General features: G+C 31.1%; 7 protein-coding genes across 7 annotated transcripts; 2 read left to right on the forward strand and 5 right to left on the reverse strand.

Moving 5' to 3' along the window:
* Nucleotides 1-18,133: 18,133 nt before the first annotated feature.
* On the forward strand, nucleotides 18,134-19,803 carry LOC112775473 (F-box/kelch-repeat protein At1g80440). Its single transcript, XM_025819099.3, has one exon. The coding sequence runs from the start codon at nucleotides 18,614-18,616 to the stop codon at nucleotides 19,691-19,693; it is 1,080 nt and encodes a 359-aa protein (XP_025674884.1). The 5' UTR covers nucleotides 18,134-18,613; the 3' UTR covers nucleotides 19,694-19,803.
* Nucleotides 19,804-21,969: 2,166 nt separating this feature from the next.
* LOC112775158 (WAT1-related protein At1g68170) lies at nucleotides 21,970-25,882 on the reverse strand. Its single transcript, XM_025818637.3, has 7 exons — nucleotides 25,689-25,882; nucleotides 25,230-25,292; nucleotides 24,947-25,063; nucleotides 24,259-24,499; nucleotides 23,692-23,850; nucleotides 23,410-23,561; nucleotides 21,970-22,443 (listed from the first exon to the last, which is right to left on the reverse strand). The coding sequence occupies exons 1-7, from the start codon at nucleotides 25,880-25,882 to the stop codon at nucleotides 22,137-22,139; spliced, it is 1,233 nt and encodes a 410-aa protein (XP_025674422.1). The 3' UTR covers nucleotides 21,970-22,136.
* A 1,002-nt stretch (nucleotides 25,883-26,884) lies between these two features.
* Nucleotides 26,885-30,447, reverse strand: LOC112779644 (uncharacterized). Its single transcript, XM_025823978.3, has 5 exons — nucleotides 30,187-30,447; nucleotides 28,962-30,007; nucleotides 27,681-28,528; nucleotides 27,515-27,571; nucleotides 26,885-27,312 (listed from the first exon to the last, which is right to left on the reverse strand). Exons 2-5 carry the CDS (start codon nucleotides 29,923-29,925, stop codon nucleotides 27,064-27,066), a joined length of 2,118 nt encoding a protein of 705 aa, XP_025679763.1. The 5' UTR covers nucleotides 29,926-30,007; nucleotides 30,187-30,447; the 3' UTR covers nucleotides 26,885-27,063.
* A 1,467-nt stretch (nucleotides 30,448-31,914) lies between these two features.
* LOC112775079 (FBD-associated F-box protein At4g10400-like) lies at nucleotides 31,915-33,621 on the reverse strand. Its single transcript, XM_025818547.2, has 2 exons — nucleotides 32,478-33,621; nucleotides 31,915-32,385 (listed from the first exon to the last, which is right to left on the reverse strand). The coding sequence occupies exons 1-2, from the start codon at nucleotides 33,528-33,530 to the stop codon at nucleotides 32,110-32,112; spliced, it is 1,329 nt and encodes a 442-aa protein (XP_025674332.1). The 5' UTR covers nucleotides 33,531-33,621; the 3' UTR covers nucleotides 31,915-32,109.
* Nucleotides 33,622-36,156: 2,535 nt separating this feature from the next.
* On the reverse strand, nucleotides 36,157-37,755 carry LOC112777205 (putative F-box/FBD/LRR-repeat protein At1g78760). Its single transcript, XM_025821516.3, has one exon. The coding sequence runs from the start codon at nucleotides 37,699-37,701 to the stop codon at nucleotides 36,622-36,624; it is 1,080 nt and encodes a 359-aa protein (XP_025677301.1). The 5' UTR covers nucleotides 37,702-37,755; the 3' UTR covers nucleotides 36,157-36,621.
* A 2,644-nt stretch (nucleotides 37,756-40,399) lies between these two features.
* Nucleotides 40,400-41,760, forward strand: LOC112775994 (protein MAIN-LIKE 2-like). Its single transcript, XM_025819939.1, has 4 exons — nucleotides 40,400-41,103; nucleotides 41,219-41,306; nucleotides 41,396-41,549; nucleotides 41,630-41,760. The coding sequence occupies exons 1-4, from the start codon at nucleotides 40,400-40,402 to the stop codon at nucleotides 41,758-41,760; spliced, it is 1,077 nt and encodes a 358-aa protein (XP_025675724.1).
* Nucleotides 41,761-64,247: 22,487 nt separating this feature from the next.
* Nucleotides 64,248-65,939, reverse strand: LOC112775996 (FBD-associated F-box protein At4g10400-like). The gene is made up of 2 exons (XM_029295957.2): nucleotides 64,846-65,939; nucleotides 64,248-64,753 (listed from the first exon to the last, which is right to left on the reverse strand). The coding sequence occupies exons 1-2, from the start codon at nucleotides 65,887-65,889 to the stop codon at nucleotides 64,493-64,495; spliced, it is 1,305 nt and encodes a 434-aa protein (XP_029151790.1). The 5' UTR covers nucleotides 65,890-65,939; the 3' UTR covers nucleotides 64,248-64,492.
* Nucleotides 65,940-72,089: the final 6,150 nt, after the last annotated feature.

Here is a 72,089-nt window from a genome sequence, read left to right on the forward strand (position 1 = left end):
AAGTATAAAAAACTGTCTCGGAGACAATATGTCCACTGTCCATGTCTCTGCTTCCAAACACTTTTTAAACAAGTGTTGTCCATGTCTTCGTGTCCTGCCCCCGAAAACAAACGCTACCTAAAAATAACAAACGGACCAAAATATGTCGAGCTGATTTGTGTAATTAGCCAAAAAAAAAAAATCATACTAAAAATTTGAGATTATTATAATAAAAATTTTACTTAACTCACGTTGCTTAATTCATGAGATTTAACGGATTTCGACATGACTACTTAGTTTGTCCATTAAAATTTTAGTTTTAAGATAATAATTAAATTTAAAACATTAATTTTGTGTTTGTATTTAAGATATTTATTCGTTTTATTTTAAATTATAATTTATACCATATTAAATTGATTATAGATTTGAATAATATTTAATTATATATTTTAGATAATATTTTATTTTAAATAATATTAATTTTATTATTTTATTTCAAAAAATATAGTTGATAATTATAATCACATGCTTCGATCCCGGCCCCGCCCTATCATGTCTGCATGTATATGTTCCATATGATCTGTTTTATAGATATACTTGGCTAGATAATGTTTAGCTTTTTTCTATGTTAATGGTGATTGATTTTTATGGGAATATGATGGAAACTTTGCTCTTATTAGAAGGATCCAAATAAAACACGATATGCATGTGACTCATATCAATTGCATTCACTCAACCAACCAAAAATTGGTTCATAATTCGAGGATCTTATTTATGACACAAAGAAGAATAATCTTGCGGGGATATATAATTGCAAAGAGATATATATGATTAATTTCCATAAATCATACAATAATCAAAATTAAATAAATACTGAAAGAGTCTAGCAGCAGAGATAATACAAATATCCAATACAAGAATAATATGGAAGTATTCACAACATAATACGGTAGTAACTATCAACAAGCAAATATAGTAAGTAAAGTAATAACAAGAACACAATGAGATTTTAACGTGGAAAACCCCTTCAATGTGAGAGGTAAAAATTACGGGTCGTCCAGACCAATAAAATAGCTCCACTATAATCAAAGAAGATACAAGATAATCTCAAACAAAGCATAAAAACGTACATATAACCAGCCAAAACATCAAAGCACCAAAGCTTACAAATGAGAAGCAAGAAGATGAAAAATACCCAAAAAACAGAGCTGTTATTCGAAGCCTATTTCTCCCTCTGCAGACCTCTAATTAAAATCTCCACCATTCAAAATGAAGAACAAGATGTGAAAAATCTGCAGTCCAAATTTCACGTCGATCCAACGGTGAAAGAATGAGAAACTTCCGTTCAAAGATTGCTGCTCTGTGTAAATCGGAAAAACTGTTTTCTCTTTTGCAAAGCCAATTTCTTCCATTGCAGACTTCCAATCAACTTCTCCACCGACCAGAATGAAGAACAAGATGAGAGGAACACTAAGTTCAAAGTTCAAGCCAATCTAACGGTGAACGAATGAGAAACTGTCATTTGAAATTTACTGCTTTGGATAAAAACGAAAATTCTGTTTTTCCATCTTCTTTCTCTCTTTGGTGGCTACACTCTCACTCTCAAATTGACCCCAAAAAATCTGATTAGGGTTGAGACACTAGGGTGCAAGAATACACCCCAAAAAGTTGGACTTGGACCTCACAAAGGAGAAAAAACCCCAACAAATCTCCCCCTTCTCGATTAGGTGGAGGCCCTCGCCATTCCGACGATCAAACAACATGTTTCAAACTTATCTCTTGACAATGCTTTTGTCATCATATCAGCACCATTGTCATCTATGTGACCTTTCTCAAGTTCCAACAACTTAGAATCTAACACATCCTATATCCAATGATACCTAACATCAATATGTTTAGATCTTGCATGAAAAGTAGAATTCTTGGCAAGATGAATAGCACTTTGACTATCACACAACAACATATAACGGTCTTGCTTGAAACCAAGTGCTACAAGAAACTTCTTCATTCACAATAACTCTTTACATGCTTCAGTTGCTGCAATAAACTCTACCTCTATGGTAGAAAGTGCAACACACTTTTGTAACCTTGACTACCATGAAATAGCTCCCCCTGCAAACTTGACCAAATAACCTGAAGTAAACTTTCGAAAATCAATATCTCCTGCTATATCTGCATCAGTAAAGCCAACTAGCAAAGGTTTCTCACCACCAAAACTCAAACTCAAGTTAGTTGTACCTTTGAGATATCTCATAATCCATTTAACAGCATTCCAATGTTCTTTACCAGGATTAGAGAGAAAACGACTCACAGTACCAACCGCATGAGCAATGTCTGGTCTAGTACACACCATAGCATACATCAAGCTTCCAACAGTTGAAGCATAAGGAATTTCATCCATTGCTTATTTCTCCTCATTAATGGTTGGACACTACTTGGTACTCAACTTAAAATGAGGAGCAAAATAATTAGCAACACATTTGGCATCATTCATGCCAAATCTTTGAAGCACCTTCTTTATGTACTTCTCATGTGACAAATAAAGCTTCTTGGAATCCCTATAATGAGTAATAGTTATGCCCAAAATCTGTTTGACAGGACCCAAGTCCTTCATAGCAAAGAACTTGCTCAATTGTTTATTCAACTCATTAATCCTCAAAGCATTCTTTCCCACAATCAAAATATCATCCACATAAAGCAAAAGAATGATAAAATCATCATAAATTTTTTTTTGCACAAATACATAATGATCTAAAGTTGTCTTACAGTAACCATGCTCCCCCATAACAGATTCGAACTTCTTGTACTACTGTTTTGGATCTTGCTTCAACCCATAAAGACTCTTCTTAAGCTTGCACACAAAATCTTCTTTTCCTTTAACAACAAAGCCCTCCGGTTGCTCCATGTAGATCTCCTTGTCTAAATCACCATGAAGAAAAAATGTCTTCACATCCATTTGCTCAATCTCCAGATCAAGAGACGCTGCTAATCCAAGCACAGGACGAATGTATGACATCCTCACAATAGGAGAAAATATCTCCTCATAATCAACACATTTTCTCTGGCTAAAGCCTCTAACAACCAATCTAGCTTTATCCCGAGGCTTAGAATTGTGTTCTTCATTCTTGATTCTGAATACCCATTTGTTCTTCAAAACTCGCATACCCTTCGGTAGCTTCACCAGCTCATAGGTATCATTTTCAAGTAAGGACTTAATTTCTTCTTACATAGCTTCAAGCTATTGAGGTTTGCTTTCATCTCCAACAGCCTCTCCAAAGCATTCAAGTTCTCCCACATCAGTCAACAAATCAAACTCATGTGGAGAATACCTTGACGAAGGGTTCCTCTATCTTGTAGACCTTCTGAGTGCATTTGCAGGAATTTCCAAAACTGTTTCTTCATCTTGATCATCATCACCAACTTCATCAAGTATCAGATCAACTGTTCCATCTTCACATGCACCTGTATCATGCTCATTATTTTGACCTTCAACTCTACTATCTTCCACCATAGGCATAAAGGAAGTAATATCCAAGTCAGAAAAATCATCACTAGGCTGAACCATTGGCTTCTCCGCATTATCAATATCCTTCAATGTTTGGTCTTCAACAAAGACAACATCTCTACTCTAAATCACCTTCTTGCTAACAGGATCATAAAACCTGTAACCAAACTCATCCATGCCATAACCAATAAAAATACACTGCCTAGTCTTTACATCAAGTTTGGATCTCTCATCTTTGGGAATATGAACAAAAGTTTTACATCCAAAGATTCTTAAATGATCATAAGAAACATCTTTACCAGACCATACCTTATCTGGCACTTCAAATTGCAAGGGAGCACATGGTGTCCGGTTCAAGACATGAACAACAGTGCTCAAAACTTCACCGCAAAAGGATTTTGCCAATCCAGATTGTGACAATAAGTACCTAACTCTTTCAACCAATGTTCTGTTCATCATTTCAGCCAAGCCATTCAACTGAAGAGTCTTCGGAGGAGTCTTCTGATGTCTTATACTACGCTCTTTACAATAAGCATCAAATAGACCTGAGTACTCACCACCATTGTCAGTATGAATGTATTTCAGCTTCTTTCCAGTTTTTCTTTCAACAGAAGCTTGAAATTGCTTGAACACATTCAAAACTTGATCTTTGATCTTCAAAGTGTAAACCCATAATTTTCTAGAATGATCATCAATAAAGGTTACAAAATAGATAGACCCTCCAAGTGTTCTTGTCTTCATCGGCCCACATACATCAGAATGCACCAAGTCAAGTATCTCCGGCTTCCTTGAAGGTGGATGGCTTTTGAAAGAAACCCTGTTTTGTTTTCGAGCAAAGCAATAGTTGCACTTTTGCAAAGCAACCTTGCAACTAGATAAAAGATTACTCTTGGATAACATATTCATGCCTTTTTCACTCATATGACATAATCTCTTATGCCATAAATCAGTTTCATCAACAAACTCAGCAGTATTAACATCTTTCACAATCTTTGCTTGAGTTAAATAAAGAGTTGAGTGTCGAGTACCTCTAGCAACAACCATGGAACCCTTGGTGAGCTTCCAACTATCACTAGAGAATGAGCTATCCAAGTCTTTATCACACAACTTACTAACAGAAAGTAAGTTCAACCGAATATCTGGAGCATGCTTCACACGCTTCAAAGTCAACTTGGTACCGCTGGAGGTTTCTAAGCAAACTTGTCCAACGCCGGCACATTTTGCAACACCTTGATGAGCCATTTTCACATCGCCAAAATCACCAGGGGTATAAGACGTAAACAGATCCCTCCTAGATGTAACATGAATAGAAGCACCACTATCAATCACCCAACTAATGCTATTATCAATAAGGTTAACAGATTCAAACTCCTCAACAACAAGAAAATCATCATGAGTTACATTAACCTTGTCTTCCTTACTACCATTATCTTTATTTGTGCTCTTGTCTTTATTACTTGCTTTGGCTTTCTCCTTCTTTAGCCGCCAACAAATTTTTTTCACATGTCTCTTTTAACCACAATGATGACACTCAATATTTTTATACTTTTCTCAAGACTTGCTTCTGCTTTGATCTTTACTTTTAGGACCTTGGCTTTTGTTTCTCCCCCTAAACTCAGAAACAAGAACATTTGGATGTGTAGCCGATGTACCTTGTGACTTTTTTCTCATTTCTTCATTCAAAACACTACTCTTGGCAAGACCCATAGAGATTACACCATCAGGAGCATAATTAGACAATGATATTCTGAGAATTTTTCACGAGTCTGGTAAGGAGTCAAGAAGTAACAATCCTTGAACCTCTTCATCAAACTTGATACCCATGGAAGATAACTAATTCATTATTCCTTGAAAGTTATTCAAGTGATCTGTCATTGATGTCCCATCTGTATATTTCAAAGCCAACAACTACTTGATTAAAAACATCTTGTTATTCCCAGTTTTTCGAGCATACAACTGTTCAAGTTTAATCCAAAGGGTCCGAGCATGTGTCTCTCTAATAATATGGTTCAACACATTATCGTCAACCCACTTCCTAATATATCCACAAACTTGTCTATGCAATAAAGTCCAATCATCATCAGATTTATCATTAGGCTTCTCTGTACCAAAAACTAGTTGATGAAAATTTTTGACATAAAGCAAATCTTTCATTTTTGACTTCCACAAATCATAATTAGGACCATTAAGAGTGATCATCCTACTAGTATTAGTATTAGCTTCCATTGTTCACAAAATCACAAGCTCAGAAAAATACCAACAAATTCTGATACCAGTATGAAAGAGCCTAGCAGCGGAAACAACACAAATATCCAACACAAGAACAATATGGAAGCACTCACAACACAATATGGCAACAACTATCAATAAGCAAATATAGCAAGTAAAACAATAACAAGAACACACCGATATTTTAACGTGGAAAACCCCACTCACAACACAATATGGCAGCAACTATCAATAAGCAAATATAGCAAGTAAAACAATAACAAGAACACACCGATATTTTAACGTGGAAAACCCCCTCAATGTGAGAGGTAAAAACCATGGGTCATCCAGACCAATGAAATAGCTCCACTATAATCAAATGAGATACAAGAGAGTCTCAAACAAAGCACAAAAACGTGCATATAACCAGCCAAAATATCAAAGCACCAAAGCTTACAAATGAGAAGTAAGAAGATGAAAAATACCCAAAAAACAGAGCTGCTGTTCGAAGCCTATTTCTCTCTCTGCAGACCTCCAATTAAAATCTCCACCGTTCAAAATGAAGAACAAGATGTAAAGAATCTACAGTCCAAATTTCGGTGAAAGAATGAGAAAATGCCATTCAAAGATTGCTGCTCTGTGTAAAATTGGGAAACCTATTTTCTCTTTTACAAAGCCAATTTCTCCCACTGCAGACTTTCAATCAACTTCTCCATCGACCAGAATGAAGAACAAGATGAAAAGAACACACAGTTTAAATTTCAAGTCGATCTAACAGTGAACGAATGAGAAACTATCATTTGAAATTTACTATTTTGGATAAAAATACAAATTCTATTTTTTTCTCTTTTTTCTCTTTTTGTTGGCTACACTCTCACTCTCAAATTGATCCCCAAAAATCTGATTAGGGTTGAGATATTAGGGTGCAAGAATACACCCCTAAAAAATTGGGCTTGAATCCAATAATTTTAATTTATTGATTAATCAATGGATACTAAGTATAGTGTAAATTAAGTTTATTATATATGTACATGTCCTATGTATATATGTATATAAAACTTCAATATGTGAAAATAAAACTTCACATAAATTTGTAGTAAGAAAATTTCTAGAGAAAAATTATAAAAAGTATGATGAACAAATTTAACCCAAATTTCGGTTACCTTAAAAAAAAATTGTTATAATACTAGTACCCTACAAAGTACTTTCAGCTGATATTTAACTTTTTTGTTTACGGAACAGTCATGAATAATAATTAGGTTTAATTTGGATAAACAGTTTAATTAATTTTTTTTAAAAATAATTTAAATAATAAATATTTATATTAAAAATAATTTATAAATAAGTTATTTTGTATTTAATTTTTTAGTTCTAAAAATACTTATTTTAAGAAAATAATAATAAAAAATTTTTTATTATGAGAGATGTTATTTTTTTTTATTTCTTCATAAACATTAAAATAACTTTTTAGAATGTTATAATTTAATTTTAAAAAGTATACCAGACATTAATATTATATCTTTTCATAAATTAAAAGTTAAAAAAAATAACTTAGGATCCTATTGAAACGCATACTTAATAATATTTGTTTGGATCGTGCAAATTTTTTAAATTCAAGAAAAAAAAAAGAGTAGATTGACCAAATTTACTTTAACTAACTATTCCCAATTAGTCAAAATGATGAATGTAAACTAGTAATGCATAGTAACACGTCAAATAATGCATTATTACTTCCTAGAAAGTCAAATACTTCGATTTTGATTTGAACTTTTTAATTATCATATAATTGATAAATAATTCAAAGTCCAAAGAGAATGTTCTAATAAATTAATATATCATGCATACGGATTCACTTATGTAATAATAAAAACATACATATAAATAATTTTCTTAATTTGGTCCCATAATCCCATTAATTGATATGATATGATATAAATCAAATTAAAGTTGATAAATAAAACCAAAAAGTTTTCAACATTCAAAGTGCTGAAAAATATGAATCTATATGATCTTGTAGTATAATTTGAATTTATCAACCGATCATAATGGAAGGTCTGTTTGGTCCAATGCTACTAGAAAAAACAAACGTCATGTATATGTTGCCAGTCTCTAGATCAAGATAGCTTGGTTGATTGGGAACCAAGAAATTCAAGGATTGAGGAGAGCTTAAAAAACAGAAGCATCTTTTGATTAAAAGTCTCATATATATATATATATATGTGTGTATGTATGCGCGCGCGTGCGCGTATTTTTCTTCAAAAATACATCTAATGATTAATTTTATTTACAATATTTTTTATTTTTATTAAAATTATCTTTATACGTTAATTTCTTCTAAAACGTTAGAAATAAAATTGAAAACATCAAGGAATAATTTTTAGACAAATAAAAAATATTAATAAAATTAAATAAATTAAAAATGTTAGAAACATATATAACTAAATAAAATTAAATGTTAAGAATAAATATAAAAAAAGATATTAAAAATATTTTTGAAAATATTATAAAAATTAATGACAAAAAATATACTTTATCTATAATTTAATTAAATTTTCCGTCTAGCTAGAGAACTTATAAAAATTATTACCAAAGAGAGAAGATTTTAATGTTTCGATTTAATAAGTAGTGCATTAAAACTTTTATCAGTTACCAAAATCAGCTACCTATATAAAATATATATTAAAATATAAATATATATTAAAAATAAATTTAACATACATAAAGCTAAATTTTAGTATATAAATAACATTTTTGTTATCTATGCAATAGATTTTAGCATCAATCAATTATTACATTAACAAGTGATCTTATTATTATTATTATTGTTATTGTTATTATTATTATTATTATTATTATTGAGAGGAGATTAGCAACGGGCTATATCCTTCACCCTAGTCACTACTTTTAAATTTTAAAGAAAATATTTTATAAGAATAAAAGTTAAAAACAAATATTTTATAATTAAGAATAAAAAACTTATTTAAACCTTAACACTTTTAATAAATGAAAAATAATGCATATGATAATACAAATTACACATCAATCAAATTTTGATATGTGTTATTAAAGATTCACATAATATTTGACTATTATTTCTATTTCTAAAAGACAAAAATAAGGTAGATACTTTAATGATAATGTTTTAGTTTCATATGAAAATAAATTATATTGTGATTTAATTACTCTATTAGTCTCTATAATTATGTGAAATTTTTAATTAGGTTCTTATACTTTTTTTTTAGTTAAGTCCTTGCACCAAATTTTATTTTTAATTGGATCTCTATATTTTTTTTTCTTTTTATTTGGGTCTCTGCACCAATTTTTTTTTAATTGGGTCCCTATATAATTAAATCAATTACTATTAAGAGAGACCTAATTGAAAAAAAAATTGGTGTAAGGACCCAACTAAAAAAAAATAAAAACCTAATTGAAAATTTTATAAAACTATAGGACCAGTAGAGTAAGTAAACCTTATATTGTAAATCACTAAATAAATTGACATATTTAATTGAATATATTTGTCATCATCTAATAATTTATAATATAATTTGTATGTGAAGACATCATCATCAAAATATTTATCAAATAGTCATTAACAAATCTTGTTTAGTTTGTTAAATTTTTCTTTCGTTTTTTAAGAAATTTCAAGAAAAGAAAATAAAAATAAAATCAGAAAACAATTTTACAAATTAAAATCCCTTTAATTTTCGTTTGAATTATTTAGCTAATTAAAATAATAAAAAAAAAAACTTGTAGACATTATTAGTACTAGTCCTTTATCCAATGCTTCATTATTTGGAGGACAAAGGCATATGATCCATGTATTATGTATATGCAAGCAAGTGGTGTTCTAGAAGAAAGATCATCATTACAGATTTGCCACAAAAATTGATATCATCATTACATTTGCCATAAAAACTGATATATGTAGCATCTTTTTCATGTCCCTCATAAGCAGCTATTTTTAATAATAATAATAATAATAATAATAATAATAATAATAATAATAATAATAATAAAAGAGACAAGGTGGACACAATGGACAACGAGAGACAAGCTACCTCACTGGCAAGGTGGACACAATGGACAACGAGAGACAAGCAACACAAGGTGCTTGCCCCAGTTGTATTAAGATATTTGATATCTCACATCAATACACTCAAATCAGAATTGCTTAGAACACAATCTTGATCTTCTAGATCTTAGTTTTTACTTCACATTTCTTTAGCTTAATCACATTCTCTCAAAGGGAGATTTCAATAAGTTTTTTAAAATGGTGCTTCACATCATGGTAAATTTTACTGGTGAATGTAGTTATATGAACGAAATAATTATGTGTTTGATTTATTGTTGGTCATCCCCCAAGGATGGAATAAGTATTTGATAATATTTGATTAAGTCAGTGTAGATTAAGTTTGGTTCTAAATGTATTTTTAGTTGAAACAATAATTTTTTGCTTTTTTTATTATTGAAAATGACGATGAAATAGTGATAAATAATTGAGTAATTCACGTAAATAAACCAACCTCCACCCAATATTACGCAAATCACTCAATACGAATAATGTTACGTGAATTATTCCGATCAGATTTTTATATAAATCGAAACAGATAGAGTAGATTTACATTTTTACATAAATCGAAATAGGGTTGTTCGATTTATATGTGATCCTACTAAATTTAATAAAGTTGTTTCGATTTATATGTGATCCTACTAAATTTAATAAAGTTGTCCCCAAAAGCATCATGATATAGGCCCATCAGGAATCACTCCGAATGTGTCTTGCATCCAACTGCATCTCACCGTAAACTTGTCGATGCAGTTCGCAAGAGGCATTACACCCAGCAGCTCTTGGAATCACACTCAAGCTGGGCGACCACCCTGGATGCATCGCTCAAACTCCGTCAGACATCCACTGACGTACTGTCCATCGATCGAGAGTCCTAACTGGTTCGCCACGTTCTGCAGTATAATCGTACACTATCTGAACGGCATATGAAATGTGTGTGTCTCCGGACGCTATCTTTCCACGAATGGACTCACCAACAGCTCGTCCAACCTAAACTAGGCCTCGTTCAGCCTCGCAAGATGGTATAAACTGATCATCTGCAAGTATGAAACGATCCTCTCATCTAATCGCATACCCTGCTGTTGTCTCATGCTACCGATACATCGGTGAGGCTGCATAAACAACATGATAAATTGTCTCTTACGACAACATTAAAACATATCTACATAACAATATCAACTAATGCATATGTTAATCCAAATAATGCCATAAAGGCAACCAAATAATGTAGCAGGTACGAACACAAAATAAATTTATGTATTCATCAAACTGGGCCTAAATAAAAAAAAGCTTAATAATAATAAAATATTCTTTCTTATCGCCCAATTCACGATATCGATTCCCATGACTAGATTTACTCGAACTAAGTTTTAGTACACATTATCTTCACTACTCATATTTTTCTACTTATTTGTAACAACAATCCAAATTAGAAATTTATCGGTTAAACTTCTGTAGATTATTAAGTCACTAATCTTACCACTCTATCTAGTTTAACAATTCTAATAACGACCATAATTAAAATAAACAAAAAATATTAACGTAAATTATTTAATACTATTTTTGAAAAAAAAATTGTATACACTAACTTCTTCATTGATGACACCAGCAATGTGGGCAACTTCGTCTAAACAATAAAGACGGTCCAAATTATCCCCCATCACATTATTTTTTTCAAATATTTGAGTATTTGGGTTGAGGATTCGGTGGGGAAGGCTTCTGGAATGTGGTTCGAATGACTCCAATTCAAATTCTATTTATAGGATCCTCCTAGTAAATCTAATTAGGCTCATTCGAATTACAATGGGCACGAAACCATGCATAAATCGAAACAGGCTATTTCGAATTACCATGGACTTTCTAATTGCATAAATCAAAATGGTGGGCATAGATTTACTAGGATACCATGTTTTGTATAAATCGAAACGGTGTCATTAGATTTACTAGGATATATAAATCGAAACAACTCCGTTAGATTTATTAGGAACCCATATAAATTGAACAACCCTGTTTCGATTTATGTACAAACCTAAATTTATCTTACCGATTTTGATTTATATAAAAATGTCATTGGGATGATTCACATTATGTTTTTTATTTTGGGTGATATGCGTAATATTGAATGAGTGTTGGTTTAATTATATAAATTACTCTAAATAATTAATTATCTATTTTGACTTTTTATATTGAAGAGTGATATGATAGTCTTGAACTTTCACTTTGTTTCTTAAAGAATTTTGCAATTTAGTATAATTTTGGATAACATTATTCAAATAATATTTTTTAAAAATCATGCTTGAAAAAAAAATCCAAACCCCAACCACATTGAATTGATCTAATTTTAATTAAAATTAATATATATGTCTATTGGTGGAGTTCTTTCTTCAACATGTTCCTCTTCATTTAAAATTTTGAAGCTACATATATACTAGTGTATTCTCCTCCAAAACATTTAATTAAAAAAAAAGTGTTTATCATATGCTACAAACTTGTTCTTTATAAATTTAGAAACGAAATTTATTTTTCATCCAATTTTATTCTTTACTAACAAATTTTTTAATTAAAATTACTGGAATATATAAAAAAAGAATAAAATACTAATTTAGTTTCTAATAAAATTTAAATAAAACAATTTAAACCTCAACAAATTTTAATACTTAAACAGCCTTTAATTTTTTATTTTATTAGACAAATCAATCTTTATATCGGATTTTACTAAAAAAATTTAGACAAATTAATCTATGTCGTTAATTAATAAAAACATAAATAATTCTTAAAAATTTTTAAAATTCTCAATTAATCTCTTCATATGGATGAATAATCTAATATGAAATATAATTTTATTAACAAAAATAAAATTTAAAGACTAATTTTATAATTAAAATTTGTTAAGCATTAAATTGTTTGGCTCAAAATTATATATTACTTTATAGAAAGATTTCGGTGAGTTGTTTTGTAGTTTTTCATAATGTTTTGGCAATGAGCCGCGTCCGGATGTAAAACTACTTTTCTTAACTTTTTCTTTGAAGTATATGATTGAAGTTTTAGTCTTAGATTAGATATACATGAATTCAACTATAATTAAAAAATTGTAAAACAAAATAATTTTAAGTATATTTTAACACCAATAATTTAGGAATTTTGTGACCATTGATTATTATTAGTAGTAGTATTTTTTTTTTGTTATGAGAACGTCGTCACCACCTTTGACTTTTTTTATTTACTCAAATTATATACTTTGGCCAAATTATATCAATAATACTATGATATACAGATACCGTTATAAATATGGGACATAAATACGACACAAAACACAAAATACATTGATATAAGAATTTTAAAATTTTATAAGACGAGAATATGTATATATATAAAATATAAAATATTTTTTAATTATTTTAATATCTTATTTTAATTATATAAAATATTTAAAATATTTTATGTTTTAATAAATAATAATATATACTATTTTTAAATTTATTTTAAGAATAAAATTGAACACGCTGATACGTAATAGTATTTAAATGTACTTAAATATGTTCAGCAAAAAATTTATTTTTTATTAAAACATGGTTGAACACATACATCAGACATGTATGTTAAATAAGTGTCGATGAGTAAATGTATCCGATATGTGGATAGGACAACTTAACGAAGTGTCCGTATTTTATAGAATAATAATAAATAAGTAATTGCTATGATATTTAAAAGTTGATGTTTAAATTTAAAAAAAAAATAAAAAATAATATTTAATTTAAAAATATAAAAATAAATAAATTTAAATATTTAAAATTTATTATAAAAAATAAATTAAGAAAATTAGACACTAAATGGTAATGTTCTTATTCGTAACTATGATTCTGCAACTTGGCATGTGATGCACAATTTAAAGTCTATATATTTATTTATCTATTATTTTGTTTAATTTTGTGGGAAGTCAATTGTAAATTTTTTATTATTACACGCATGTTTTGATGCGTAAAGTATTAGAAGTTGTGTATAATTATTGTTGGAAGATAAGCTACGTAAGTCAAATCATTATGTAGAGGATTTATAATATTATTATGATTCATAATATTAATATAATTATTTAATTAGCTAAGCATTAATTAAAGAGGTAAATTCGTAGTTATTTAGTTCTTCTACAATTAGGCAATATTGCGTACAAAATATCTTTACATATAGAATATTATATTCTTCTAATTTCAAATTGATGATTGATGAATGTAACTTATATTGAATTTTTTTTCCTTCAAGATAAAAATTTAATAGAGGAACAAGAATAAGAATAAATGGTTTCTATTGGAGCATTTTCACTTTTTCAGTTATCACTGTTCCTCTCTAACCAAACTATACTATCTTTAATTTCTTTTTCTCTCATTTTTCTATTTTATTTATTATACACTTTGGAAAAATATATATTTTGTTTATAAAATTTATTAACAATTTTAAATATTTTTAAATTTTATTTTATTTTAATTTTATCTCTAAAATTTTTTATTTGCATCGATATACTCTTGACAGCTAAATTTTTAAAGAGTTTAGAACTGATTTAGTAATAATGCATAATATTTATATTTGATTTACTTATTTTAAAAGTTGTTATTGTAAAATTATTGTTGAATTAGTTCTAAATCTTTTAAAAATTTAATCGTAAAAAATATATTTAATACAATTCAAAAATTTTTAGAATAAAACTAAAATAAAATAAAAATATTTTAAAATTTTTTAATAAATTTTAAAAACAAAAAATATACTCTACTTTATATATATACTCGAGTCTTTACATTATTTTTTAGATGGCAAAATATCTATCAACTATTTATTTCTTTCTTTACGTCAATTTTATTTTCACTTAATTAAGGGCCATCATAGTTCAAAATGATAACTTTCTCCAAAATTTTAATAATAATAATAATAATAATAATAATAATAATAATAATAATAATAATAATAATAATAATTTCTTATCCAAAAAAATATCGTCGACAAGGTAAAAGAGATGCATAGATCATTAATGGTAATGTGTACGTGTATGGATGACATTTTGTGGTGGGGAATAAATGAATAATCATACAACCCTAATACACAAAAAACTTCCTATTATTTATAAAAAAAATAATATCGATATCTTTAAGTAGCGTTTGTTTTTAAGTACCGAGACGAAAATTAGAAGATTAAAACTCAATATTATATTTGTTTATGTAAAAATTGGTACTAAAATTTTAGTCTTCGTCTCTAAAATTTTAATATTTAAATACTTTTAAAAAGTAGGGACACATGAGACTAAAATTTTTAGAGATGAAGACTGAAACTTTAACATATAATTTTTTCCTAAAATATCCTTATCCTAAATTATTAGTTCCAAGTTTAACCTCGTTCAGTTCTTTAACCACCACCTCTGCCTATCGTCGCTACGAGGACCATCATCTCTCACCTCCCAACTTCATCCTATCTCTCATTCCTACTACCTCAGACATATATCGCTCTTCCTTGCATCCATCATTACCTACAACAATAATATCAACACAATATCAAAATCAGAACAATAATACCAACAACAATAATATCAAATATATCTCAAAATCATAATAGAGGAAGAAGAGAAGAAAATAGAGGAAAGAAGGAGGAGGAGACAACGGCATAGAAAGAGGAGTCGTCGACGGGTGCTGGATGACGGTAACGTAGTACGAAAGACAGAGCGTGACGGTGCAAGAGAAGTGTGGGTGCTGGGCGACAGCAACGGAGTGCGAAAAAGAGCGTGCGGCCGCGAGGGAGAATGAGAGTGTGCGGGAGAGAAAAAAGGGAGGGAGTAAAATCGACGGTGAATAATGGAATAAGAGAAATGATTATTGTTAAAAGAGGCAGAAGTCATTGAAATCGACGATAAATAATAGAATCTATAGTGAAGCGAAGAAAAAAGAGGAATAAGTAGTGTGATTGTTGAGATTCGATGAAAAGGAGAACGACTAAAAACTAAGTAGGGTTCTTTTTAATTTTTTTTTTAATTAGTAAGAATATTTTAGTAATTTTATTTATTTAAATCTTAGTATTTATTTTAAACTAAATAAGATGATAAAACATAATTTAATTTTATATACTTTTATACTAAATATAATATTAAGACTTATTTTAATATCTATTTTCTAATTTCAGTATCTCAATTTCAATCTCTTACACATTGTTTGAATTGAGGGATTTTGAAGGAAAAGAAAATGGGAAGAAAGAAAATGGATGGAAAAGTAAGTTTTTTTATTGTTTGGATGAGAAGAGAAAATAGGGAGGAAAGAAAATATTAGTGTGGGACCCACTAAATTATTTTCTCTCCACAAATGAGAAGAAAATGAAGAGAAATGGAGGCAATATAAATAAAATTACACATTTACCCCTTGTTATTAATAACTTATAATTTGCATATAATATATATAAGGGTATTAATGTAATTTTATACTATCATGATTTTCTTTCTTCTCACTTTTCTTTCCATCCAAACAAAAAAAAATTTTCTCTTTATTTTCTTTCCATCTATTTTCTCTTAATCCAAACAACATACAAATAACTCTACTTTTTCTTCTATTTTCTTTCCACTCATTTCTTTTCTCCCATTTTCTTTCCTCCTATTTTCTTTTCTATATCCAAACAAAACCTTAGTTTCTATCCTTTAAATAATACCTCAATTTGAAAATTGAAAATGTTCTAGAAGGTTTAGCAAAAAGAGGTGGTGCATAGAACTGAGAAGAAGAGGGTGATGATCTCTGGAGAGTGTGGGAGCCACACGATTATGAAATTCACCGTTGAAATTGGGACCCATTGCCATCACATCAGAGCCAATTAGGTGTTGGCAAAACGACGCATGGAATCTTGAATTTCTAACGCTCCTTCACGTCCCAATCCCATTCAAGGATAGATCATACATGTATGATCATCCATCCATGCCCATATGTGGTCGATACTATTCCTTAGCTTTATGAATTTGAAAATGTCTGAGCAAAAAAACAGATATAAATTATTTTATTTAACATTCATTAGACAATTAATAAATACTAAATAAAACAAGTTCTGACTTTTTTTTTTATTTCTCTAGTATTATTCGAAGAATTATGCTAAGAATATTTTTGCCCTCTTGTTTATTTGGTATTCATTACTTAGACAAATAAGATGATGAAATAGATAAAATATATGTCAATACAATATTTTATATAAAATATATTCACTCAACATAACTTGGAATTAATTTGATTTTAATAAAAAAAAAACAAAGACAATAACTTTTCCTTTGCGTGTAGAATAAGATGATCTTCGAAAAAAAAAAACGGAACAAATGATCTTTTTGGATAAGTCCAACGTAAATAATTAATTATCTAATGCGCAACAATGAAACTTATACATGAAAGATGTGATTCATCATACGATCATATCCCATGGCTAACCAATCACTATGTGAGATTCCACAATTTAAATTTTGCCATATTAATTAGTTGATTAATGTCTTGTATATGGAGTATCTTCAGTTTCAATTATCATCATTTTCATATATAACTATTTTATTGAGGTGGTAAAACAGAATTCCCTTTTATATTAAAAAAAAAAAAGAGAAGTAATACTCAGCTCATTGATTAAATTTAATTTTGTACCGCACTTTTAATACTACATATAAGAAACTTACAATTTTAGCTTAGATTTTATCGCACACTCTTAATAGTTAATTAATTGCACAGATGTACATGTACAGCTTCTAGATCATATATAACCGAATTAGGCAGGTGATAAATAGTCCCAAACAACATTCTGGACTGTCCAAATCGGAAAGAAATCTAGATGCAAAAGAAATTAAGAAAACAGTAGAGGGTCGTCAAGGTCCAAAACATTATGGGAAACATAAATTATGTTTTTATAATTATATTTTGTATTTACAAAAATCTATTTATTTTATTCTGCAAATTTATTTATTTTAATAACTAATTATTCTATTAAAAAATACGGATTAAAATTTCAAATACGGTTAATATATTTTTTTATATAAATAATTAATCGTATTTTATTATATCAATAAAATTAACTAATTTTTAAATATACTACTAAATTATCTAAATACATATCTAATTCAATAATCGTATAATTTTTTTTATATTGTCTGTATATAAAATTAAACTCAATAAAAAGATATAAAATATTATATATACAAAGATATTGTACTTAATTAATTGATTATATTTATTAATAATTATATTAGGTGTGTATTAAAATATAAAATATATTAAAAATAAATTATATTTATATACAAAATATATAATAATTAATTTTAATATATAAATATTATTTTTGATTTATTACACATTTAAACCAGATATCTTATAAATTCATCCAAATAACTTAAAATAAAACAGCTAGCATGGGATAGACAATTCATAGTTCTCAATAATAATTCCTTTCTCCTTCATACTTACTTGTCTCTTTCAAACTGTTTTGGCTTGGTCCTCAAAATCCTTCTAGAACACTTCTTAGCTTTTTCCACTCAAAGCTTATCAATAACCACGTCCATGCCATGTGCGACCCTCTATAAATCCCAAAGGCTCATCCCTCTCTTTAATCACTCAACGTCACAACCAAAGAAAAAAAAATCTCAACTTTAAAAAACTATTTCAATCCCATTCACTTCACAGAACACAATCCTCTTCTTCTTCTCTCTCTTATCATTTCGTCCTTCACAAGTGAATCACAAACTTTTCTTCCTTTAACCAAGTTCCAATCTTGAACTTAAATATCCTCTCTTTCCACGGTTTCATTTTATGGGTATTCGCTAATTCATCCAAAAACTTCGACTCGTTTTCTTCCCACCTTTTGATTCAATCATGGAACTTATTTCCGGTTTGCCTGAAGACTTGGCCCGAGACTGTTTGATTCGGGTCTCATACCAACAATTCCCAACGGTGGCATCGGTTTGCAAAAACTGGAAAGAGGAGGTTGAGTCGCCGGAGTTTCGCCGTCAACGCCGGCGCACCGGCATCTCACAGAAGCTCCTCGTGATGGTTCATGCACGATGTGACCCGGATAATGAACCCGGATCCGGTTCATCAAAGCGATTATATAACCCAGTTTACCGTCTCAGCGTGTTCGAACCGGTAACCGGTAACTGGAGCGAGTTGCCTGCCCCACCGGAGTTTGAATCCGGGCTACCCATGTTTTGTCGGGTCGCTAGCGTTGGGTCGGAGCTTATCCTATTGGGCGGGTTAGACCCAAATACATGGAAGGCTTCTGATTCCGTTTTGATTTATAACTTCATTACTGCGAAGTGGCGCCGGGGGACTCACATGCCTGGTGGGTCCCGCATGCTCTTTGCATGCGTGTCAGACTCGCGGCGAATGGTATTCGTCGCCGGTGGACACGACGACGAGAAAAATGCACTGCGATCCGCGCTGGCGTATGACGTGGCAGAGGATAAGTGGATATCCCTGCCCGACATGGCTGCGGAACGCGACGAGTGCACGGCCTTGTTCCGCCACGGGCGACTGGCTGTCGTCGGTGGTTATCGGACGGAAACGCAAGGTGTGTTTGAAAGGAGCGCGGAGGTTTTTGACGTTGCCACGTGGCAGTGGGGTCCAGTAATGGAGGAGTTTTTGGATTGCGCCACGTGTCCGAGAAACTCGACGGACGGTGGTGATGTGGACGGGAGAGTGATCATGTGTTGCGGCGAGGAGATAAAATCGAGGCAGGGTGGCACGTGGCAGAAGATGGGGAAGGTGCCGGTGGAGATACGGAACGTGGCGTACGTTGGAGCGTTGGATGGAGGGGCAGTGGTGATTGGATCCAACGGTCACGGAGAGGCGCATGAAAGTTTCGTGTTTGATTTGAAGAGTTGTAATTGGAGAAAGGTTGAAACCCCAGAAAAATTCAGGGGCCATGTCCAAACAGGTTGTGTTTTGGAGATTTAAGAGATTTTACTTTTTGCTTTTTGTCTTCTTTTTCTTTTCTATATTTATAGAAAATATATATAGTGTATAGAGATGCTTTGCTATGTGAATATGAGAGAGAATTTTGTTTTTGTTTTTGTTTTTTTTTTTTAAAATTTGCCCTTTTTTATTGGATGAATGATGAATCGGTTAATAGATTAGTGTTACGAATTCGGCATAATTTTGAGTGTTCTTTTTATCTCTGATTGGATTTCACTTTCAGTGGAGCCAAGTCACTTTTTTCTTGTCTTGTTAAATCTCCTTTTTCTTTGTTTGGGTTTCTGCCAAAGTCACTAGTATCATTTTTCTACTAAGTGGGAGCCAGTTCTAGCCCAATTTCAATTTTATTGCTTTCAACTCAACTTGAATCAATCAACCTTTTGTTATGTTAAAAATTAATTACTACTAAGTTCTAACTTCTAAGTTCCTCCTTGTAAGTTACTAAATATTAAAGTGTTATCATTATTGATATTATTTTTATTAACAGTGGTCGCTGTGCAACAAAAACGAATGTCTTAGCTTTAGTCTCTGTCTAAGTGAGTAATCAAATTAAAGTAGTTTTCGAATTTGTTAATGGATACCTTTCATTTTATCAAACAAGCTTTAACATGTTATCGTATTCAAATTCAAGTAACTTAGAGCATATGTTAAACCAATGAATGATCCACATTAACGTGCCAATCAAGTTATTCCCTACAAAGGGTGTGACCTTTTTAAAAACAAAAATGTTTGAAGAAAATCAGTCAAAAATAGCCATAACTTGTCTTATTTAGTATTCATTAAATGTTGCAATAATTAATAAATGTTAAATAAGGTAAATTTTATCTAATTTTTTTGTCTCCTAGCATTATCCTTTAAAAATTAATGTCACTTGGGCTTTGTTATCGTATTGAACAAGTTTTACTTAAATAGGAATTAAATACATGATCGTAATTAATAATAATAATGCAACGTTTTTTCCGCAACTTGGATTTCATAGTCATGGCATGTGCAAAGACAAATATGAGAGCCATGTATGTCTAGAATTTACATGACACATTTGTCAAGATGAAGCCGCTTCTACGTTCTAGACAAAATTCTTTTATTTGGAAGCATCGATGAGAATCGTCGTATTGTAATATTATATTTTGCTGAAATTAATGATGGTCATGGATTATCGGTATAATATCATTATTTTTTGTTGGTTGGTTTAGTATCTATCTGAAATTAATATAGTGACTAATCTTTTATTGACTTTTAAGCATCTCTATGAATAGAATAATTGGCTTAGAGTTTATAATTTATTTGCGGCTCAAGGTGAGAATCAATCTCTCGATATTTCATTAAGAGAAAATGTGGGTTTTTTTTTGGGTGGTTGTGTTATTTTTGTTTAATCACCCTCCTGGGTTATTAGAGAATCTTTTTTTTTTTTTGGTATGGTGGAATTTTCTAAATCAGAATTGAAAGTGGAGCCCAATTACTATAAAATTGGACATGGACATTTGAATGTGAGTGAAGAGATAAAGAAAACAAAAATTGTAGACTTCATTGTTCATAAAAAAAATCGAGTTTATGTTACAAAGGTAATTAATAGATTATAACCACTTTTACCAAAAAAATAATAAAATTATAACCACAATTTCTTCTGGGTTTTTAGTCCCATTTCAGTATTAAAAAAAAAAAATTATAACCACAAACCCTTAAATACTGATTAGATATGTGATCTACGACGGATTAATCATTTGTCTATCAGATTGAAAGGTGCCGTTAAAAAAAAAAAGAATACATATTATTAAAAAGTACAGATGGAACGAAAACACATTAAAAATATTTTCACAAATACTGCACGAACAATTCTTTCATGTACAATTCAATAATAATAATAATAATAATAATAATAATAATAATGATAATAATTTTTTATGTATAATTATTATAAATAAGTATAGTTTAAGATGGTTTTGAAATATACTAAATTACACAAATAACACAACTCTAAAATAATTATATAGGTAGTTATACACATTAGTTGTTCATGTAGTATTTACGAAGCATTTTACTTTTTCCTTTTGATAAATGAAAATCAAATAAAAACAAACTAAATAATAATAATAAAAATCCAAAAAGTATAATTTGCCAATAAATTTATCATTCCTTATGTATGTTGAGAGTTTTCTACACCTTTGATATGAAATTTTTTTTTTTTTACTTCGAACCAGCTATCCCATTTAGTTAGGGAAAATTTTTAAAAGTACTAGAAAAATGGAATAAGAAAAAAGTTGGAAAAAAAATTAAAATAACCTCTAAAAACTCCCTCACATTATGTGGCAAATTACAATTCAAATCTCAATCAACAGAGATGTTAATCAACTTTTTACACTGCCATTCTTTGAAACGAAAAATAAATTAAATAATGAAAGAAAAAGAAGAAAGAGATGAATGAGAACTAGGTACTAGGTTTTGAGTCCTCATTGTTCAATGGGGTTACCTTTCCTTCATTTCCTTGGTTTCCTTTGTTACTTGAACAATCTTTAACTCCATTTTGTTGTTGTCCTTCTCTTGATAACTTCATGTCAATTCCATTATTAATATTATTATCACTATGATTATTTGTTGTGATAATAATCTTCAATGTTTGGCCATTGGTTGAGACTACTTTTGTAAGCTTCTCCTTTGCCATGTTCTCATATTCTTTGCCTTTACCCCACAAGACAGTGTATAGCCCCAACACTACTAATATTGAACCTATTATGCTATACGATATTAAGGGGAAAAAAACAAGAAAAAAAAAAGGGAGTCATTTAGTACATTATTGTGCTAATGGTAATGACAACTAAAAAATAGATGGAAATAATTTTTTAAAACGTGGTAAATTTAAAAATTAATTATTTTATTTACATGATAAAATACGATTAGATATTGTTTATATCCTGACTCAAAACATAAGTCAGCCTCAAAGTAAAAAAAGTCCAGAAGATTGCTATCGAGTGACCGACTTTTCAAACGGTCGGACAGAATGCTATAAAGTGATAACTCTTCAGAAGGAGTTATAACTAATTCCTACTATCTCTCACCTATTTTTAAAAGAGAGATCTCAACAACCCTAGATGAAGGGAATGGTTATCTGCCACCTATAGTGAAACTACTCCAACGATAGTTATTGACTCATCACCTATAAATACACTGACACCTCTTACGTATATTTAAGATCCAATATACTATAAACCTGTTGGAATCCTTGCTAACTTAAGCATTGGAGTGTTTTGCAGGTATCACCTCCCATCTTCTCACGAGGAACTCGAACGAGGGCTACCTGACATAGGACAAGTCGAACGCTGTCTCACAAGGAGTCTAAACCTCACGTCCATACCCAAATACAACCCAATTTATGTAAAATCTTTTTGCTCTTTTAGATGCATGGAAATTAAATCTTTATATATATTAATATTGTCATCTAATTAAATGTATATACTTGTAAAAACTTTTATGTTGTGAGTGACTAATGTATAGTAATATATGGTTGTATATTTGTATAAACAAAATTTTCTATATCGATAATGCATATAATTAAATATTTTGAATTAAATAAATTCTTAAATTGATAAAAAAAAAAAACATATTTAACTAGAAGAGAAGATGAGGGTAGAATATATATATATTATATCATGATAAATATTTTTGTATTTAATAATTAAGAGCAAATTAAATAAGATGTATACCTTCCCACATAGAGTCTTTCATCCAAAATTAAAGAGGCTGCAATGGTAACTATGACAAGAGAAAGAGGGTTGAAAGTAGAAGCATAAAGTGGACCTCTTAATCTCACACACCATGAAATCAGAACCAAAGCTATTCCAGATGCCACTATTCCCTGATACACAAATTCATATATATTAAATAAACAATTTAATATTATTAACCCTTAATTATCTAAATAATAAATTAAACATGTTAATTAGTTACAACCCATGAATAAAGTTTTGTTATTTCAACAACTATACCGTATAAGCTACACTGAGGAGTTTGATATTCCAACCAAGCTTCCATTGATTCCAATTTCTTTCCATGCAAAGTGCAAATATAATTACTTGAATACATGCCATTGCTGACACCAATGCTGCACTTGAATATTGCCAGGGGAATTTTTCACTCATCTTAGCCTATCATAAAAATAAAAAAATATCTTATCCTTGTTTGAAAATTAAACTGGAATAAAAGTTTGAAAATCAGACCAATAACTTTAAAGATTTAGTTGAGATTGTATCAAATTTAATTGGATTATGCTAGGTAGCCAATGATTTTCTTAAACAACATGAACAACAGATCTTAAAATTGGCCCAATTCAAGTAAAACACACTACACTTCAAATTACTTACCTAAATCTTAGTACTAGAATAACCATTCGCACATCTAGTGAATTGAATATCCGATATATCCATTGTTCACATTGTTTAATATTTTCATTGTCTACCTATACTTTTTCAATTTAATTTTCTAATACATATGATGAACAACGTTTATATTATGAAAATTAGAGTATACATATGAGTGAAGAAATTAAAGAAAACCTGAAGGATCAACCACATAGAATAGCATAAACAATTTCCAAAACCAAAAGCAGAGCCCAAAACTTGATTAGTAGGAGAAATGTGTGATTGGTTGTGCTTGATCATATTGACATGATGTGTAGGCCAAATGTGAATCTCTTTGGTCTTATAGAATGTGATGATCATGACTCCACCAATCCCCATTATAGTGCCAATAACCTTAGCCTTCCCTGTTAATGTTCTAATCTTCAACCTTTCTAATCTGACAAAATTAATTAAAGCAGTAGTTGCATGAAAAACTTAGTTATAGAATAGACCTACATTGGGAATCAATTCTAGAAAGATTTTTATATTTTAAATATATATATATATATAAAAGATGATTTATATTTTAGGTATAAGCATGGTTTCACTATTTAATATTTCACTAAAAAAAATGAAAAACTAAATTTTTAATGCACACAAATTTAATTAATTTATTCACTTTCATAAATCATGTACTTATTTAATAAAAAAATAATTTTCATGCATTGTTGGTGTAAATTTTACACGTATATCCAATTATGTAATGTCATGTCAATAAAAATAATTATCTTTTACATTTACTGTGTAATTGGTCATCTAAAAGAATGGATGCAAATAAACAACTAAGTGCATCAAAATTAAATTCGAACTCGAAAAAAGTGATTATTGGAAATTATGGACTTACCCAAAACAGAGGGCTAGGATGAAGGTCACACCAGGAATAAGGTTGGTCATGGTTGAAGCATATGTTGCTGATGCAAATGCCACTGCCCTCACATACAGATTTTGTTGTAAAGTTACCCTAGATTTTGTTGTATGGAGTCATCAAAATAAATTCTTCTTTTAATAATATTTTTTCTAATTTTTTCCACATCGATCTCAACAGGAAATAATTTTTGAAATTCTCTTTTTTTTTTTAAGTTAAATACTATATAAAAACAACATTAAGATCACTAGTACCAACTTACCCAAATAATCCACAAAGGAATGATTGAAAGAGAACATCTGGTGTAATTTTTGGCTTGCTCTTCCTGTTTCATTGCATTTTTTTATGACATTAATATAAATATAATAAAAAAGAATTGGAAGGTTATTAGGTATACCGGAAATACCAGTGTTTCAGTTGTTTTAACCGTTGATCTAAATTATAAAAAAAAAATATAATATATATTAATTTAGATCAACGGTTAAAACAATTGGAACACCAGTATTTCCGGATATACCTGATAACTTTCCAAAAGAATTTTATGTTTATGTAGTCATTTTATTATATGTCACTATATATACATAGTGAGAATGTGAGAGTTTGTAACGTGAATTACACACTTTTCATTCATGTGATAGATAATACATACATATATACTACAAAATTTTAATTAATTATTCATAATTAAAAATAAAAAAAAGAAGAAAAGATATATAATCACCTTTCCATGAAGAATGCAAGAGGAACAACAAAAGATGTTGCAAATAGGGTTCTATAGGCAATGAGTACACTCATGTTCATACCATCTTCTACAACCAATTTGTATAAAATACTAAGACCAGCATAAGCAACTTGAACAATTATCATCCCAATTGCAGGCTTAAGCCCATTTATAACATTACCAATATTTCCCATTATTATTGCTAATAATAATGTTAGATGTGAATTATGTACTTTATAAAGTCATTATTATGAGCATGATGATGTGCATAAGAATATATATTATTATTATTTTGATCAGTGTTAATAATTTCAATTTGTTCTTTGAATTGCTTGTTGATCTTTGCAGTGACAAGAAGACAACCTCTCTTGAAACTGTATAGGAGTCACAGAATATTCTGAATTTGCAACAATAATATGTATTAGAAAATTTGGATTGAGATTCGTTTGGCAATGACTATGGACAAGTATCTATATATTATATAGGAAAATTATTCTCCTCTTTTTTTTATTAACAGTTAAATATCTATTACAGATTAACATCTTTTAAGATTCATACTATAGTATATTCAATATTCTAATATTTTATAAAATATGACATAAACTTATCATGTACTGCTGTAAATATTTTACTGTATGAAAGGTTGATTATTTTATTATGAAAAAAATTTGATTATTTTAGACAATTAATGATTATTTTATTAAAAATTATATAAAATATAAATAAATATACACAAATATACCGTGACTAATTTCTCGTGTTCATATAACATTTTTGTTTTGCAATATCGACCATGATATCTCATTTTTTTGGATTTTGCTAGATAGACAATAAATTTTGTGAACAATATGAACAATGGACTTTAAAATTGGCCCAATAAAGTAAAAATACATTACACCCTAAATTACCCATCTAAATCTTAATATTAAGATAACCATTCGCACATCTAGTGAATTGAATATTCGATATATCCATTGTTCACATTATTTAGTATTTTTATTGAATGTTGAGGAATGTCAATGTGATTTTTCATTTTAGTTGAATGCATGATATAGTCTTTTAAACGGTCAAATAAAATAAATTCCTTCTTTTTGTCACATACATTTTTCTATTTCTAAATCTTACACTATCTATCTTCTTTTAAAACATTAATAAGCTACAATTCAATCCTCTTGTTTGATATAAAGTAGTATAAGTTGGAATATAAATGAACTTTTCTTTGTATAAAGGCATAACAAATGTAACATACAATTAATTTCCTGAAAAAAAATTGTACAGAATATTAACAGTTTTGGTAGAATATATTCACATCACTATGTAAATATTTGAATGAAAGAATATATGATGATCATAGAAACAAAAAGAAGCTAAGAAATTATTTGGTCCTCCTCATGCACCTCACAAGAACCTCTACAAATTTTGTATACATGTGGTGTTTAAGGTACATCCTCTGCACTTTCCTTCTTCCATTTCTTCCCATTCTTTCCCTCGCCGGCCGGTTTTCGAGTAAAAGCCGGAGATTCTGTGCGAGGATACGAATCCCGGGTCGTCCAATGGGGTGAAGAAGACCTGTTACATTATGCTCAACAATTTCTTGAGTTCCCCCTGCATTTGTTCCAAGCACCTACTCCACAAAGATTAAATGGAAATGAACCATTAACATTCATTTGAACCATATATATAGACATCAAATTTTGAAGATTAGTAGCATAGTTATTGCCAATTAGTATTCTTTTATATTCATTGAAATTTCTCTATTTTTATCTCAAATTGAGAGTAATAGATACCATTTTATTCTTGAGTTATTATCATGAATTCAAACATACCGGAAGTCCAAATGCCATTGCTTCTATGGTTACCCTTCCAAATGTTTCTCCTAATCCCTGTTCATAATTTTAGAGACTAGTTAATTTTCAAAGACATTAGCAATTTATTCAAATTCAATTAGTGTTTTTTGTTTTTCTCAACATTCATAAGTTGAACAGCATTTACCTGAGAATTTATGACATAAACATCTGCAGCAGAGTAAAGCGAGGCGACACGTGTCGTGGCCGGAGTCCACAAAACAGACTTTGACAAGTTTGAATGCTGTGATAAGAAATGCAGAATACCCTTAACATAGTCCACCTTGTTACTCTTAGATCCAACAGAACCAATTAGAATCTTGAGAGATTGTTCCCTTGATGCATTTTTGTTGGATAAATCTTCTCTTCCTCTGTTCAAAATAGTATGTTCATGTAACCTGTTCATAGAAGTGCTTGAGATATCATTGAATGCTACACTGCTATTCTTCCTCAACAGCAGCAATAATCTTCCAATATGATGTGTTCTAGCAAGAGAAGATAGGTAGTCTCCAATATCAGAAGAACTTTTCATTTCTTTATTATCATCTTGCAATGATGGTTCATGTTCCACTATTGAGCTTGCTGATTTAAGAAGCAAAAACTGTCCCTTCCCAGTGTTGATGCTACTCAGAGTTATCACAAGCATGTCATTATCATTCAGCCCCATTTCTCTTCGGACCGAATCTCTCAACAATTTCCTTCTTTCGGCCATTTTCTCGGCGCTGAAGGATGGAGTGTTCGGCATGGAAGGAATGCCAGCTACAAAGGCCAGTTCATCATTAACTGACAGTGGAATAATTGCAGGCTGTGATCTTAGTTTCACTCTCTCTTCTTCACACCATTTTTGCCATTGCTTAGATTGTGATTTGGATAAGAAGGCCAACATGTTAACTCTGTGCAAGACTTGCTTCGAACGATCGAAATACTCTCGCCGATTTTCCATAATCCACCAAGCAACTTGGCTTGCAGCAGCAGGAAAATGATCAATATATTGTTCTGTTTAAACATGAATAGAAAAAACACATTGTTACCTCATTCTGGCAAAATTTCTAGTTCTAGCATTTTCCATAATTAAAAGGCTAGAAGTTTATGTTAATATAGTAAGATATTAAGAGTAAATACACTGCAAATTTGAAATGTCTTCTTTGCTATCTTAACTCTCACACTATTCAATAAGTATGCAAAAAACTGAAGAATCTATGAATTGAAAGGATAACCCTCCTACTTTAGAACAAAAAACTAATTCGCGTCCCACTAAATAGGGTCGGCTACAGATAGAAGTACCAAATGATGCATACTAAACATAACCCTCTTACCCAAAAGTATAAATAATGTCAGTTCTTCACTTATTTACAAACAATAACATCAACTTTTCAATAATAAAAGCTATATAACTCAACAGAAGGAAACTTTATCAATCTGTTCATACCAATCCATGATGCACAGACAGCTGATCCAGCAATGACAAGATCAGCATTCCTTGCTGCCTTGAAGCTTAATTGGGCTTTGTCTTCAAGCACCTTGATTCGCCTCCGAGTGAGCTCTTGCATCAAACCACCCTTCTTGCTAAGCACAACAGCTGAAACAGCAGCACCACCACAATTCAAAAGTTCTGTTCCCAACTCCATCATTGAGAGTGGTGCTCCAGTCATAGATAGCTCATGGAATATCAACACAAACCTCTTCGAACGAACGAGGCGCGCGAATTCCCCCTTCCTGTTGCAGCTTCCAAAATAATGCTTCTCAGGATTCCATTGCAGAATTCTATCCTCAATTGAACCAAATGGACCAACAAGGAATCCATAGGTACTATTAGTCTTGGGAATTTCTGGATCTTGCTCCTCTATACCAATTCCCTCGCCTCTCGATTTTCGCTTCCTCTTACTCCGGCGTCTGATCTTCCTCTTTGAGCTGGTTTTGGGAACAGATTGAACAAGATTTTCTTTCTTGGACAAAGAAGCTACATGCATTGTTTCACCAACCCCCAATTTGTTTCCAACAATTTCATCATCAAAAGACATTATAATTCTCTCATCAACAATCAAATCTTGATGGTGATTCTGTTGAGAATCAGGGTTTGTATCAATTGACCTGCTTCCAAACCCTAAGAACTCATCTTCTTTATCTCCATTTTCCCACCTAGACTGAACAAAAAATGCAACATAAGCCCAAAGGGTAATCATTAACAGCCACAACAGAATCCGGTTGCTCTGAAACCATTGTGCACTGCGGCTGCCGCCACCGCCACCACCACCACCACCCTTGCCTTCTCTTCTTGTTGTTAATCTCCTGAATGAAGGAGAATTTGGTGGCATGGATTTCAAATTTGATGAACACTGACAATTCAATTTTGCTTGAATTTCTCCCATGTTCTTGCACTGCTCCATTAACATCAGAACATCCTCAAAGAAGCTTGAAATATGAAACCCCACATGAAAATTTATGATAATTCTTCTCAATATTGCTTCTTTTCACCTAAACATATGTAACAAACAAGTTTGACCAATGAAAAAATTCACTGAAAGAGAGAGAAAGAGACTAGGGTCTATCACAGTTCAGCTCTTGATGATGCATGTGCAAAGAAACATTGAAAAAGAGTGTGTTCATATTAATTCTTGAAGCGCAAGGAAAAGACTAAAAGAGCATTGAATTACATGGATTGTGGCTTGTTCTGAAGGATTAGCATCCAGTGATTTTGACTTTTTGAGGGGTCAACCATTGTTCTTGAATTTGGGTCCTTGATGATCACTGCAAAAACATTCTTTCAACAAGAACTAGAAGTAGTTGAATGAAAGTTGGTCAACGAATATCGTTCTGTTTTATTTTGTTTGAAGCAAACATTATTGAGATTAAGAGCTTTCAACAACCTTCATGTGCAAGCTGGGATGCCACATCAGAGTCTTGTGTTGAAAGCCTTCTATTAATTATTATCATTTTTATTTAATCATTTTAATATAAAAAAAGAAAGAAAGAAATATATATATATTAGCATGAAAAAAGATAGTGAGGTGAATAGATTTGATGTCCAAGATATTTATGTGATTTAATTTAGTAAATTTTATAACTGAAAAATAAGATAATGTCATCTCCATCCATTTCTTGCAATCCACAAAATGAGTAACTACGTTTAGATATTCTTTTTGATATATGGTTTTAATTTTTAAATGGCTATTCTTAAAATATGTCCACACATCTTTCTACGTTTTGAAAAATCAGTAAAACAGATTTAGTTAAATACAAACAAATATCCTTACACATAGCAATTATATAAGAAAATTAAATTTAGTAATTGTTTTATGGCTTCTAATCCTATATATAATATAAGACATTTTTATTTAGCATAGAAGAAAATAAAAAAGAGAAACGTTCCATTCACCAATCTATGGAGAAAGAAACATAAACTAACTATAACTATATCTGTCACCCCCATTAGGAGTATTTCTTAAGTACATTTCAGCAATGTTAAAAAAATAGTCATGCTATGATTATTAAGTGTCATATCATAGTTTAAGGAATTTGTTTTAAAAAAGAAAGTCAAATTCTGTTCAACTAACTAACCCATAATTTGCAAATTATAAAACAAACACGCCCAATCGCAATCTACATATAATATTAGATGACAACAAAATCAAACTAAGCATTCTCATGGAGCAGGTTTCCATAATATTCTTTATTCTGGTAATAATACACAATAATAAGATACACAGAAATTATAGTTTTTTTTTTTTTTTGGTGACCACAGAAATTATAGTTTTATACACACAACTATTCCGTTAATATATATATATATTTTTTCCGTTTCTTACTTAATATAAAAAAGAGTAAAATGACAACTAGATTACTGCTTATTATTATGAAAGACCTAATTGATATTTTTTTTCCAAAGACTAATTATAATTAGTCTGAAATCAAAATTTTCGAAAAGCTAATTGTACTTTAATCTATTTTGTTCTATTAAAAGTGAATTTTGATTAGGAACATCATATTTTTGTCCCCCAAATTGAACAAATGCACCCTAACTATGTTCATAATAATTCTCACCACACAATTTATGAATATATTTTGTAGAGAGAATTAGAGAAATGAGAAGTAACTGAAATAGTCAGGATTCTGTTTAGTTAGTTAAATCAGTTACATCCACCTCAGAATCTGTTACTTCTGAGTTTGTAACAGAATAATTTCTGTTAGTGTTTTGATTCAATTATCATTGGTGACTATATATATAAAGTAGTAATCTTTACTGCAATATCACTTCAGTACATGAACGAAATCATAGAAGTCATTCAGAAATTCATAGAACACCCTGTATTTACTGCAGTGTTCTTGATTCCCCTTGAATCATCACATAGTGTTTGATTGTTTGTTCATTTTCTACTTAAAAATTTTCCTTAAAATGAACGTATAATGTTCAACAATATATATGATAAATATCTGAAGAGACATCTGTGTTGAAATACAAAAAGAAAAAATCATCAAAATTTAAGTTTCCTTTATCACTCGGGGGAATCTCCTCAAACTAGTACAACTTGTTTCTGATATGAAAAATTCAGCCATAATTAGTAAGATACTGACTCGTATCATCCACCATTATACGTACAGATAGCAAAGTTAATTTGGCACGCCTTGGAGCTCCTTGGCAAAAAGGATAATTCTTCTGGAAATCCTTTAGATCTCGTATCATCCACCTGAATATCAAGTGACTCCAAAACAAGTCCATGTTGAAGAACATAGGCGAAAAAATCTCTATCATCTCTGGATTCAAAATATCTCTTGATTTTAATCACTTTCAGATGTGATGCAAGACAAGTAGGAACCTTCACTGAGTGGTCCCATTTTCGTGACGGATGTGGATCCTAGCAACAAACAACAAATACACTTAAAAAGAATTGCCAGCAAAACAACAAACTTACATAAATCATAGCTTGAACATGAGAACATGAAATACCTCTAGTATATATTGTCTAGCGGTAAAAACAATAGCAAGAAGTTTAAGCATGGGACATTTCTGAAGCATATTCATTATGTATCTTGTGTCGAAACACCTAACAGTAAGCTCTAGCGTATGTAAACAGGTAAACTCTGGAATACGATGCGGAGGAACCTCAGGCAAACAATAAAACACTGAAAAACCCAGCTCCAAAATCCTTATCCTGCAAAGCTCCACAAGAAACTCAAGCAGAAAGGATTGCTTAGAAATGTTGATACGGGCGTCCTCCACATTGTGCAAGTTGCGAACACGGATCTCGTGAAACCACAACTCAACTTGGATATCAAGACGTTTAAGAGATGGTGTGTCTATAACAAGCAATCTAAGAGCGTCACTATAAAAAGATTTGAAGTGCAAACTCTTCAAAGAAGGAAAACAAATACTCAATTGGACCTTCACGGAGGATTGACGGACATAGCCAAGAATAAGAGTCTCAAGAGCAGTGCAGTGAGAGAGAATCTCCTCCAAGTTACCATCAGAGATTTTGACATCATACAATTGCAGTGTCTTGAGCGATGGCAAGTGATAACGGCACGACGGGGCAGAAGGCGAAGGGATTCTTACGTGGACGCCGTTTAAACGGAGAGTCACGAGGGAAGTGCAGCTGAAAACGCCGTTGGGAATAGCGACTCTGGCAACGGAGCACAAGATGGAGGAGAGTTGGAGGTTCAATTCCTCGAGGTTTGGCCCTAAAACCTTTCTAATGAACCACTCCAGAGTGTATTCATCGGATTGATTTAGGTCACAGGTGAGACGAAAGGTTCGAATTGGCGGCGCTTTGTGGCGGGAGAGAATCCAATTAACAATGTCGAGAAATCGCTTTTTTGCACTGAAATCTGACCAAGTATTGCGGTTTCGAAATTGGTTTTGGTCGAAGTAGAGGTGTTGGAGGTCGTGGCAGAGGTGGGTCCAGCGGCGAGAGAGGACGGCGGTGAGGAAGGCGGTTTTGGTAGGGAGGAAGGAGAGGATGTGTAAGAGTATGCAATCCGGCAAGTCGCTGATCATGTCCATGGCGATTAGGGTTTCTCTGTTTCTGCGTTCTCTTCTAACTTCCTACTTCCCAGTTCCCGCTCTTTCGGGTTTTCCCTCATTCCTATCTATTACCTGCTATATATTATTCGGATTTGGATCTAAAGCTTGAATTTCACTTTAAAGAGTAAAGTGTAATTTTTTATCATTAATTTTATAGGTGGACCAAAAATAAATATGAAAAAGAAACTATTCAAAAATAAAAAATCACACTTTATTCTCTAAAGTGAAATTCAAACTTTATATGAAAGAGAAACTATTCAAAAATAAAAAATCACACTTTATTCTCTAAAGTGAAATTCAAACTTTAGAGGATCCAAATCCATATTATTCACATCAAAATTTTTCAATTAATAACATAATTAATGCGATATGTTTTTAAAATATTTTTTCAATTTATTTAAATATGTTAATATATTAATTATCAATTTCATTGAATTAAAATAAATATCAAATTATTTAATATTTTTAATCATATTAATTATAATTAATTAATTACATAATTATTTAATATAATTAGAATAAATAAAATAATTTTGTTTTCGTTTTTTTTTTAATTTGTACTAATTTTTTTGTGTTATATATGGTTGAATAATATTTTTTAAGAATGTTATAATTAATCGAGGTCGGATTTAGGTAATATTTGGCCATATATATAAAATAATTAATGAAGTGATTAATAATATTGTATCATATTTAATCTTTTATTTTAATTTATGTTATGTATGTAATAATGGTTAGATAAATTTTTTAATTTAATTTTATTTGTTAAATTTTAATAATTATAGAGACATGGCAGATACTCACAGGAGTGTGTTAGGATTTAACTCTTTATTATTCTACATGTAGAAATGGGAAGAATTCTATACAAGTTATTATAGAACGAGTCAGAATGGAATTGAATAGGACAAAAACCTATTTCTACTTTTTTCATTACTACCCCTAATTTAATTGAAATAAATATTAAATTATTTAATATTTTTATTTAACCGTATTAATTATAACTAATCAATTAATTATTTGATTTGACTAACATAAAGAAATTTATTTTGTTTTGGTTTATATCAATTTCTTGTATTATATATTTTGATCAACAATTTTTAAGAATATCATAATTAATTATTTATTTGATTGAGATAAATATTAAATTATTTAATATTTTATTTGGTTACGTTAATTATAACTAATTAATTATAGTAATTATTTGATTTGATTAGAATAAATAGATTAATTTTATTTTAATTTTTATTATTTTTTATTTTATGTATTTTAATTAATAATTTTTAAAAATATTATAGTTAATTATTTATTTAATTTGATTGAGATAAATATTAAATATTTATTTGATCACATTAAAGCATTGGAGGGAGCTGAGATAGTAATAGTATGATGGTGGTAGTGGTAAATAGGAGGTGACAATAGTGGTGGTGGTATCGGTGCTGATGACAGTGATAATGATAGTAGTTGAGGTTGAGATTGAGGTGGTGAATTTAGGATTGAGTTCCACTAGAGAGTCAATAAGTATCTGTACAATAATGTGTATAATGGGCTGTTTAATTATTATAATATGATGTAAAAATAAAATTTATTTACATTTATTCAAATTTTAAAAATAATTACCACCACATAATTCTTTCTATTGTACACATTGTACACTATATATATTAGCTTCCTATACTTTCTCTTTAGAATTAGGTTAAGCAATTTTGATTGTAAAAGTTCAATTTTTTTTATGGATATAAAGTTAATTTTATTTTTTTGAATAAATTTATTAATATTCTAAAGTTTTATAAGTAAAAATAATACTTTACTCATTTATTTCACCAGAAATTATTTTTTTTATCACACAAATAAAGATCAGAAAGATTGAATACATATATATAGAATTATAGATTATAAAAATGCTAAACAGACAATCACTTTGCACAATCAAATCTAACTAAGTACTTAAAAAAAATCCACCTACGTGCATCTCTTTTTGATTATCTTCTTCGTTTACTTTTTGGCCTTTTCCATTCTCCTACAAAATTTATTGAATTGTACAGTAAAATTAGCTATGTAAATATTTTTTTTATGATATATCAATAAATTTATGTTATGTAAAAATTTTTAAATTATATCAATAAATTTATATATTATGTATAAAAAATTTTGTGCTACGTCAACACGAAGTGTGAAAAAAAAGAAACGCGTAATGCATGTATACTGCTGGTTTTTATTGAATTTATATTAATTTAGTTAGATTTAATTATAAAAAATATTTGTCTCTGTAAGATGTTGGTATAGATTATAATTTGGAGGAGAGAACTAGAGGTATTTTATGTTTGTTAATTGTTACATAAATAAAATAGATAAAGATACATAAGATAAAATCAACGAAGTAAAAGATTTGTCGGGATCTATCAACACTTCCACATTTGGGAGCTTCATTCCCCTGAATGGTGTAAATTTAAAATGGTATCCTCGTTGCTAAAATTATCATGTTCCAATTCTGAAGTACCAATCACTGAATTTCTATATACAACAAAAGGCTATGTGAAATGAATGAATCATAATAGTATCAAGTATATATATGATAAATATCTGAAGAGACATCTGTGTTGAAATATAAAAAGAAAAAATCATCAAAATTTAAGTTTCCTTTATCAGTCGGGGGAATCTACTCAAACTAGTACAACTTGTTTCAGATATGAAAAATTCAGCCATAATTAGTAGGATACTGTATCTGACTCGTATCATCCACCATTATACGTACACATCGCAAAAGTTAATTTGGCACGCCTTGGAGCTCCTTGGCAAAAGGGATAATTCTTCTGGAAATCCTTTAGATCTCGTATTATCCACCTGAATATCAAGTGACTCCAAAACAAGTCCATGTTGAAGAACATAGGCGAAAAAATCTCTATCATCTCTGCATTCAAAATATCTCTTGATTTCAATCACTTGCAGATGTGATGCAAGACAAGTAGGAACCTTCACTGGGTGTTCCCATTTTGGTGACTGATCTGGATCCTAGCAACAAACAACAAACACACTTAAAAGAATTGCCAGCAAAACAACAAACTTACATAAATCATAGCTTGAACATGAGAACATGAAATACCATTTTATGATTAGTAATGATAAAAACAATAGCAAGAAGTTTAAGAATGGGACATTTCTGAAGCATATTCATTATGTATCTGGTGTCAAAACACCTAACAGTAAGCTCTAGCGTATGTAAACAGGTAAACTCTGGAATACGATGCGGAGGAACCTCAGGCAAAAAATCAACCGTTAAAAAACCCAGTTCCAAAATCCTTATCCTGCAAAGCTCCACAAGAAACTCGAGCACAATGGATTGCTGAGCAATGTTGATACTGGCTTCATCCACATTGTGCAAGTTGCGAACACGGATCTCGTGAAACCACGACACAAATTGGATATCAAGACGTTTAAGAGATGGTGTGTCTATAACAAGCAATCTAAGAGCGTCACCATAAAAAGATTTGAAGTGCAAACTCTTCAAAGAAGGAAAACAAATACTCAATTGGACCTTCACGAAGGATTGACGGACATGGCCAAGAATAAGAGTCTCAAGAGCAGTGCAGTGAGAGAGAATCTCCTCCAAGTTACCATCAGAGATTTTGACATAATACAATTGCAGTGTCTTGAGCGATGGCAAGTGATAACGGCACGACGGGGCAGAAGGCGGAGGGATTCTTACGTGGCATCCGTTTAAACGGAGAGTCACGAGGGAAGTGCAGCTGAAAACGCCGTTGGGAATAGCGACTTTGGGATCGGAGCAACAGTTGGAGGAGAGTTGGAGGTTCAATTCCTCGAGGTTTGGCCCTAAAACCTTTCTAATGAACCACTCCACAGTGTATTCATCGGATTGATTTAGGTCACAGGTGAGACGAAAGGTTCGAATTGGCGGCGCTTTGTGGCGGGAGAGAATCCAATTAACAATGTCGAGAAATCGCTTTTTTGCACTGAAATCTGACCAAGTATTGCGGTTTCGAAATTGGTTTTGGTCGAAGTGGAGGTGTTGGAGGTGGTGGCAGAGGTGGGTCCAGCGGCGAGAGAGGACGGTGGTGAGGAAGACGGTTTTGGTAGGGAGGAAGGAGAGGATGTGTAACAGTATACAATCCGGCAAGTCGCTGATGGTGTCCATGGCGATTAGGGTTTCTCTGTTTCAGCGTTGTCTTCTAACTTCCTACTTCCCAGTTCCCGCTTTTTCGAGTTTTCCCTCATTCCTATCTATTACCTGTTAATATATTATTCACATCAAATTTTTTCAATTAATAACATAATTGATGCGAAATGTTTTTAAAATATTTTTCAATTTATTTAAATATGTTAATTTATTAATTACTAATTTCATTGAATTAAAATATAATTAATTAATTACATAATTATTTAATATAATTAGAATAAATAAAATAATTTTGTTTTCGTTTTTTTAATTTGTACTAATTTTTTTGTGTTATATATTTTGAATGATAATTTTTAAGAATGTTATAATTAATCGGGATCGGATATATATATAAAATAATTAATGAAGTGATAAAAAATATTGTATTATATTTAATCTTTTACTTTAATTTATGTTATGTATGTGATAATGGTTAGATAAATTTTTAAATTTAAATTTTAATTTGTTAAATTTTAATAATTATAGGGACATGGTGGATATTCGCAGGAGTGTGTTAGGGTTTAACTCTTTACTATTCCGCATGTAGAAACGGAACGAATTCTATGCTGATTATTATAGAACGAGTCACAATAATGGAGTTGGATAGGACAAAAATCTATTTCTACCTGTCTCATTGCCACCTCTAATTTAATTGAGATAAATATTAAATTATTTAATATTTTTATTTAACAATATTAATTATAACTAATCAATTAATTATTTGATTTGATTGAAATAAAAGAATTTATTTTGTTTTGGTTTATATCAATTTCTTGTATTATATATTTTGATCAACAATTTTTAAGAGTATCATAATTAATTATTTATTTGATTGAGATAAATATTAAATTATTTAATATTTTATTTGGCCACGTTAATTATAACTAATTAATTACAATAATTATTTGATTTGATTAGAATAAGTAGATTAATTTTATTTTAATTTTTATTATTTTTTATTCTATGTATTTTGATTAATAATTTTTAAAAGTATTATAATTAATCATTTATTTAATTTAATTGAGATAAATATTAAATATTAAACATTTATTTGATCACATTAATTATAATAACTAACCAATTATATTAATTATTTGATTTGATTAGAATAAATAAATTGAGTTTATTTTAATGTTAAATTATACTTACTCAAATCGATTTTAACATAATAATAAGAGAGTTTGAAATTTTTACTCATAAATAATGAAAAAATATATATAAATTCAACCATTAATATTATTTAAAGATAAATCTTTAAAAAAACGAGATTCTATTATAAATATTTTACATTAATCACAAACTTTATATTACTATTAATAAGTAATTGTTATATTTTGAAAAAAGAGTAAAATTATTATTCATCGATTTCATTATTTTTAATATTAAAAATAATTAAATTTAAATTTAATTAATTTTATAATTTTTCTATAACAAAAATTATTATGCGTATTTTCATTTAAAAATTTCAAAAAGAAAAATTCCGTGCAAGACACATATAGATATACTAGTTTGAATTGAAAAATGACTTCAGACTCGGGTGTTCATATTTGAATTTGTCTAAAATTATGTTCAAACTCAAAACATATTTTGCTAAGTTTGAATCTATTATTTTATTCAGTATTATTTTTAGGGCAAATCACATAACTAAGCCAATGGGAGCAGAATATTATATAAATCAGCCAAACCAAAAATTGGTTCATGAATCAATCAAACCACGTTTCTATGTAGTTCGAACTAGGTCAATTCGAACTTGAAATACATGATTCGAATTACATACAAACGCACACACTCACTAATTTGAATCTACCTGATTCGAATTACACTTTGAATAATTCGAATCAGGTTGATTCGAATTACACTTTTGCACAAATCCCCACGTAGTTCGAATCTGGTTGATTCGAATTACTCACATTTTGCCTCTAGTAGTAATTCGAATGGGGTTGATTCGAATTACACTGGATTCGGCTATAAAAGGAGTTCGAACCCACCTCATTCGAATCACTTTTCCATTCTCAAACCCCACCAAATCCCAGAAAAAATGACCCAGATTCTCTCCGACAAAGGCTCGAGCAGGATACTAAGTCGATGGGGGACGATCTGGAAAGACTATATCGTTTGGATGGAGTTGCTCATATAGTCAGGGGGTCATCAACGACGAGGTTAGTATTTAGAAAATTTTTTTGTGGTATATTTTAGTAGTTTTGCATGTGGTTTATGTGAGTGGTTTTGCATGCGGTTTATTTGAGTGGTTTTGCTTGTGGTTTTGTTGGTGGTTTATGTTAGTGGTTTATGTTAGCGGTATTGTTAGTGGTTTAGGGTAGCGGTTTTGTTTGCAGTTTTGTTGGTGGTTTATGTTAGTGGTATTCGATGTGGTTTTGTTAGTGGTTTTGCATGTGGTTTATTTTAGTGATTTTGCATGTGGTTTATGTTAGTGATTTTGCATTTTGGTTATGTTAATGATTTTGCATGTGGTTCATTTTAGTGGTTTTGTTTGTGGTTTATTTTGTGGTTTTGCATGTGATTTTGCACGTGATTTTTGTTAGTGGTTTATATTAGTTTTTTCTGCTAGTAGTTTCTATTCGTGGTTTACGTTGTTAGTGGTTTCTGTTAGTAGTTTTGTAAGTGGTTCTAATTATGCGGTTCATCTTATGCGCAACCCCAGCGATGCATCTCGAGTATGCGGCGGCAGCAGGGCATGCGACTCGACGAGAGGTACGTCCCGTACCTGCATATGGCCGGATTATACCATCTTGCAAGGATGAACGATAGATGGTTCAGATTGGATGAGCCTCTTGTCAGTGCTTTCGTCGAGCGGTGGCGTCCGGAGACGCACACATTCCACATGCCGTTCGGGGAGTGCACCATCACACTACAGGACGTGGCGTACCAGCTGGGCTTGCCGGTCGACGGACGTGACAGATTTCCAGATGTAATCCAGGGTGGCCGTCCAGCCTGGGTGTGGTTCCAGGAGTTGCTTGGTGTGTTACCTCCTGCGAACCAAATTCAGAAGTTCGCAGTGAACTGCACCTGGTTCCAGGAGACTTTTGGAGAGTGCCCGAAGGGAGCCGACGAGGAGACAGTGAGGCGCTATGCTCGTGCCTATATCATGATGCTGTTGGGCACTCGGTTGTTTGCCGAAAAGTCCGGCAATCGTATTCACATCAGATGGCTACCCTACGTGGCTAGGCTTGAGGAGATGGGTGGCTACAGCTGGGGGTCGACAGCACTAGCGTGGTTGTATCGGTGCATGTGCCGAGTGACCAACAAACATGTGGTGAAGTTAGCCGGCCCGTTACAGTTACTTCAGTCCTGGATCTTTTGGTGCTTTCCTGGGTTTAGACCTGGTGGGTATGATACGTTCAGCTGGCCCTTGGCGTCAAGGTACTGTTGTAGGATTTTTCTATTATGGGTTAAATTATTTAATTCCATGTCCGCTTGTATTGTTATACTATTTTGTCATACTTTTCTTTCGTCATAACACCGATGTGAGTTGCAGGTGGTCAGGTCACAATCCTTCTGGTAGCGAGAAAGGACCTCGAGTGCAGATGTGGAGGCTGAGGATAGACCTGTTACAGTCCACGGATGTGAGTATACTCATCGCTTATGTTAACTTAATTAACCTTTCATAGTTCACATCACGATATGGGCTAACATTGTTGCTATGTTTTTGCAGTTTATCTGGATGCCATATAGCTCTCCCGACGTCCTTCAGGTTGTGCACCCTGAGGTGTTGGAGCCTCGTCATACGACGTTATGGCGGTGTGTGACGTCGTTGGAACCCCCTCCCGCCTCATGGCATCCGAGTCCAAAGATGAAAAGTGCAGAGGGTACTGCTGTGTGCCAGAGCTAGAACCACGTCCCGCCTCAGTAGGCTCACTCACTCCAATATCATCGCCGCTGTCATCAGCAATGATATCCGGCTCCACATCATCATCGTCTGGATCATCCAACATTGCATCTCCAAGACCAACCGGTGCAGCACACTGTAAAGAGGTCGGCACAAAATCCCCTACTCCAACCTCTCCGCCTCCACTATAGTTGAGATCAACAGCGAACGAAGGGGACGCGACACGCTGGACCGGAGGTTCATACACAGGAACGGAGGAAGATGCACCAGCAGGTCTGGAGCTAGAACCGGCTACCGTGCCTACAGTGGGGGTATTCCGGTTCGAACCCCAGAGCTGGATACCACATCAACTAACTTCGCCAACAGTTTAGGTGTCCTAACTTCGGAAAACTGCCGGCGACAATGAAACATGACCTGCAAGTCCTCATCACTCCCGATCGTGAAACAATCGTACTTCACGATTTCTTTTAGCACTGAGATTGGAATGCGATAGAAAAATTTCTTCACCCGCTTCACCCCCTGCAGACCGAGCCTCTGTAGCACGGAATTACCAAGATCAACGTAGCTCATCATAGGCCTCACGAAAATACTGAGAGGATCCTTATCGGTGAACTTCACACTAGATCGTATTTTTCTCTTAATCGTTCCTCTGTGGTGAACCAACACTACAAAACTCTCCTCACTAGCCATTTTCTCACTCTAATGAGATCAATTTACGTTCACACCATATATATACACTTCTGGGCCTTTATAATTCGAACCAGCCTAATTTGAACTACACATTGTGTAATTCGAATCAGCCTGTTTTGAACTACTTGGGTTTGCGTGTTTGGGTGTAATTCGAATCAGGTGGATTCGAATTAGTGTGTGTGTGAGTTTTGTGTATAATTCGAAGCAACATGATTCGAATTATGTGTAAATCAAGTTCGAATTTAGTTAGTTCGAACTACATATAAACATGCATTGGTTGATTCATGAACCAGATTTTGGTTTGGCGAATTTAGGTAAAAATTTCCTCACCTTGGCTTATTTGGGCAAATCACTATATTAAGCCAAAGAGAGCAAAATTTTACACAAATCCGCCAAACCAAAATCTGGTTCATAAATCCACCAATGCACATTTCTATATAGTTCGAACCAGGATCAATTCGAACTCAAACTACATGTAATTCGAATCAATGTGATTCGAACTATGTACACACGCACATACCCACTAATTCGAATCAACCTGATTCGAATTATACATACACAGTAATTCGAATTAGGGTGATTCGAATTAGACCCACGCACGCGTTCCCAAATAATTCGAATTTGACTTATTCGAATTATTCGTGGTATAATTTGAATTATGCTGTTTAAAAATTAATAATTTATTTAAAAAATTTTATTAAAAAAATAATAATTTATTAAAAAAAATTATTAAAAAAATTAAAAAAATATATTTTATTTCATACATTAAAAAAAAGCTAACAAAATATTTAATTACGAGACTTCTTTAAAATATTAATGAGCTATCAATTCGAATTACATACAATACTTTTTGTCCATTTTTAATAGCTCATAAATATTTTTCAACAAAATTTTTTAATAAATTTATTTAAATTATACTACAAAAAATATTTTATTCTATGCAAAATAATTTAAAAAAGGGTTTAAAAAATGTTAGGAGTACTATAAAAATTTGTAATGTTCTAATGACTTAGGTAAATACATGCATGTACTCAAATTTTAAATAAAATACTCTACATAGTCAATAATAATTTAGAAATTAAAGAAAATATTTTATTTCATACAAAATAATTAAAAAAATATTTTATTCTATACAAAATAATTTTTAAAAAATGGCTTAAAAGATGTTATGAGTATTATAAAAGTTTGTAATAGTCTAGTGATTTAAGTAAATACATGATAAAAATATATTTTTTTAATTTCTAAATTATATATTATTCACATCAAATTTTTTCAATTAATAAGTAATAACATCATTGATGAGATATGTTTTTAAAACATTTTTTAATTTATTTAAATATGTTAATTTATTAATTATTAATTTTATTAAATTAAAATAAATATCAAATTAATTTTTTTAGTTTTTATTTAATTTGTATTAATTTTTTTTGTGTTATATATTTTGAATAATAATTTTTAAGAAAGTTAAAATTAATTATTTATTTGATTTGATTTAAGGATGACAACACAGAACTCACTAGTACCCATCTCTCTATCCGCTCAGACAGGTTTCTGAATTTTTAGGGCGGCGGGATCTTGAGCGTGGTGAATTGAGGTCGGATTTAGGTAATATTGGGCATGTATAATATATGTTTTAATTAATAAAATGAATAATAATATTATATCATATTTAATATTTTATTTTAATTTATATTATATATGTGATTATAGTTACATATAATTTTGAATTTAATTTTATTTGTTAAATTTTAATAATTATACGGATAAGGCGGATATCCGCAGGGATAAGTTAGGGTTTAACTCTTTATTATTCCACAAATAAAAACGGGACGAATTTTATACAAATTATTGTAAGACGGATCAGGATGGAATTGAATAGGACAAAAACTTATTCCTATTTGTTCTATTGCTATCCCTAATTTAATTAAAATAAATATTAAATTATTTAATATTTTTATTTGAATATATTAACTATAACTAATCAAATAATTGTTTGATTTGACTGAAATAAATGAATTTATTTTATTTTGGTTTATATCAATTTGTTGTATTATATATTTTGATCAACAATTTTAAGAGTATCATAATTAATTCTTTATTTGATTGAGATAAATATTAAATAATTTAATATTTTATTTGGTCATATTAATTATAACTAATTAATTACAATAATTAGTTGATTTGACTAGAATAAATATATTGATTTTATTTTAATTTTAATTTTTTTTGTTTTATGTATTTTGATTAATTTTTAAAAGTATTATCATTAATTATTTAGGTAAAAATTTAGGTGCAGTCGACTTTACGTGAAGTTGATAACTGACAGCCGTTAAATGATTTGACTGCTTTGACTAAATTTTCATCTAGCAGCTCTCGACTATCAACTTCACGTAAAGTCGACTGTAGCTGAGTTTCCACCAATTATTTACAGTCATGCTACACATATAAGTCTTTTTGGTTTACAAGTCTTACAAGTTAGGCCAAATCCAACAGAAGCTACACTCATCCACAAAAGCGTGTTAACACGCGCATCACGTTTCCAAAGTGCTCCCTCACCATTAAGAACGACTCTTCTTCTTCTTCCTCGATGAAAATCATAATTGTCATTTTTTCTTCGCGTTTCTCCTCCTCCTCCTCTTCTTCCTTCTTCTTCTCCTTTTTTTTTTGTGTTTCTCCTCCTTTTTCTTCGTGTGTTTCATCTTCATCATCGTGTTTCTCCTCCTTCTTCTTTTGATTTTGCAACATTATTTATTTTTTTCTTCTTTGTTTGATTTTTTCCTCCCAAAAAGAATTATGAGAATATGAAATAAGAAGATGAAGAAGAACAACAGAAGATGAGGAGGAGGAAGATGAAGAGTTATGAATTATGCAGAACTTATCAGAATAAAAATACACCCAAATATCTTCGTTTTACACTCAAATTTGCTGCAAATACAGAAATGAGTTATGTTACATGTACACTAAAATCAACCACCAAAGTCAGCCACCAGTATAAAATATATACTGGAATACAAATAATACATTGAAAATAAATTAAAGCACACATATATCTATATACAAATACATTGGTGGTTGATTTTAGTGGCTGATTTTAGTGTACAAATAGCATTTTTGTACAGAAAAATATTTCCTCTAAAACTACATTTTTTTCTTCTTCTTCTTTTCCTTATTTATTTCTTTCTTTTAGTTAAATGAATGTAAGTTCATCATCTTCCAAGTAATTTTGCAGCATTATGTATTTCTTCTTCTTCTTTGTTTGATTTTTTTGTTTTTATTTTTGTTAAGAGAGTAAAGCAAGAAGAAACTTGAGAAGGTAAAACAAAAAAAAGATTAATAAGAAAAAAAAAGAACCAACAGAAGATGAGGAGGAGGAAGAAGAAGAGTTTTGAATTATGCCGAATTTATCAGAATAAAAATACACCCAAAATTCCTCAAAATATACCCAAATATCTTCATGTTATATCCAAATATCTTCGTTTTATACCCAAATTTGTTACAAATACAGAAATGAGTTATGCTACGTGTACACTAAAATCAGTCACCAAAGTCAGCCATCAGTATTAAATACATACTGGAATATAAATATACATTGAAAATAAATTAAACTACACATGTATTTATACACAAATACATTGGTGGCTAATTTTAGTGGTTGATTTTAGTGTTTAAATAGCATTTTTGTACAGAAAAATGTTTCCTCTAATGCTGTATTTTTTCTTCTTTTTTTTCATTATTTCTTTCTTTCTTTTAGTTAAATGAATATAAGTTCATCCTTTTTCCAAGTGATTTTGGAGTATTATGTGTTTCTTCTTCTTTTTTGTTTGATTTTTTGTTTTTATTCTTGTTAAGAGAGTAAAACAAGAAGAAACTTGAGAAGGTAAAAAAAAAAAGATGAATAAGAAAAAAAAAAGAAGAAGAAGTTGGTGATGATGATGAAAAAAAGAAGCACCAGAAGATGAGGAGCAGGAAGAAAAAGAGTTCTAAATTATGCAGAACTTATCAGAATAAAATTACACCCAAAATTCCTTAAAATACACCCAAATATCTTCATGTTACACCAAAATATCTTCGTTTTACACCTAAATTTGCTGCAAATACAGAAATGAGTTATGTTACGTGTACACTAAAATTAGCCACCAAAGTCAGCCACCAGTATAAAATACATACTGGAATACAAATATACATTGAAAATAAATTAACCCACACATGTATTTATACACAAATATATTGGTGGCTGATTTTAGCAGCTAATTTTAGTGTACAAATAGCATTTTTATACAGAAAAATGTTTTCTCTAATGCTACATTTTTTTCTTCTGAATTGAACCACACCTTAGCCACTTGATTGGATTCAAAACAATAAAAGAAGGAGAAGACTTGTATGAAAAATGCTTGTATGTGGAGAACAAACTGCTCATCAATACCATAGAGGGGCTGCAAAATACACCATATTAAAACAAGCATAAACTATAGAATGCAAATAGAACTATAAAACCATCATAAAAAATAACAAAAATCAGATTCATGAATCATCATTAAACAGAAACTAAAACAATTCAACTAAAAGAATAAGACAATTCACCCTTAGTGAGATGAAAAGTCATAAACTATAAATACACCCAAACTTTCCTAAAATACACCCAAATATTCCTAATTTACACTCGAACGTCTGATATAAAATGCAGAAAATTCATTAGAACTAGTACATTAGATTCAATTCAAACAAAGAATAATGAACAGCAAATTTCACAGACAAGGTTCACGCATTATTCAACTACACGATTATAAACTACTAACTGGATTCAAATTCAAATTCAATTATTAACTGGAATTAAATCACACCTCAGGAACTTCATTGGATTCAAATTCAAAATCCACCTCGCTCTAGTTTAGCTGATAATCCGAAGTTGAATCATCCATTATCTTCAAAACGATTTCAGAGCTTAATTTCAGAAATAATAGAAAACGAGAAAAATGAAGAAAGAGAACAGAGAGAGAAACTTACGTAAACGGCAAAGGAGAAGGGGGAGAGAAACGCACGAAAGAGATCGAAGAGAGAAGACAAGAAAACGCAGAAGGAATTCAAAAAAGGAAACGAAATCCTTTCAAAAAAGGAAGTTATATATTTGCGTGTTGATTGATTAAAAAATCTATTAAGGAGGCGCGTGAAACATGCATGCCATAAGAGGCGCGTTTTAGAGATTAGGGATTTTTAGGACTTGTATGACTTGTATAGTGAAAAAGCTTGTATGTAAATATTAATCCAATTATTTATTTGATTTGATTGAGATCAATATTAAATATTTAATATTTTATTTGATCACATTAATTATAACTAACAATTTATATTAATGATTTGATTGGATTAGAATAAATGAATATAGTTTATTTTAATGTTAGATTATATTTGCTCAAATCGATTTTAACATAATAATAAGAGGGCAACAGATTTCTTACTCATACTTTTGTGTGGGAGTATCATTAACCATAGAAAAAATATTTACAAATAGAACTCATTTTTTTTGTTTTTGAAAGAACTAAAAATAAGACATTTACCCCTTCATATTTTTAGTTTTTCAAAATTTTCCATTTTTTTAACCATTCTTTCGAAGAAGAGAGTCTCTATTAGAGTTCCCTCCTACATTCAACATCATCACAATTGGCTCTGCCAGAAATCTTTCCTTTGATGTCCTCATGTCAGCTACTATCCTCGCGCCACACTACACTTTCAGTTCGGTCTATGTTCTTGTTCTTCGCTATCGCGTTAATCTGCTAGGTTTCTCAAGTATCGTTGCCGATTCTATAATCTGCGGAAGGGTGTGTTGGAAATTTGGACCGATGTGCTGGCTGGTAGCTGAGTCTGAGTGGTAGGTCATTGCCGTTACTGCTAAACCCTTAATGCTATTCAACCTTCTGTACACATCAACCTCACCGAGCCATATATCTCCTTTCAATTACAACCAAAAATTCTACTTCGTTCTAACCACTTCACTTTTAGGTACGAGTTTCTTAATCTCCCCCCAATTTGTGTTATTCTGCAACCTTTTTCTGTTAGAATTTTTATTCTAATTGTGGTCCAATTTGTTAATATAGAAATTAGTTTGGGTGGTATTATAATTATTCATTATTATATTGACAGTTGGTCTGTTCTTTGATGGAAAGAACACGACTGTTCATCATAAACTTTATAAAATTTGGGTCCCCAATTCTGATCATAAGAACAAAAAAAAAACACCTTGATTCCATCTGACTCTCTGTGATTCAAGAATTGGAAGTTCCAAATTAAATCAAAGAATTTATTGGCAATGGCTGGAGGTACGTAAATTACTGGTTTTATAAAGAAATCTAACATGTGGTATCAGAGTAAAATTGTCTCTGCCTTTCCATTTCAAAATTTAATTACTGTGCATTATTTTGATAAATTATTTTCAAAAGAAGAATGTATAGTATGAATTTTGAAATAAGTAAGAAAAACTATTGAAATTAAAGTTGACGTACCATAAGAAGAGGGAATAATAAATAATATTCCCAGAAGGAATCTTCTAAATTTGTGGGGTAGTTGTTCTTCATAATAGTATAATTTTTCATGATTCCCATAAGTTTTCTTATTCTTGAATTAAAAAAAAAAGGAAAGAAAGAGAGAAGAAGAAAGGAAAGACAGTGGAAGAGAGAAGACACAATGAACTTGTTTCAGTGGATGAATTTTGTTTGTTATATAATACTAAATGCTTTCTACTTTTACGTTGAAGTTGTTGTGTTTCAAGCCAATGAGTTATAGCTCAAATGGCATAATCTCCCCATACTCAATTAAGAGGTTGCGGGTTCGAGTCTCCTATCTTTGGTAAAAAAAAAAAAGTTGTTGTGTTTCAAAATTTAAATTTTATTATAAAAATTCAAATTTTGGTTGGAGTGAGGTTTGAACTTGGATTTTCTAAATATTACTAAGATATTTATCCACTAGATCATCTCCACTTTAATATTATTCATGCTACTCAATTTATTTATTTGATGATTATATTTGCATGCAATATAAATTCTTCCGCTGCATATCATATTGTGATTAATATATGATTTATTGAGGAGTAGCCACAGCATCCTTGATAATAATTATATTTAAAGAGATCACATAAATATTAATATGATATATTTGTAATTGTTGTGAATTATATAATAAACTTGCCCACAGGAATTCATTATGTTATTCACATATAATTAGATTGAAATAGAAAATATTTCTTACTTCTTAATTATCCTACAGGTATTAAGAAGTAGTATTTTATTTTCTAGTTTCAATACTTTAGTTAGTATAGTGAATATTATGTGTGTTAAAATCTTTGCCCACAGGTAGATTTTAATGACACTATAATTCATATTCATTTTGATATGACTTGCATTGGCATGTATTATCATATGTTATGGATTTTGATGTGCCTATTTAAAGTTGAATAATGTTAGCATGATTTATTATTTGCAGCAGTAATGATATCTGAAATTGTATATGAAGTTCATTTGTTAAGTGGTGACAACTATAAGGAATGGAAAGATAAGATTCTCTTTCACTTGGGGTGTGCAGACCTTGACTATGCTTTTCATAGGGAAGAGCCTCCGACACCTACTTATGCTAGTTCTCAAGCCGAAGTAGCATTATACGAACGGTGGGAGAAATCCAACCGTTTAAGTATGATGTTCATTAAGTCTCGTATTTCAGCTAGTATCCGAGGTTCAATTCCTGATTGTAGGAATGTCAAGGATTATATGAAGGCTATTGATGAACAGTTTGAGTCTTCTAGTAAGGCACTTGCAAGCACCCTAATGGCACAATTGTCATCTATGAGGTTTACAGGCGTAAGAGGTGTGCGTGAACACATCATGAGATTGAGAGACATTGCAGCACAAGTAAAAGCTTTAGAGGTTGAGATCTCTGACTCATTTCTGGTGCATCTTATTCTGAATTCTCTTCCTTCCCAGTACGGACCATTTAAGATTTCTCATAACACACATAAGGAAAAATGGTCCATTAACGAATTACTGGTGATGTGTGTGCAAGAGGAAGGAAGGCTAATTCAGGAATTTGGTGAAAGTGCACTATTAGTGACAAATGAGGGTAGTAAAAAGTAAGCTCATAAGAAGAAAGGAAAGGGTATTGTATCCCATCCTATGAAGAAAGAAAGTGCACGGTGTTTCTTTTGTAAAAAGAAAGGACACATGAAGAAGGAGTGCCCAAAATTTAAAGTTTGGCTTGAAAAGAAAGGTACTAACCTTTGTGATCTTATTCCTTTAGTGTGTTTTGAATATAATTTTGTTGAAATATGTCATGACACTTGGTAGATTGATTCTGGTGCTGAAATTCATATTTCAAATACCATGCAGGGTTTCATAAGGAAAAGAAAACCGATAGGAAGTGAACTAAGCATCTATATGGGCAATCGGATGCGTTCACGTGTGGAAGCTGTTGGAACATTTAGGCTTGTATTAAGTACTGGTTGTATTTTAGATTTAGAAAGAACCTTTTATATTCCAGATTTTTCTAAAATTTGATTTCTTTATCTAAGCTTGTAAAACAAGGATTATGGTGAGGAGTATGCTTAGCAACTCCAATCTTCCTTTATCCTTGTGGAGTGAAGCCCTTAAGACAGCTGCGTATATATTAAATAGAGTTCCAACAAAGGCAGTTTCTAAAACGCCATTTGAGCTATGAAAAGGTTGAAAACCTAGTTTGAATCATATACGCATTTGGGGTTGTCCTGCTGAAGTTCGGGTTTATAATCCACAAGAAAAGAAGTTGGACCCAAGGACGATAAGTGCCTATTTTATCGGCTATGCAGAAAAGTCTAAGGGTTACAGATTTTATTGTCCCTTCCATTCAAGTAAAATAGTTGAATCTAGAAATGTAAGGTTTTTAGAGCATGATGTGGAAAGTGGGAGAAATCATCCTCCTAAAGTTGTTGAGAATGATAATGTTTGTCAAACCTCTCCATGTACAAGAGTGATTGTTCAATACAATGCCCATACAGATAGGCTCAATATAGAACAACCTATTACTGATGTTCCACATCATGAAGATAATGTTCAAGTAGATCATATGGTGGAGGATCAAACTCTTTATAATGAAAATGTTGTTCAAGAACATATTGCTCAAGAGCAACTTCAAGAAGAGGGAGAACCTATTATGCCACTACCTTTACAAGAGGTTGATGATGCAACATTAAGAAGATCAACAAGAATTAGAAAGCCTGCAATTTCTAGTGACTATGTAGTATATCTTGCTGAGTCTGATTATGATGTTTGTGATGAAAATGACCCAACGACGTTTTCACAAGCAATGAAAAGTCGTAATTCCAATTTATGGCTAGATGCTATGAAGGATGAAATGAATTCTATGGCAAATAATCAAGTTTGGGATCTTGTAGAATTGCCTGATGGGGAAAAGGCCATTGGCTGTAAATGGGTCTTTAAAACCAAGAAGGATTCATCAGGTAATATTGAGCGCTACAAGGCTCGACTTGTTGCCAAAGGATTCACTCAAAGGGAAGGAGTTGACTACAGGGAAACCTTTTCTCCTGTTAATTCAAAAAAAGACTCTTTCCGCATCATTATGGCATTGGTAGCACACTTTGACATGGAATTGCATCAAATGGATGTGAAAACGGCATTCCTTAATGGAGATTTGGAAGAAGAAGTCTATATGAGACAACCCGAAGGGTTCATCTCAAGTGCTGGTAAGGAGTTAGTTTGCAAGTTTAAGAGAGCAATGTATGGTCTTAAGCAGGCTTCCCGACAGTGGTATTTGAAGTTTCACAATGTGATTTCTTCATTTGGGTTCATTGAAAATATTTCTGATCAATGTATATATCACAAGGTTAGTGGGAGCAAGATCATATTTCTCATCTTATATGTAGATGATATTTTGCTTGCAACAAATGATTTAGGGTTGTTACATGAAGTGAAACAATTTCTCTCTAGACATTTTGATATGAAAGATATGGGTGATGCATCTTATGTCATTGGCATAAAGATTCATAGAGATAAACATAAAGGAATTTTAGGTTTATCTCAAGAAGCCTATATTAATAAAGTTCTTGAGAGGTTTAAAATGCAAAATTGTTCACCAAGTTTTGCACCTATTGTGAAAAGTGACAAATTCTGCTTAGATCAATGTCCCAAAAATGAACTTGAAAAGAAACAGATGAAAAATATTCCTTATGCTTCAGCCGTTGGAAGCCTAATGTATGCTCAGGTCTGTACAAGACCTGACATTACTTTTGCTGTTAGCATGTTAGGAAGATATCAAAGCAATCCAGGAATTATCCATTGGAGAGCTACAAAGAAGGTCTTAAGGTACCTTCAAGGGACCAAGGACTTCATGCTTACATATAGACGAACCGACAATTTGGAAATTGTTGGATACTCAGATTCAGACTTGACGGGATGTGTTGATTCTAGAAAGTCAACATCAGGATACATCTTTATGCTTGCTGATGGAGCAGTATCTTGGAAGAGTGCAAAACAATCACTTGTAGCCACTTCTACCATGGAAGCCGAGTTTATTGCTTGTTTTGAGGCTACATCACAAGGTGTTTGGTTAAAGAATTTCATCTCTGGGCTTAAGATTATGGATTGTATCTCTAGGCCATTAAGAATATATTGTGACAATTCAGCTGCTGTATTTATGGCTAAGAATAATAGAAGTAGTAGTCGAAGTAAGCACATCGATATTAAGTACTTAGACATTAAAGACCGAGTTAGGTCTAATGAGGTACAGATAGAGCATATTAGTACTAAACAGATGATAGTTGATCCTTTGACAAAAGGCATGCCACTAGGATTGTTTAAGGATCATGTTACTAGTATGGGTTTATGTTCTGTAACGTCACTTATATGACTTATGTTATATTATATGACATATTTGGATATGAAATTCATGTTATTGTTTGTTTCTCATTTGGTCAGTATATATGCGCATACATGATTGAGAATGACAAATAAAATTCAGTGAAGGACCTAGAATAAGCATTGGGCTTATTCCTACAGAAATACCACATGAAGAGTTTATTCAGTTAGGAGATATTACATTGTAATACATAGAAGGTAATACTCGATTAATGAAAAACTACCGCTATGATTCGTGTAATTTGTCTTAATTGTTTAAGCATAGTATGTAATTACAAACTATACGTAACAAATGTTGGACCAAGTGGGAGAATGTTAGAATTTTTATTCTAATTGTGGTCCAATTTGTTAATATAGAAATTAGTTTGGGTGGTATTGTAATTATTCATTATTATATTGACAGTTGGTCTGTTCTTTGATGGAAAGAACACGACTGTTCATCATAAACTTTATAAAATTTGGGTCCCCAATTCTGATCATAAGAACAAAAAAAATACAACTTGATTCCATCTAGCTCTCTGTGATTCAAGAATTGGAAGTTCCAAATTAAATCGAAGAATTTATTGGCAATGGCTGGAGGTACGTAAATTACTGGTTTTATAAAGAAATCTAACATTTTCCACATCTCTTATCAATTTGTGGTTTTATCGGAGTTTATTGTTCTTCCAGATTGGATTCCGCTTTGCTTATGTAGTTCCCAATCGCATGCACTTATTTGCAGGCTGAACCCTCTCCTTTCAATTTTAGAGATTATAGTGTATCATCTTTTCTGATTCTACTTTGCTGATTGTTAGTTTCTTGCTCTCTTTTAGCTGAGAGAACAAAATTGCCGTTACTCCTGTGCTTGTTCATAGGATTTGCTTCCATGGCCTTCGCTTTTAGCTCTGGATTTTCGTATCCGTGAATTTAGTTATATTTGAACATACTGTCATCTGGACCAGATTATTGTATGGATTATGGGTATCAATCACTCCTTTGATCTTGTTAATTTTAGGGTAAAAAATATGTGGGATTGGGTTTTTGAATTTTAGGTATTATTATATGTTTAAACTATTTCAAATATGCAAAGGCTTGTTTGTGAAAAGGTGTGGAAATGTCATTCACTTGTTCAATACTAAAGAGAAGTAATATCTTGTACGGCAAATTGTGATTGAAACAATGTAATGTCTATTAGGTGAATTAGGTTTGAAATCATATTGCATTTTAGCTATCTCATAAAAAATATGATCGTTGTTCTCTTCGTTATGTCATTAATTTACATATATAGCTGCTGCTGTTTTTGTTGTTTTAATATTGTATTGAACTTACCTAATGCTGATCTCAAATCACTAGATTTTCTTTCTCTGTGTTTATGCAGCAGGCACTGTGATAGAGTAAAACCAAACTTTTGAATATCAGTGTGGTTGGTTTACACCTTCATCTTATCTATAACAGCTTTGTTAAAAATTAGAATTGGTTTTGATTTAGTATTTTCTTCTGATTTAATATCCATATAGCATTATGGTAATGAAATTTCTTGCTCTAGCCCTTTTTCCGTGTAACATGAGGTGAGTTGGAGATGGCAGACTTACCAAGATATTTGCGTTCTTGCCTGAGCACGGGAAAACTTGCCTACGTTTAGATATTCTTTTTGATATATGGTTATTGTTTTAGTTTTTAAATGGCTATTCTTAAATATGTCCACACATCTTTCTACGTTTTGAAAAATCAGTAAAACAGATTTAGTTAAATACAAACAAATATCCTTACACATAGCAATTATATAAGAAAATTAACTTTAGTAATTGTTTTATGGCTCCTAATCCTAAATATAATATAATACAATTTTAATTAACATAGAAGAAAATAAAAAAGAGAAACGTTCCATTCACCACTCTATGGAGAAACATAAACTAACTATAACTATATCTGTCACCCCATTAGGAGTATTTCTTAAGTACATTTAAACAATGTTAAAAAAATAGTCATGATATGATTATTAAGTGTCATATCATAGTTTAAGGAATTTGTTTTAAAAAAGAAAGTCAAATTCTGTTCAACTAACTAACCCATAATTTGCAAATTATAAAACAAACACGCCCAATCACAATCTACATATAATATTAGATGACAACAAAATCAAACTAAGCATTCTCATGGAGCAAGCTTCCATAATATTCTTTATTCTGGTAATAATACACAATAATAAGATACACAGAAGTTAAAAGTGAATTTTGAAATCGAAATTTTCGAAAAGATAATTATACTTTAATCTATTTTGTTCTATTAAAAGTGAATTTTGATTAGGAACATCATATTTTTGTCCCCCAAATTGAACAAATGCACCCTATGTTCATAATAATTCTCACCACACAATTTATGAATATATTTTGTAGAGAGAACTGAGAAGTAACTCAAATAATCAGCGTTTAGTTAGTTAAATCAGTTACATCTACCTTAGAATCTGTTACTTCTGAGTTTGTAACAGAATAATTTTTGTTAGTATTTTGATTCAGTTATCATTGGTGACTATATATAAAGTAGCAATCTTTACTGCAATATCACTTCAGTACATGAACGAAATCATAGAGGTCATTCAGAAATTCATAGAACACCCTGTATTTACTGCAGTGTTCTTGATTCCCCTTGAATCATCACATAGTGTTTGATTGTGATGGTTATCAGTGGCTAAGAGAAGGGGGTTGAATCTTAGTCTCCTTTTCGCTTGATAATACTTGCTGGCCTTAGAAATTGCTTCTGGAGACTTTTTGTCTTTTTATCTCGTCACTAGTCACGAGACTTTTTATTTTGTCTCGTCCCCAGCCACGAGACTTTTCTTTTTGTCTCGTCAATCAGCACGAGATATTTTTGGTTTTATCTCCTGTTGCAGCAGAAACAGAAATGGAGTAGAAGAAAGAGAATATTATACCCAAATATATCCTGATTCAGCTGCTAAGAAAGTTAGCTCTCCCATTAAACTCATCTTAAACTCACTAGTCATGAGTTTTCCAAACTCTTCACACAAGGTCTCATTGGCCGAACCAAACACAATGTCATCCACATAAACTTAAACTAAGAGAATATCATAATTAGATGCTTTAATAAATAAAGTAGTGTCGGTGGTACCCCTTTGAAATTGATTTTCCAACAAGAAGGCACTAAGCCTTTCATACCAAGCTCTTGGAGCTTGTCTAAGACCATAAAGAGCCTTAGATAGTTTAAAAACATGATTTGAGAAATCTTTATGTTCGAAACCAGGGAGTTGTGCCACATACACTTCTCTATCAATAAAGCCATTAAGGAAAGCACATTTAACATCCATTTGAAACATTTTGAAACCCTTATGGGCAGCATAGGCAAGAAGCAACCTAATTGCTTCCATTCTAGCTACCGGAGCAAAAGACTCATCAAAATCTATACCCTCTTTTTGATCGTAACCTTGGGCCACTAATCTAGCCTTGTTACGAACAACTTGTCCATCCTCACCAAGTTTATTTTTAAACACCCACTTAGTACCCGTAACTTTCTTACCATCCGGATGAGGTACTAGTGTCCAAACCTCATTCTTGTCAAATTGAGCAAGCTCTTCTTGCATTGCTTTGACCCATGATGGATCCTCAAGAGCTTATTTGACATTGTTGGGCTTCATTTGTGACAAGAGGGCAAAATTGCTTGGTTCGGATTACCTTTTGGTTGAGGATCTTGTTGTTACTCCTTGAGAGGGATCACCAATTATAAAGTCATGAGAATAACCTCTCATAGACTTCCATTCTCTAGGCTTCCGGAGTGGTGTTGAGCTTTGATGAGTTTCTGGTGGTCTCACTATTTCAGTTTCTCGTGTCTGCTCAGGAGACAAAATGGAAATGTCTCTTTCAATCTGACGAGACAAAACTGGACTGGCAGATTCTTCATTTTGAGCAAATTTGGGATTTTCTTTACTTGTTCTAGCTTCTTCACAATCTGAATCATTATCTATCACAGTACTGGGAATTAAATTAGAATCTCAAAAAATAATATGTATGGATTCCTCTATGGTCCTATGCTCTTTGAGATAAATTATATAGGCCTTGCTAGTAGTGGAGTATCCAACAAACATTCCTTCATAGGATTTTAGATCAAATTTTCCAAGGTTTTCTTTATTGTTAAGTACAAAACATTTGCATCCAAAAATATGAAAATGCTTAAGATTTGAAGGGGTTCCTTTCCATAGCTCATAGGGGGTTTTCTTCAACCCTTTTGTAATAATTGTCCTATTCAAAATGTAACAAGCTATATTTATAGCTTCAGCCCATAAAATTTAGGAGTCTCATTTTCACAAAGCATGGCCCTAGTCATCTCTTGAAGGCTTCTATTCCTTATCTCAAACACCCCATTTTGTTGAGGGGTTCTAGGGCATGAAAAGTTATGAGAAATTCCAAAGTCATCGCAGAATTTTTCAAAATCTTGGTTTTCAAATTCTCTTCCGTGATCACTTCTCAAATGGGCAATTTTTAAATCTTTTTTATTTTGAATTTTCTTGCAAAGAGTTGCAAAAGCATGAAAAGCATCATTTTTATGAGCAAGAAAAAGTACCCAACCAAATCTAGAGTAATCATCTACCACCACAAGACCATAGTGTTTACCTCCTAAACTTTGAGTTCTTGTTGGACCGAAAAGATCAATGTGTAACATCTCTAATGGCCTTTTGGTTGAGATTCCATCTTTTGGTTTAAAAGAGGATTTTACTTGTTTGCCCAATTGGCAAGCATCACAAGTAAGATCCTTATCAAATTTGATATTTGGAATTCCTCTAACCAAATTTTTCTTAACTAGCTTAGAAATTTGGTACATGCTAGCCTGACCCAACTTTCTATGCCATAGCCATTTTTCAGATTCAAGAGAAGTAAAACATGTTACATTTTATTCTTTCAAGTCCTCAAGAGTCAATCCATACACATTATTGCACTTTTTAGCTTCAAATAAAATATCTCCAGTTTTCTCACAAACAACCAAACACACAAACTTTCTAAAAATAACTTCAAAACCTAAATCACACAATTGGCTAACACTAAGTAAATTATGTTTCAAACCATTTACAAGAAGAACATCATTTATACAAGATGAAAAGCTTTTACCAACTTTTCCAACAGCCACTGTTTTTCCTTTTGCATCATCACCAAAAGTGACAAGTCCTCCATCATATTCATCAAGCTTTATGAAGAAGGTTGTCTTTCCAGTCATATGCCTAGAGCATCCGCTGTCCATATACCACATATTCTCCTTTGGTTTGGATGCTAGGCACACCTACAAAACAAACTCAAGTGACCTTAGGTATCCAAATTTTCTTGGATCCTTTCACGTTAAACCATCTCTTATGTCTTAAGTCATTATAATCAAAAACAACCTTGTAAACTTTATCACCTATCATCCTTTCACCAAAAAAATATTGTATGGGAAAGTGTCCATTTCGGTTACATAGTCTACAAAATCTTGGAGTTGCTATTTTGTTAAAGCTTCTTGGGTTTTGAAATCTTGTATCATTGGAAGATGAGGCAATATTTTTAAAATGAGATTTTTCAACAGATTTATAAAACCCCAAGCCAGCTTTATCATAAAGATGTTTTTGGCTAGCCAAGATTTTATTCAGATTTTCAGAACTTTGTGTGAACTTGGCTAAGTCTTCTTTAAGCCTTTTGACCTCTTTAAGCAACTCTTCATTCTTTCTAAAACAATCAACATATGCAATAACCGAATGGTCACTTTCACAGCTCCTAAGTTGGGCTTTTAATTGCTTATTTTCTTCAACAAGAACACAAGCAGTTTCGGCCTCCCTTAGCTTTTTCTTTTAAAAATCCGTTTTCTGCTTTAAGGATGATAATTTGTTGTTCAAGTTCTTGATTATCCAGCAAAAAGCATCTTATTTTTCAGAAAGATGATCTATCATAAGATGAAGAGATTCAGTGTCAGGGTTAGGAATGATTACCTGCTCAATGTGGTTAGCCATAAGGCATGGTTGCGACTTTGTTTCAAATTATTCCTCGTCTTCAGAATCATTTTCAAGATCTTCCCATGATGCCATCAGTCCCTTTTTCTTTCCTTTCTTCGGCTTTTCTTCCTTCTTCAACTTAGGACAGTCAGATTTGAAGTGCCTCATTTCTTTACAGTTGTAGCAAGTCACCTTGCTGAAATCTTTCTTATGTTTTCTTGAGCTGCCTCCTTTTCCTCTCTCATTGAGCTTCACCATTTTCCTGAATTTTTTTGCAAACAACACAAATTCATTTTCACATGAGTTATCACTGGATTCATCATCCAGAGGGTTAGTAACAGATGAGAAAGCTATTCCTTTCTTTTTTGAATCTTTTTTCAAATAGGTGTTTTCAAAAGCAAGTAAATTTCCTCTCAAATCATCATAAGTCATGGAGTCAAGACCACTACTCTCAGAAATAATTAAAGCTTTTGTTTCTCACTCTTTTGTGAGACATCTCAACACTCTTCTCACTAGCACAGATTCAGGATACTTGATTCCCATAGCATCCAAGCCAACAATAATGGTGTTGAAGTGCTCAAACAGCTCATCAATGGATTCTCCTTCCTTCATTGCAAACATTTCACATTCTCTGTTTAACATATCTATCCTGGTCTTCTTCACAATGGTTGTTCCTTCATGAGTAACTAGGAGTTTGTCCCAGATTTCCTTTGCTGTTGTGCAACGTGATACCCGTCAGTATTCCTCAAAGCTGATAGCACAATTTAGCAGATTGATAGCCTTGGCGTTGAGTTCAACCTTCTTTCTATCTTCTTCGGTCCAGCTTGCTTCTGGTTTAAGAGTGACAACTCTTTCGGCACTTGTTACGGTTGGATATTAGGGACCTTCCAAGATTATCTTCCAAAGTCTGTAGTCCACTGCTTGCACAAAGATCTTCATCCTCTCCTTCCAATAGGTGTAATTTTTCCCATTGAAAAGAGGAGGTCGGTTGCTTGATTGTCCTTCGGTCAGATTGTAGGACACCAGATTTGAGCCACTGTTTTCTGCCATTTGGATCTTTACTCCAAGCTACAAAGCTTGATCTCTTTGAGACCAAGCTCTGATACCAATTGATGGTTATCAGTGGCTAAAAGAAGGGGGGTTGAATCTTAGCCCCCTTTTCGCTTGATAATACTTGCTGGCCTTAGAAATTGCTTCTGGAGACTTTTTGTCTTTTTATCTCGTCACTAGCCACGAGACTTTTATTTTGTCTCGTCCCCAGCCATGAGACTTTTCTTTTTGTCTCGTCAATCAGCACGAGATATTTTTGGTTTTATCTCCTGTTGCAGCAGAAACATAAATGGAGTAGAAGAAAGAGAATATTACACCCAGATATATCCTGGTTCAGCTGCTAAGTGCAGTGCAGCCTACATCCAGTCTCCATCACAACAATGATGGAATTTCACTATAATCATCCTTGATTACAAACACCAATTCTCCCTAGGAACTACCTTTCCTATCCGGGACAAGTCTAGAATCTAAACCCAAACTGAACTTGACTTGATCACAGCCAAGCTTTCAACTGTAAAGTGCTAACCCAACTTACAAGGGGATTCCCACAGAATCATGAAACACAACACAGATGTACAAAGGAACTCTAAGGACATCTATGATTTTTTCTTTTAATTTTGCACTCTCTTCCTTTTTCCGCTCTATGGCTTTTTCATTACAAACCTCACTGTTTGGCTTTTTCCATGAGACTCAAGACATGACAAAATTAAACAGAAAAATACAAAACAGAATACATTGAAGGAGAAAAAATTCTGTTAGCTTAGGTAGCTCTGAGAAGCCTGTGCTTTGCACTCTCACTCCTTGAATCAACCCTAACAGTTCACCCTTACTTATAGGAAGAACCCTCCAAGGTTGAAACCAAACAAACTAAGCCAATCTTCTTCTTCTTCAAACAGAACCGGTTCGGCCAGAGAGAGAAAAGAGATAACACATGCAAAACCCAACATGCAATTACCTCTAGTCCTTCCTTGGTCACCACTCTTCATCAATCCGAACCCTTTATCCTTGCCTTGCTCTCCAAGATGAACTTCTGGCCCTTGATGCTTCATGATGATGATAACTTCATCTGCTCCAATCTCTGCCTCTTCCATCACGTAGCCGCTCTAGCTACCTCCTGTGGTGGTTGAGCAGAATCAGAGACAAACTATCCTCCCAAGATTCTTCTTCTCTGTTGGCCGAGATCTTCACTTTCGTTTTTGGTATGGAGGAGCCAAGATCTCTTCACAAAATCTTACCACAAGTGTGAGAGGATCTTAGCCACAGCATACTTTTAGTTTGCTTTTTCTTGCCATCATTTTGATGGTCTTTAGGCGTGCTTCTTCTTCTCTACGGTAGCTTGCTATAGCTTCCATGGTTGGCTGTGTAATGACCGAAAGAGATGAAGAAAGCTGAGAGAGAGAGGAAGGAGAAATTTGAACATTAACTAATGGATTTTGACAAAGTAAATTAAATGTTCACTTCCCTTTGTTTCTCGGTGGCGTGTAGCAGCAAAGGAGCCATCAAATCAATTGTATAATCTCTCTCATATTTTCCATGCATTTATTAACTTCACTTAAATGAGATTTGAATTCCATCACATGGTGAAGTATGAGATTCGTTGGAGACATAAGGTAATAAAAATATTTGCTTTCCTTCTCCATTGGTTTCGGATCATGCATGAGGAACAATTTGGGCTTGTATTAATAATAAGTAAAACTGGCCCATCTAATAAAACATTTCAGCCAGCAAAAATTACGTAAGGCTGAATTTTGATTTTATTGGGCTTAGGATTTTCTTTTCTACTCGGCCCAAGAAACAAATAATTATTTCAGCCATGATCTCATCAATTTAATATTAAGGCTGAAAAACTGGCCCAATATACACTTGCATTGCAAAATTATTCAATCAACATATGAAAATTAAAATAATAATCTTGCAATTAATCATATTTATAATGTTTGATCATCACTTAAATTAAAACTGGAGTTTTCCAAACTCATCAGATTGTTTGTTCATTTTCTACTTAAAAATTTCCCTTAAAATGAACGTATACTGTTGAACAATTTGACCCCCCAGATCACCATTTTTGAATTTCAGGGTACAAGTTGAAACACCACCATCCTTTAGCTTCAGTTGCTCTGTAACATCTTTCTTGTCCATGTTTGTGAGATTAACCGTAGTCTCAGCAAAAGGCATTTTGACTACCAGAAAAATCTGTGAAGACATTTTAGGAATCAAAATAAGAGTAATTGTGTCTTCCATTTTGTGTAAAAAGACTTTCCTTTTCCGAGTGCCATTATTATAACTAATCTTTAACAAATCAAATTGGATACTTACTATCAAAGCATGTGTGGGGTTCATTCAAGATGTCCCGTTTGATACTGTGATCAAGTATACTAAGAAAAGGAAAAGAAGGAACTTAAAAAACATTGGAGAACCCTGTCTTGTTCTTATATGTTCCAACACAATTCCATAGTCTTTTAATCAACATATCTTTTACAATATGCATGTCTTAATGGTAATGACAGTAATAATAATGGTAGTTGAGGTTGAGATTGAGGTGGTAAATTTAGGATTAGGTTAAATTAAATAGTAGTTTAAAATTTTGAATAATTGTTTAGGATTTGGACAATTTTTTTTATAAAGGCTCAACTTCTTTCTTTTTTATGGATATAAAGTCAATTTAATTTTTTCGTGAATAAATTTGTTAATGTTCTAAAATTTTGTAAGTAAAAATAGTAGTTTACTCATTTATTTCGTCAGAAACTATTATTTTTTTCTTTTTATCCCAAATAAAGATCAAATAGATTGAATAAATATATATAGATTATAAAAATGCTAGGCGGATAATCACTTTGTACAATCAAATCTAACTAAGTACTTAAATTTTTTTTTAAAATTATATCAATAAATTTATATATTATGTATAAAAAATTGTGCTACGTCAACTTAGAAAAAAAATTTAGAGTGGATTTAAAATTTTCATTGGAGGAGAGAGTTGTTCCAATGGGAGATGGACCTTGTCCATCAACTTCACGACAGGTTAAGGCCAGTTAAGCTCTCAACGGATCGAGAGGATGCTGTTGTGTGAAAGTTTGATAAGAAGGGTGTCTTTTCTACTAACTCTTTTCTGCAAGTCATCCAATCGGAAACATTGACCAATGAGATCACAAGTTATAATTTCACCAATGCGATTTGGAGAAGCGTGATACCCCGAGAGTGAAGCTATTTGGATGGTTTGTGCTAGTTGGTAGAGTTAATACTAAGGAGTGGTTGGGCAGATTGGGTGTTATTCCTAATAGTGATAATGCTTGTGTTCTGTGTAAAAAGGAGATAGAATTTGTGCAGCATTTATTTCTCCTATGTGAAGTTACATGGCAGGTGTGGTGCACATGGTTGAGGTATTTTCGTACAGATTGGACTGTTCCTGACACAATAAAAGTGCTGTTTGAAAGTTGGACTGGAATGCACAATAGAAAACAAGAGCAGAGAAAGTGGTTGACTGGTTTCTTTGTAGTGATCTGAAATATCTGGTAGGAACGGAACAATAGAATTTTCAAAAATAAAGAAGCAGGTGTTGCGGAATTACAAAGCAGGACGGTTTTGAGCTACCAAGAATGGACTTCTAGTAATCCTGGTGGGTATTGATGGCAATACTTAGGGGCCAAGGAGATTGATATCTCTCCTGTAGGCAGATTTTTTTATTTTCTTATTATTTATACTCCACTCTATTGTGTTGAGTCTCCTTTGTTTCAAAAAAAAAAAAAAAAAAAAAAAAGAAACGCGTGATGCATATATACTGTTGGTTTTTATTGAATTTATATTAATTTAGTTAGATTTATTTATCAAAAATATTTGTCTATGTAAGATGTTCGTATATATTATAATTTGGAGGAGAGAACTAGAGGTATTTTATGTTTGTTACATAAATAAAATAGATAAAGATACATAAGATAAAATCAATGAAGTAAAAGATTTGTCGGGATCTATCAACACTTCCACATTTGGGAGCTTCATTCACCTGAATGGTGTAAAGTTAAAATGGTATCCTTGTTGCTAAAATATTCTTGTTCCAAGTCTGAAGTACCAATTACTGAATTTCTATATACAACAAAAGGCTGTGTGAAACGAATGAATCATAATAGTATCAAGTATATATATGATAAATATCTGAAGAGACATCTGTGTTAAAATATAAAAAGAAAAAATCATCAAAATTTAAGTTTCCTTTTATCACTGGGGGGAATCTACTCAAACTAGTACAACTTGTTTCAGATATGAAAAATTCAGCCATAATTAGTAGGATACTGTATCTGACTCGTATCATCCACCATTATACGTACACATAATGGTAACGAAAAATATGGTACCTTAAATCCAGCAAAAGTTAATTTGGCACGCCTTGGAGCTCCTTGGCAAAAGGGATAATTCTTCTGGAAATCCTTTAGATCTCATATCATCCACCTGAAGATCAAGTGACTCCAAAACAAGTCCATGTTGAAGAACATAGGCGAAAAAATCTCTATCATCTCTGGATTCATAATATCTCTTGATTTTAATCACTTGCAGATGCGATGCAAGACAAGTAGGAATCTTCGCAGGGAGTTCCCATTTTCGTGACGGATGTGGATCCTAGCAACAAACAACAAACACACTTAAAAAGAATTGCCAGCAAAACAACAAAGTTACATAAATCATAGTTTGAACATGAGAACATGAAATACCATTTTAGGAAAGCTAAAAACGATAGCAAGAAGTTTAAGCATGGGACATTTCTGAAGCATATTCATTATGGATCTGGTGTCGAAACACTTAACAGTAAGCTCTAGCCTCTGTAAACAGGTAAACTCTGGAATACGATGCGGAGGAACCTCAGGCAAACAATCAACCGTTAATAAACCCAGTTCCAAAATCCTTATCCTGCAAAGCTCCACAAGAAACTCGAGCACAATGGATTGCTTAGAAATGTTGATACGGGCTTCCTCCACATTGTGCAAGTTGCGAACACGGATCTCGCGAAATCCTGACACAACTTGGATATAAAGACGTTTAAGAGATGGTGTGTCTATAACAAGAAGTAAGCTAAGAGCGTCACCGAAATAAGATTTGAAGTGCAAACTCTTCAAAGAAGGAAAACAAATACTCAATTGGCCCTCCTCCTGGGATCGACAGACTGAGTCAAGAACAAGAGTCTCAAGAGCAGTGCAGTGAGAGAGAAGCTCCTCCAAGTTACCAACAGAGGTTTTGACATTATACAATTGCAGTGTCTTGAGTGACGGCAAGTGATAACGGCACGACGATGAAGGCGGCGAAGGGATTCTTATGCCTCCGTTTAAACGGAGAGTCACGAGGGAAGTGCAGCTGAGAACGCCGTTGGGAATAACGACTTTGCGATCGGAGCAACAGACGAAGGAGAGTTGGAGGTTCAATTCCTCGAGGTTTGGCCCTAAAACCTTTCTAATGAACCACTCCACAGTGTATACATCGAATTGATCTAAGTTGCAGGTGAGACGAAAGGTTCGAATTGGCGGCGCTTTGTGGCGGGAGAGAATCCAATTAACGGTGGCGAACAATCGCGTTCGTGTACAGCAATATGAACAAGTATTGCGGTTTCGAAATTGGTTTTGTTCGAAGTGGAGGTGTTGGAGGTCGTCGCAGAGGTTGGTCCAGCGGCGAGAGAGGACGGTGGTGAGGAAGGCGGTTTTGGTAGGGAGGAAGGAGAGGACGTGCAAGAGTATGCAATCCGGCAAGTCGCTGATCATGTCCATGGCGATTAGGGTTTCTCTGTTTCCCAGTTCCCGCTTTTTCGGTTTTTCCCTCATTCCTATCTATTACCTATTATATATTATTCACATCAAATTTTTTCAATTAATAACACTAGCGGCTTAGTGCCTGTTCAGCCGCTTTTCTATTATTTTTTAAAAAAATTAAATTTATTTTTTGTTAATATATTATTTATTTTTTAAATTTATTAAATAAATATTTTTTATTATTTTAATATTGGCATGACTTTATTTATATAATATTTTGTTAAAATTAAAACTATTATAAAAAAATTTTAAAATGTTAAATTATAAAAATATACAATAAAGAAGTATATATATATATATATATATATATATATAGTTTAAAAAATAATTATAATAATATTATCCTGATTCAAAAAATTATATATAAATCAAAATACATATTAGTTATTTACAAAAGTTAATTTTTACTTAAATGTCACAGATATTTATATTTGTCTTCATATTTTTTAAGTGGTAGGCCAAAATATGAATCTGAAGAGGTTTTCATTTTCTTATAAGTTATGAAAAAAAAAGAAGAAATGAGAATGTTTATTTTTTTTATTTTTAAATATCAAACTATAAGAATAATTAATAAACAAAATAGGAGAATATAAAAATTGTGTACCTGAAAAAAATCTTCGTAATTCATCATATATATCCTTATTAATAATTTTTTGAGTCTTGAAAAACTGTCAGATTTATTGATTATAAAAATAACTATATAAACGCTTCAAGATTATTCAATTAAATTGATTCCTTAATATAGTAGGGACAAATTCAATTAATTCAATTAATTATAGATTTGATAAAATAATTTAAAAATAAAAAATTTATTTAAAAATAAATATAAAAATTTTATAAGTTATTTTATTTTTTAATTTTATATTCATAATTTTAATAGATAAAAAATATTTTATTTTTTAAATTTTATATTCAATTTATTAAATTATCTTTAATTTAAATTTTTTTTAAATTATTAATGTATACTTTTATTATATCTTCTTATTGTATCACACACTATTATTTTCTCTTACTATTACTTCTATGGTACACTATTATTGCCTTATTCTCTTTTCTCATTTTCTTCTTCTCCTCACACCTTCTCTTTACCCAATCGTAATTAATTATCACAAAGTACTATTATCGCAACTTTCAATCTTGTCTATCACTTTGATCTATAATCATTTATTATGTTAACTTTTATGAGTCGTTGAAGTGTTGTTAAAGAATTGGTTTTTATGTCTTCTGAATATCTAAATGTATGAAAACAGTAGTTTTTTCTTGATGTGAATTTTAAGTTGTCTTATTATTCTATTAAAAAAATATACCAAATAAAACATTCAAAATTTTTGCTCAAATTATCAAAATTTGATGTCAGTAATCCTTAAAAATAATATTAAATACATTATTTTAACTAATATAACAAAAATAGTATATTATTGTAAGTTTTTAACTAATAATTATAAAATTAAGTTGCAATTTAATATAGACCCTTAGAATAAAAGACTGTCATTACTTCTTACATTTGACTACTATTATATAAGTTGTATGTTTGTTTTATTCTTAATCATCACTTGATATAACTCATATTTAATAGGTTAAAAAATTCTTTCTTTCTCTCTCTTATATTCTTAACTTCTTCTATAATAAATTTTTTACATTATCTAATACATAAAATGTCACATCCTTACATTTATCTTAAAAGTTAAAAGTTAAAAGTAAATTATATTAGTATTTTTAATAAAATTAAAATAAAAAGATAAAAAGCTACTGAAAAGAATAATATTAAATTTGAGTTATGCTATGTGTACACCAAAGTCCGCCACCCGTATAAAATACATGCTAGAATACAAATACACATTGAAAATAAATTAAACTACACATGTATTTATTATACACAAATACATTGGTGGCTGATTTTGGTGTACAAATAGTATTTTTGATTAAATTTTATGTTCTTTTGTACCAGAATATTACAATTTATTAGATTATTATATTATCTTTGTACTACAGAACAAAAATAAAATTCTATATCTTCTTATTGTTACTTATTTTACTTTATTTTTATTACAGTTTATTGTATTATTATATTATTTTTGTATTATATAACAAAAAGTGAAATTCTATATCTTCTTGTTGTTATTTATTTTAGTTTATTTTGGCTATCTAAATTAGCCTGTATAATATTGTAAAGGTTGAAACTATTTTTAACAGAAAATTTAGATATTTATTGTGTTATCAGGTTATTTAAAAAAACTAACTCATAGATATTATTATCCTACCATATCTTTAATGTTATATGTCAATCTAATATTTAATAAAAAAAAATATTAACCGACATAGAACTGATTAAAATTTAAAAAATAATTAGCAAAATATCCTTGAGAGTTTTTTCACTTTACTATTGATACATACATTTTCTTTTCCATCTTTTATATGCCAATCAAATAATCAATACTATATACCAAACAAATAATATTTAATTAATTAATTTTTTTGAAATATAAATTATTTATTTTAATTGAATTATAAACAAATTTGCATATACTTAAATGTCAGAACTCTACATCGTTAATAGTTTAGGAAATAAACATATCAATATTTTAACAAATCATTGGTAGTTACAATTTTTTTTGCGTCTTTTTATGTCAATCAAATAAGAATTTAATTTTGATGTCCTATTAGTGTAAAATAGTTTTACACGTACATCTAATCACCATCAAAATTAAACTCATCAAATAATCAGGACTATATGCCAAACAAATAATATTGTGGAATAAAAAAATAGTAAATTTTTTGTTGTATAACTGATTTAATTTAATTTAAAAATAAATATTTATGTACTCAAATTTTAATTACAATACTTTATATAATCAATAATTTAGAAAATTAAAAAAATAACATCATTAAATACAAAACAGTTTAAAAAAATGAGATTTAAAAGGTAAATATTGATGCACTTAAAATTTAAAAAAATATTCTACATAATTAATACTTTAAAAAATTTAAAAAATAATTTTATCTTGTACAAAATCGTTTAAAAAAATAAAAAAAATTAACAAAATAATTTATAAGAGTTCTTCGCTTCATTATTGATAGGTATATGCATATAAAAAAAATTAAAAAACAAATATCAGATAAAAAAATAATTTTTTTAAAATTAAATTGATGAAATAAAACTTTAGATGTGAAAGATAGATTAAAAATATATAAGAATTAATACAGTTTGGTAAGTAAACTGAAGAGAAAGGAAAATGAAGGTGAAAGTTATGCGTGAAATTAATAACTATAGTAAAACGGTATAAAATTTGCAATTGTAGTGAATGGAAGCGAGGAAAAGATGGAGGCGATACAATCACGATATTTAAGGAAGGAGAATGATGGCAACAGTAATAATACAGAAAAGTGCACCTAATGGTGAGAGGAGAAGCACTAAAAATTGAATAATGAGATTAACTATTGGTATAAAGTACTCACATAAAGAATATACCCAAAATAAAATGATAAGATCGATAAAAAAATTATTTATCACTCCTAATTATTTTTTTTCTCCTTTCATACATGGCGTCTAAAATCAACATTTAGCATAGTCACTATCTAGTTCAGAAAATCACAAAAACTTATCCAAATAATTGTTACATGCAGAGAAGCACATTCAGAATTGGAAAGAGAAATAAGAAAAATTGAAAACGGATAAAATTAATAAACAAATAAATTATTGGAATAAAGAATTAAAAAAGAGGTTAATCCGTATCGACATTATATATTGTTATAGATTTTTATTTGCCTGTTTTAATTGTAGTCAATCGGGCTACTCTTATGTTTGTGGTACCTCCACTTGTGTTTGGCATTGGAGTTGGAATTGAAGTTGTATCAATTAATATGACAACTTGTTTTCTTGTCGAATCATCTCCGAATAAACTGCACGTCTTCTAGTCAGGTGTTGCTATCTTTGTTCTTCGGTCATTTTCTGTCTTCTTCGCCTAGCAGATTCTGTCCAAGTGGTCGACGTTGACGTGATTGTTGATTTCGTGATAGCAAGATGTAGAGAAGAAAAAGGTTTGCGAGACCAAAATTGAAAGTGAAAGAGTAATTTAATTTTGTTAGGAGTTAAGTACGACTGAAGGTGGATCAGTTTTTTATTGAAAGTGGGTCAGTTTTTAAATTGAGTACGTAGTGGTAGCAGTTTTTTATTGGAAGTAAATCAGTTTTAAAACATGTGGTGGGGTTGAAAGTGAATTAGTTTGATAAATTATTTTTTTGATAAAAAAAAATAGAGGACGTAGTAACAGTTTGTTATATTGAATTCAGTGTTTAACAAACTTAAAAAAATAGGGGTAAAATAGAGAGAAAAAATTGGATACTAAATTTTTCTATCCCATTATATATTGGTATAATTCATTATATATTGGTATAGATTTGATTAAGGAGTACTCTTCTATATGTAATTTTTTTCTAAATATAAACAATAGACATCAGAAAAATATATAAACCGTGTATTATAATTTAATAAATTGGTATAGATTTAATTAAGAGTACACGTTTATATGTAATTTTTTTTTAAGATAAACAATAGACATCAGAAGTATTTAAACCGTGTATTGTAATTTAATTAATTTTGTTATAGAATATCAACAAATTATGTTATTATTTGAAATAAAATGAATTAGTTTTAAATTTTGTCATAGGTAAAAATAATTTAAAAAAAAATAAAAAAATTAAATACGTAGTAACAGTTTTTTTTATATTAAAAGTGAAGTGGGTAAAACATTTTCTTGAAAAAAAAAGAAGAGGGTAAAATGGGAAGAAAGAATTGGATACCAAACTCCTATATCCCCATTATATATTGGTATAGATATGTGTTGTTAATGGTGGAAGTTTTTTATTTAAAGTAACCGACGCATGCATGTACGGAGAACTTCTATCATTAAGGGTAATATTGGAACATAAAGTTGGACACCAAAAACTCTGTTTTGGCATTATATATTGTTATAGATAATTGATTTAAAATATTTTTTAATTTATTAATTATTAATTTTATTGAATTAAAATAAATATCAAATTAATTTTTTTTTAATTTTTTATTTAATTTATACTAATTTTTTTTGTGTTATATATTTTGAATAATAATTTTTAAGAAAGTTAAAAATAATTATTTATCTAATTTGATTTAATTTAAGGATCAACACAGAACTCACTAGTGACTAGGGAGTGGATTCTCTCCTAGTCACTAATACCCATTAGTCCATTACCCATCTCCCTATCCCACTCAGACGACAGGTCATTATCTATTTCGCACTAGGACGAAGTTTTAATGGGGCGAGATCTTGAATATATATTATTCGGCCATGTATTAATATATAATATATATTTTAATTAATGAAATGAATAATAATATTATATCATATTTAATTTTTTTATTTTAATTTATGTTATGTATGTGATTATAGTTACATAAAGTTTTGAATTTAATTTTATTTATTTAATTTTAATAATTATAAGGACAAGGCCTGCAGGAGTAGGTTAGAGTTTAACTTTTTATTATTCCACAAGTAAAAACAGGGCGAGTTTTATGCAAGTTATTGTAGGACGGGTTAGGATAGAGTTAGATTAGATAAAAACCTATCCCTACCTATTTCATTGTCACCCCTAATTTAATTGAGATAAATATTAATTTATTTAATATTTTTATTTGACCATATTAAGTATAACTAATCAATTAATTATTTGATTTAACTGAAATAAATAAATTTATTTTGTTTTGGTTTATATCAATTTCTTATATTATATATTTTGATCAACAATTTTTAAAGGTATCATAATTAATTATTTATTTGATTGAGATAAATATTAAATAATTTAATATTTTATTTGATCTCATTAATTATAACTTGATGGTAATTAATGGCTAAGAGAATGGGGGTTGAATCTTAACCCCTCTTTTTGTTGTGTGTTACTTTCTGCCTTTTAAGATAGTTTCATGAGATATTTTTATTTTTTCGTCTCGTAACTAGTCAAGAGACAATTTCTTTTTATCTCATAATCAGTTAGAAGATATTTTTCAATTTTGTCTCCTACACAACAGACTCAGAAATGGAGTAGAAGAGAAAGAGAGAATCATACCCAGAAGTATCCTGGTTCAGCTGCCAAGTGCAATGCAGCCTACATCCAATCTCCAT

This window comes from Arachis hypogaea, chromosome 19 (assembly GCF_003086295.3).
Source record: "Arachis hypogaea cultivar Tifrunner chromosome 19, arahy.Tifrunner.gnm2.J5K5, whole genome shotgun sequence".
NCBI classification, from domain to species: Eukaryota; Viridiplantae; Streptophyta; class Magnoliopsida; order Fabales; family Fabaceae; genus Arachis; species Arachis hypogaea.

What these genes read in the sequence shown, in the direction of transcription:
- LOC112775473 (XM_025819099.3), top strand. Translation starts at nt 18,614, where the DNA reads ATGGAACTTATTTCCGGTTTGCCTGAAGACTTGGCCCGAGACTGTTTG.
- LOC112775158 (XM_025818637.3), bottom strand. Translation starts at nt 25,882, where the DNA reads ATGGGAAATATTGGTAATGTTATAAATGGGCTTAAGCCTGCAATTGGG. An exon ending in CTTGCATTCTTCATGGAAAG is followed by an intron (nt 25,293 to 25,688) that starts GTGATTATATAT and finishes GCAATGAAACAG; the next exon opens with GAAGAGCAAGCCAAAAATTA. An exon ending in ATCCTAGCCCTCTGTTTTGG is followed by an intron (nt 24,500 to 24,946) that starts GTAAGTCCATAA and finishes TAATTTTGTCAG; the next exon opens with ATTAGAAAGGTTGAAGATTA.
- LOC112779644 (XM_025823978.3), bottom strand. Translation starts at nt 29,925, where the DNA reads ATGTTAATGGAGCAGTGCAAGAACATGGGAGAAATTCAAGCAAAATTG. An exon ending in TTTATGTCATAAATTCTCAG is followed by an intron (nt 27,572 to 27,680) that starts GTAAATGCTGTT and finishes AATTATGAACAG; the next exon opens with GGATTAGGAGAAACATTTGG. An exon ending in CAATGGCATTTGGACTTCCG is followed by an intron (nt 27,313 to 27,514) that starts GTATGTTTGAAT and finishes TTTGTGGAGTAG; the next exon opens with GTGCTTGGAACAAATGCAGG.
- LOC112775079 (XM_025818547.2), bottom strand. Translation starts at nt 33,530, where the DNA reads ATGGACATGATCAGCGACTTGCCGGATTGCATACTCTTACACATCCTC. An exon ending in CTAGACAATATATACTAGAG is followed by an intron (nt 32,386 to 32,477) that starts GTATTTCATGTT and finishes GTTTGTTGCTAG; the next exon opens with GATCCACATCCGTCACGAAA.
- LOC112777205 (XM_025821516.3), bottom strand. Translation starts at nt 37,701, where the DNA reads ATGGACACCATCAGCGACTTGCCGGATTGTATACTGTTACACATCCTC.
- LOC112775994 (XM_025819939.1), top strand. Translation starts at nt 40,400, where the DNA reads ATGCGGCGGCAGCAGGGCATGCGACTCGACGAGAGGTACGTCCCGTAC. An exon ending in AGCTGGCCCTTGGCGTCAAG is followed by an intron (nt 41,104 to 41,218) that starts GTACTGTTGTAG and finishes TGTGAGTTGCAG; the next exon opens with GTGGTCAGGTCACAATCCTT. An exon ending in ACCTGTTACAGTCCACGGAT is followed by an intron (nt 41,307 to 41,395) that starts GTGAGTATACTC and finishes ATGTTTTTGCAG; the next exon opens with TTTATCTGGATGCCATATAG.
- LOC112775996 (XM_029295957.2), bottom strand. Translation starts at nt 65,889, where the DNA reads ATGGACATGATCAGCGACTTGCCGGATTGCATACTCTTGCACGTCCTC. An exon ending in TTTTTAGCTTTCCTAAAATG is followed by an intron (nt 64,754 to 64,845) that starts GTATTTCATGTT and finishes GTTTGTTGCTAG; the next exon opens with GATCCACATCCGTCACGAAA.